The following is a 72,089-nucleotide window of genomic DNA, read 5'->3' as shown; positions in this document are numbered from 1 at the left end:
GTAGCGGGGGAAAGTATATGCTGTCTAACCTGATGGCTGAAATCTCATCCCTTGGTCTCAGATGGTGGAAGAAGAGAATTGACTCTTGAAAGTTGTCCTTAGAGCTCCACAAGTATGCAGTGCTGTGTACATACCTGAACACACACAATAAATAAATAAATAAATAAATAAATAAATAAATAAATAAATAAATAACAGTTGTAACCTCGCCCCCAACTGCCCAACCACAGCATCTGTCCAGTTTTTCCACATGCTGATTCAATGACCCCCAACTATTAGGGCAATCCTATAAGAGATGTGTACTTCCCTCTTGGGGAATATAACTGTGATCTGGCCTAGTCATTTCAGTGTCTCTCTGTCCTAACAGAATAATAACCATCCTGTTCTGAGGGAAATGGGTAGGCCTAGGTTATGGACATACCTATCAAATGGCAAATTATGTCTATAAGAGAGAAAAGTGGGAGTCAAAGGCAGGGAACAAGCTGAGTCAGCCTTTGCACCAGAAGCTGACAGCTTAGAGATCACTCAGCAAAATGGCTGAAATCCACAGACCAGGCTCTGGGGAGCTGGAGAGAGGATTCAGAGGGCCTGAAGATTGTCTTGCACTGTGAGCTGGAAGCGCACACGCCACAATCAAGCTATAAATAGATGGCAAGCTCTTGGGCTTGTCATCAGCCTCACCCGCTGAGACAAGCAATGAATGTATTAAAGAAAGCCTGCCGTTGTTTCCAGATCACGCCACAGTGTGCACAATCAAATCAGCCTGGCAGCTGTGCCCTCAGAGGCAAACATTCTGGTACAAAGGATTCCGACTCAGTCCCTATCCTGGTCTGCTGCATGTCACAGATAATAGTTACATAATACTCAGTCTATCTACAACTTATCTCTTAAGTTTCTGCACTTGTAGTCAATGCTTTCTGCTCTTTTTAACATTACTTTCTGATCAGGTTAGCAACAGCTCAATGACATGGAAGATTATCACAGTGGAATATAGATCATGGGAGTGGGTCCTGGGCCTGATAAGTGACCACCATCAAACCTTCAAAAGCATTAAAGTTAGTTTACAGAAAAGGTACTATCTTAGTTAGGGTTTTACTGCTGTGAACAGACAACATGACCAAGGCAGCGCTTATAAAAAGCCAGCATTTATTTGGAGCTGGCTTACAGCTTCAGAGCTTCAGTCCATTATCATCAAGATGCACGCGTGGCAGTGTCCAGGCAGGTGTGGTGCCAGAGTAGCTGAGAGATCTACATCTTCAGCTGAAGGCCTCTAGGAGAAGAATGTCTCCCAGGCAGCAAGGAGGTGGATCTCATGGCCACCCACACATAGACACACCTCCTGCAACAAGGCCACACCTCCTAATAGTGCCACTCCCAGGGCCAAGCAAATTCAAACCAGCACAGGTAAGGAGAGGGTAAAGGAGACTGCGGACAGTCTAAAGAAAAAACAGTGAGTTAAAATGAGACTCACGAGCCATAAGGAAACTCATAAGATGGGCAAGGATCTCCAAGTCAGTATTGCCCTCAAAAATGCAATAGAAGTGGGAGAACTGAACTCCCTGGATAAACTGGGAACCTCCAAAACGAAAAGCAACCTGAAGTAAAAATGGCAGTTTCAGCTGGGAAAGGGGTTTGTGATAAAATATGAAAAAGTTACTTAGAATTCCAACTTGGAGAGCAAGAGGATGAAAATAATTAGTCATCAAAAGAGTGGATGCCTAGAAGGCCAAAAGAGCAGTCGTCACCAACAGCTGAACCTCTACAGGGTTCAGCAAACACTGAAGGATGAATGGAACAGTCTGAACAAGACGTAGGAACTGAAGACAAAGGGGCTGCAGACCTCAGATAACCTGAACACATAACAACTTCCAGGAAAGATATAACCAAGCTCCCAGCCCCAGCCTTTGTGGGGGGACTGGGGAAGTCATCATGGAAGAGAAAGAATATAAAGAAAGAATGGTGTAACTGTGGCTGTTTGAAGGAAGATGGCCTCCCATAGGCTCATGGGTCTGAATATTTGGTCCTCAGTTGGTGGAACTGTTTGGGAAGGATTAGGAGGTGTTGCCTTGTTGTAGAAGGTATGGCTGGGGTGGGCATGGAGGTTTCAAAAGACACATCATTCCCAGTGTACCCTCCTCCTTGTGAATCAGAACCTGAGCTCTCAGCCACTGCTGCAGACGGTGGCCACCGTGCCTTCACTCTATCAGCACAGACTCTAGCCCTCTGCCACCATAAGCCCAATTAAACCATCCCTTTTGTGCATTGTTTTATCAATGCAATAGAAAAATAACTAAGACAGGGTTTGAGAATTACCTAAAACTGAGCCAGCCTGGTGCGACAGGCCTGCAATTCCAGGGAAGCTGAGGCAGCAGGACTATGAGTCAAAGGCCAATCTGGGTTACTAGGAAAGGCTCGTCTTGAAAACAAATCAACTTGAGTTCTTTGTATAAATTGGATATTAGCCCTCTGTTGGATATAGGGTTGGTGAAAATCTTTTCCCAATTTGTTGGTTGTCAATCTGTCCTTTTGATGGTGTCCTTTGCCTTACAGAAACTTTGTAATTTTATGAAGTCCCATTTGTCAATTCTTGATCTTAGAGCATAAGCTATTGGTGTTCTGTTCAGGAACTTTCCCCCTGTACCAATGTCCTCAAGGGTCTTCCCCAGTTTCTTTTCTATTAGCTTCAGAGTGTCTGGCTTTATGTGGAGGTCCTTGATCCATTTGGAGTTGAGCTTAGTACAAGGAGATAAGGAAATGACACCCTTCACAATATCCACAAACAATATAAAGTATCTTGGTGTGACTCTAAGCAAACAAGTGAAAGATCTATACAACAAGAACTTCAGGTCTCTGAAGAAGGAAATCGAAGAGGACGTCAGAAAATGGAAAAATCTGCCATGCTCGTAGATTGGAAGGATTAATATAGTTAAAATGGCCATCTTGCCAAAAGCAATCTACAGATTCAACACAATCCCCATCAAAATCCCAACTCAGTTCTTCACAAAGTTAGAAAAAGCTATTCTCAAATTCATCTGGAATAACAAAAAACCCAGGATAGCTAAAACTATTCTCAAAAACAAAAGAAATTCTGGGGGAATCAGTATCCCTGACTTCAAGCAATACTACAGAGAAATAGTGTTAAAAACTGCATGGTATTGGCACAGTAACAGACAAGTGGGCCAATGGAATAGAATTGAAGACCCAGAAATGAATCCACACACCTATGGTCACTTGATCTTCAACAAAGGAGCCAAAAACATCCAGTGGAAAAAACATAGCCTTTTCAACAAATGGTGCAGGTTCAATTGGAGGTCATCATGTAGAAGAATGCAAATTGATCCATTCTTATCTCCATGTACTAAACTCCACTCCAAATGGATCAAGGACCTCCACGTAAAACCAGACACACTGAAACTAATAGTAAAGAAACTGGGGGAAACCCTTGAGGACATGGGCACAGGGGGAAAGTTCCTGAACAGAACACCAGTAACTTATGCTCTAAGATCAAGAATTGACAAATCTGACCTCATAAAATTACAAAGTTTCTGTAAGGCAAAGGACACTGTTAAAAGGACAAAACGGCAACCAACAAATTTGGAAAGGATATTCATCAACCCTACATCTGATAGAGGGCTAATATCCAATATATACAAAGAACTCAAGAAGTTAGACCCCAGGGAACCAAATAATCCTATTAAAGAATGGGGTTCAGATCTAAACAAAGAATTTTCACCTGAAGAAATTCGGATGGCTAAGAAGCACCTTAAGAAGTGCTCAGCATCATTAGTCATTAGGGAAATGCAAATCAAAACAACACTGAGATTTCACCTTACACTAGTCAGAATGGCTAAGATCAAAAACTCATGAGACAGCAGGTGTTGACAAGGATGTGGAGAAAGAGGAACATTCCTCCACTGCTGGTGGGGCTGTAAGATGGTACAACCACTTTGGAAATCAGTCTGGCGGTTCTTCAGAAAACTGGACATGACACTTCCAGGGGACCCTGCGATACCTCTCCTGGGCATATACCCAAATGATTCCCTGGCATGCAATAAAGACACATGCTCCATTATGTTCATAGCAGCCTTATTTATAATAGCCAGAAGCTGGAAAGAACCCAGATGCCCCTCAAAGGAGGAATGGATACAGAAAATGTGGTATATTTACACAATGGAATACTACTCAGCTATTAGAAACAATGAATTCACAAAATTTTTAGGCAAATGGTTTGATCTGGAAAATATCATCCTAAGTGAGGTAACCCAATCACAAAAGAATACACATGGAATGCAATCTCTGATAAGTGGATATTAATTAGCCCAGAAGCTCTGAATACCAAAGGCACAAATCACATAACAAATGACTCCCATGAAGAAGTATGGAGAGGGTCCTGATCCCGGAAAGGATTGATCTAGCATTGGAGGGGAATATAAGGACAAAGAAAAAGGAGGGAGGTGATTGGAGAATGGGTGGAGAGAAGAAGGTTTATGGGACATATGGGGAGGGGGGATCTGGGAAAGGGGAAATCATTTGGAATGTAAACAAAGAATATAGAAAATAAAAATATTTAAAAAAACAAAGGAGAAAAAGAGCAACTGTGCAAACCTACTGAGGGAAACAACAACAACAACAGAAAATAAGAACCAAACCGTTTACATCAAAGAATTCAGTGCACAGTCCCCACCTCAAGGAAAGGGAGGGAGTTCTAACACAGTATTCAATCAAGATTCAAAGTGTTCTGCTGCTGGGGCGTGGCTTGACAAGTGAATAAAATCCAACTAAAATGAGGAAATAGAAAAAGGTAATATATCAAAAGTGAAAGTCAAAGTAATTATTGATTAGCAAAGGAAGAATACACTCAAATGAAAATGTTATAAGGAGAGTTAAAAGAAGGAAAATAGCCAAGAACATAAACAAGAAATTAACAGATAAAAAGAAAATGCTGAAATGGGGGCTGAAGAGGTGGCTTGGGAGTTAAAAGTATGAACCTCTCTTGCACCAGACCAGAGTTTGGCCACCAGCATCCATGCATGGAAATTTACAACTGCCTGTAACTGCAACACCAGGGGGCTCCTGTGAACGCTATACTACAATTAAATATAAATAAATCTTAAATCTTAATGTTGAAATGGGAAGCAAAAATTACTGTCTGGCATGTGTGTTGACATTAAAAAGGATTGCTTGCAGTTCCTTCCAGGTTACTGGCAACAAAGAGAATGCTCCTCGAGTTAAACAAACCTTGACTGCACACACTAAAATAAATATATTCTAGTCAGAGCTTTTAGTCTGACTAGACATAAAGTCAAATAATCTAATTAACATCATTAGAAACAGGGGAAAATAAGCCCCCTGGGTGTCTAGGCCAAAGGTGAGAGGCGCCAAGTCACTCACAGAAGACTGCTGTCTGAGAATAACTCAGTAAAGACAGCACCTGGAAGCCCTCGTCACAGGAATGTAGAGAGATCCTGGACCAGAAGAAGGAGGAAAGAGGAGGCAAGAAGGTGCTGCTATGGGGGCTGGGAGGATGGCTCAGTGGTCGGAGCTCTTGCTGCTCTTGCAGAGGATCTGCTGTCAATTTCCAGAACCCACAGCGCGGCTCACACAACATCCATAACTCCAGTTCTAGGGGACTGGATGCCCTTGTCTGACTTCCTTTGGACACTGGAGATGCACATGGTGCACACACATAAACGCAGGCAAAGCACCTATACATATAATATAAATAGATCTTAAAACAAAAATTAGAAAGAATCTCCAAAAAGCTAACAACTGACAAACACAACATGCACCAAGCACACACGCACGCACACGAGGGCTCAAGGCATGCCATCTGCACGAGGTCCCGAGGTGTGTCTCTGAGGATAAACTTTTTTCAACTCAAAGTGAAAGGCTGCATTGTAAGCACTTAGTGTATTCAAATGCATACCTAAGGAGGGTGTGGGGAGGGTCCCTGAGTCGTGCATGTACTGTATGTTCTGACTCAGCCGCAGTCCTCAGAGTGCATAAACACAGGTACAGGAATAAGGTAGAATAAGTTCATTTATTATCATATAGATGATAAGTAGAATTAGTGAAATATTATAAAGCAGCAAACAAAATCAAGACATGAATATATATATATATATATATATTCCTGTACCCCTAACACTAGGGATAGGGACATAGAAGGAACAGAGTTTAAAGCCAGCCTGGGTGACATAGCAAGATTTGATCAGAAAAGAGGAAGGGAAGGAAGGCGGGATGACCCTACCAACAAGGGAATAAAAATATTAAGTGGGAAAATGAAGAGCAAAGGCAGTAAAAAGGTTTAAGTGCTAAGGCAATCCACTAGAACAGAAACTGAAGCCAAATATAATCTAATTTCATGTATATGGGTGTTTTACCTGCATATATATGTACACCTCCTATGTGCCTGTGCCTAAGAGGGCCAAAAGAAGGTGATAGATCTCCTGGGACTAGAGTTACATAGAGTTGAGGGGCTGAGGTACTGGAAATCAAATCCAGGTCCATGGAAGAGTAGTCAGTGCTCTCAACCACCGAGACATCTTTAGTACTCCCAAGCAGAAGCACTAAAGATTTCTTACATCAGAAATTAAAATCTCAACCATAATGGAAAATATGTGGAGAAACACGGCAAAACAAAGTAAAATAATTACAACATGAAATAAGATGATTGAGTTGTACTTCAATGTACTAGCTGTATCAATAATTTGTGATGGGCCAAATCATCACACTTTAAAAGGGGGGGTCACTTTGGCTCTCAAAGTAAGTAGACTCATTATATGCAGTATATAATCAATACCTAAACCACAGCGACTCCAAAGGTCTAGACCAAATAGAAGGGTAAATTAAACTAAGACAGCTAATGTTGAGATTACAATAAAAGCATTACATGTGATTTAAAAAAAAGTTATAATTATCAAAGCCTCAACAACAGAGATTGAAGATTTGTGCTCTGAATAAATTGTCCATCATGGTTATAAAACACAAAATTATAAGGAAAAAGATATCAAGTTAATAATGGATTTTATTTTCAGCTTCAATTCTCAGTACAAAAGGAGGTAGGCAGAAATAAGGATGATGACCTAAGCAATACAGCTGGTGAAACAGTATAAACGGGGCAGATGTAAGGACATTGTACACTGACAATCAATATGCCTTCTGGGCTTCCAGATGGCTCAGCAGGCCGAGGCATTGCCACCAAGCCTGACGAATAGATTCAAACTCCAGGACCCACATGCCAGGAGAGAACTCGTACAAGCTGTTCTCAGACCTCCACACATATAATGGTATGCTTGAGTGCATACATGCACACATACAATAAATATGTGCATGCAATTTTAAATTAAAAATCATATACCTTCTTTCCTACTCCACACAGAACAACCAGAAGAAAGCTGGAAAAAAAGGAAGCATGGGGACTGGGGGTACGGCTCAGTGGCAGAGCGTTTGCCTAGCATGCACCTGGCCCAGGCTCAAGTCCTAGCAACACAAACTCACTCACGCATGAGTGTGCCCACACATGCACATGTACACATGCACAAGCATGCACACACTCACACACATACACACACACACAAGCACACACCACTAAGCTCCATAAACAGTTGACAACCGGGGAGGTGTCAACTGCCTTTAATCCCAGCACTTGGGAGGCAAAGACAGGTGGATTTCTGAGTTTGAGGCCAGCCTGGTCTACAGAGTGAGTTCCAGGACAGCCAAGACTACACAGAGAAACCCTGTCTCAAAAAAACAAAACAACAACAAAAACAACAACAAAACAAAACAAAACAAAAAACAGTTGACAATCAAGCAGTAAGGAGGAATATAAACTGTGCTGAGAGAGAGTTTTGGAAAGGCTAAAACTACAATAATGCAATAGATAAGAATGCCCTGTGCCTCTGTAAAAAACAAACAAACAAAAACAACAACAACAACAACAAAACCACTTAATACATTTTTTTTGAAAACCCATAAAGGAAAAACTGAATCCCAATGACATTAAAGCCAAGAATTTCTATCAGAAGACATCACAGGTGGAGAAAACAAGGCACAAACTGGGACTGCTTATTTGTAATCTAGATAGCCAGCCAAAAGTGAACAGCTGGAATCCTTACATTAATAAGAAAGAGAAAACCTGAGTTTTAAAATGAGCACTACCTGGAGGACACCACTGAGACCCACGTGGGTGGGCAACAGTCAAGAAATCCCATGGCTTATGCCAGTGAGGGCGGGAACTCGGAAAGATCACCAAAGCAAATTCACCGGGAAAGACAATGTGCTCAGCTGCATGCCCCAATCAATGTCTTCTGACCACAATTAGAACTAGCCTGTACCTGAGAGCAGGGTAAGAAACAGCCTGTACCTCGCTCAGCATGCTCCTGCAAACATGTGAAACTGGATCAACAAAATAGCCCTTGCTCATACTCTACGCGTGATGCACGCTGACGTTTTCTGGTTTTCACGCTCGCACTGTAGGATTCACACAGCCGCCCGGATTCCTTACCCCGATGCTTCATTGAGCAGCTTCCCCAGGGTAGAGTGTACTGCTGTCTCTTTGGAGCCTGCAAGCTCCTCTCTTTTGACTTCTATTTTGAGCCCATGGTTTTTCTTCACTTTCAGGAACCTGTCTCAGCTTGAGACAGTGCCCAGATCACACATCCATCCTCTTGGCAAGCAGCTGTTGGAGTCAACCACCTCAGTCGCGGCGTCTGGCATTCTAGATTCCAGTTTTGCCATGGGAACGTCTGTGAGGTCTCCAGGTAAGCCAGTCCTCATTCACTAAAGCCTACAGCATCCCATCGGTGGCCTCCCACCGAGCACGCACAGGCCTGGGACAGACAAGCTTCATGGACAGATAGATGCTGGTCCGGCTGAATCCTAGAGCCTTCCCATGCTCCTAAACCTCTTTTGTTTCTATAAGGATGCTGTTGGCACCATCTGCTAACCCGACTTTCATGACCCACAGTTTGAAAAACCACCTCCCAAGAGAACCTTTCATCTGATGTCTTAGGAACTCATCTATGATAACCATTTTTCATAACAGGAAGCAATGTGGAGTCAACAGGGGCCTGCTTTCTGGAGACGGGGTAGTTAAATATTCACAATGGATAGTGAATAGGGAAGTAAGTCATGAGCTGTGCATAAATAACATCAGAGGTAAATATTGAAAATTGAGTGAGAGCAGGTGATTTGTGAAAGAACAAACAATATACTCTCATAATACTCAAAATTAAAAATGAAATGTTTAGGGAAATATGCATACACAATAAAGCTATTTTTAAGACATCAAAGAAAACAAAGCTAAAATGCACAGCATCGGCTAATCCTCTCAGGAGATCAGGTTAGCTGAGAAGACAGCTTCAATAATATTTTTAAATATTTAACATTCATACATGCATATGTGTTTAGACCAAATCCACCCTCAAGTTTCAATGGTAATTACCTTGTTCAGCTTTCTAAATGGAATACTGATTTCATCAGTGTTTATCAGAATTCCTCAGAATCTGTAGTCATATTATCCTTATTTATTATATTTCTACAGTTTCTCTGACCCCTCCCCCAATCCAATCCATCCCTCAATAGAAGAACTGAGACCTGATTCAGTCCAAGACTCTGTCCCATACATGCTGAAGTCAGTCAATCTGAGGAATGGTTGGCCATATCCACTGGGCTAGCGGACTCCTGACAGCAGCCTCTAAAGAGGGCAAAGCACCCGTTCTCTACTGAACCTCTTCACTCTGCTGCAACCTGAGGAACCACTGGATACCTTCCTTCCTCTCTAAAGCAGAGAGCTGAGTGCCAGCATCCTGTCAGTGTGAACCTCTGCCCAGATGACAATGCTTTTCTGTGCCTTCCTTGCCGTGAGAGACTGAGTGCTTTAAAACCATGCTTAAAAAGAAGTCCTTGCTTGTTTCTGTTGGGGTGAGGCACAGTGATATAATGTAACCAGTATAGTAAGAAGTAGCATGTATTATTACAGGAGAAATAATCAGAGTCAAGACATTTATCTCATTCCCAAGTTTGTTCTCTGTATTATTTAAACACTCTATAATTACTTACTTACCTGTGACTATGATAAAATACCATGACCAAGGTGACATAAGGAGAAAAGATTTTATTTTGGCTTGCAGTTCCGGAAGGATGAGTCCATGGTGGCAAAGAGGCAGGACAGGGGTTGGAGCAGGAAGTTTAGTGTTCACTTTTTCAAACACCAAGCACCAGCCAGAGAGAGCCACTGGAAATGGTGAGTCTATGAGGGTGTGAACCTTTCTACTCTCAGAGACATACTTCCTCCTAGAAGGCCATACTGGGGACCATGGGTTATAATCCATGCACCTAGAGGGGCATTCTTATTCCAACTCCCACATATAGTTAACATTTTGTCTATTGGTATGCCATTATATCTCTTTGGGTTTTGCTGATGGTGGTAGTTGTTTTAGCAATTAGAATATACTTAAAAACTTCCATGTCTATGTCATGTTCATAAATTGTAGAAACTTTTAGCGTTGTACATTTCTTGGCCCTTCCCAAAATGTCCTTTGTGTCAAGTGATCCTAAGTTCTATCAGACAATACTATAGTTTTGAGTCTAATAAGATCCAGTTTCTATTTGCTCTCCCCTTTAGCATGAAAGAATTTCCTTATGGCTCTTGTGATGACATTCTTTTACATGAAAATGTTTTTAACATGCTTCTCTGAGAGGGTGTTTTTGCTGGATCCAGAATTCTAGATGCACAATGTGGGTTTCTTGTTTAAGGTGGACATCCTACTGTTTTGCATGTTTGCTGGTGAGAACTCTACAACTATTCCAATTGCTCTCCCATATATGCCATTTACATCTTTCTGTGGTGGGAATTTTTTATTTTTGGCTTTAGAGGCAGTGTCTCGTGCAGCCCACAAGAGCTCCTAACTCACTATGCATTTGAGGATGACCTTGATTGAATTCCTGATTCTCCTGCCTCTACTCTACCTCCTCAGAACTGGAAAGGTGTATGTCACCGTGCTCAGCTTCCTACAGAAACTTACTGTAGTTTAGTGCTGATATATATACACAGGATCTTTTAATTAATCTCATGTATTTGAATGCTTGGTCATTAGACAGTGGTAATACTTGACAGGAATTAGGAGGTGTGGCCTTGTCGGAGGAAATCCAACACTGGGGATGGGCATTTGGGGTTTCAAATGCCATAGCCAGGCCCAGGGGCATACTCTTCTTCCTGCTGTCTGTGGATCCTGATGTAGAACTCTCCGGAACGCTGGCATGCTTCCCACCATGATGATAATGCAAGCCAGCGCCAACTAAATGCTTTCCCTTATCAGAGTTGCCTTGGCCATGGTATCTCTTCACAGCAACATATCACTAGACAATATAGGTCCCTGGTCTGACCAAACTCAAGTCATCAGGCTTGGTGGCAAAAGCCTTTGCCCACTGAGCTGCCTGCCTGGCCCTGTGTGAGGAATTTACCATACAGATGTAGATGTTGGATACTTTTTAATGATGTGCCACAGATTCCTAAAAGTCTAAATATTTTTCCATCATTTACCTCTCTGTTCTTCAGATTTGATCCTTCATACTGGACTTCTCATCCATGTGCTCCAGTAGCACATTCACTTTCCTGATGCTTACACAGTGACTGGTAGGTTGTTTCTAATGTGCTCTAAGTCTCTCTGGCTTTTCCTTCTCCAGTTGGATGTCTTGTTCTGTTGTTTCTGTGGGTCTCTTTGGCATCATGGGGCATCTTCTCTTGAGGATACCTCTTTGGCTGTCTGTAAATGTGTCATGTAAACATGTGCTGTGTCCTGGGCCCTGACAGTGTTACACCACATACCCGGTTTGAATCCTTTCTGTTTGAATTCCTTATGAAATACTGATGCCTGTATGTCAGTGGGTCATTGTCCTGGTTAATTGCAGGACACCTCCGTGTTTGCTTCCTGGCTTGCATCTGCCCTGCACACACATGGCTTGGGACCCATGTGCAGAATTACAAATTTCCCTTCTCTGACTTTCCTTCCTCAGGTCTGTCTCTATCCTTACTCAACATACACGCTCCAGCACATAGGGGTCTCCTGACCAGAAAGACTCAGAAACTACTATTAAACTTTAGCCATCTGAATCACGTCACTTGGCCAGCCACTGGGAATTGTCCCTAGCACTGAGAAGAAAAGAAAAAATATTAAAAAAACAAAAAACAAAAACAAAAACAAATGCTCCCCAATTTAAAAAACAGAACATGGAATCCCAGGTTCTACCCCTTCTATGATCTATTACACACTTTCCAAAATCTTCAAGTTGGTTCTATGTTCTGTACAGTTACTGTTTGTCATCAGTGGGCAGAACAGGGTGTAATAGGCACAATAGGGCTTCCCCAGCCTCCCATCACTTGATTCTAGTCAGGCTTTCCTCCTCACCACTCACCCAATCACATGTTGCAAGGTGTCCAGAGATGCCCTCTTACCTTTCTCTGGCTGGGCAAGCATCCCATGAGTGCTTGCGACTCCCTGCCCACCACTCTGACTGGTTCACCTTGAAGAGTCCCAGACGGAGCCTCTTTCCTGAGTTAAGACAGACCCCTCTGAAGATCATCCAGCCTGGGATTCCCATGCAGCTATCACATGCAGGCCCTCTTTCAGACCACAGGATAGCCCACAGACCACAGGATAGCCCACACAAAGTGCTGCCTCACACCCTCCGCCCTCCCATTTGCTCCTCCTCCAGTCCCAACATTTTCCAATGATTTCCACCACCACATGACCCAACACTAGGAATAAAATCCTAACGTTACCTTGGATTCTCTTACCATTGTTACCCAGCATTCCATCTGCCAGATCCATCTCCAAATACCCACAGTTCTTTGGCTTCTTTTTTTTAAGATTATTTATTTATTTATTTATTGTATATGAGTACACTGTAGCTGTCTTCAGACACACCAGAAGAGAGCATCGGTTCTTTGGCTTCTTTAGCATTTATTTCACCACAGCTTTCTCCAAGCACCCTCTGGACTGTCTGGGTTACAGCCTGTCAGTTCATCTGTTCTGTGACCATGTTTGACTTTACTGTATTTTAATGTGGACTTTGCACACTGGAGCCTGGTGGCCACTCTGTAATTGAGCAAGTTTGTGCCGTTTTTTCCAACAAGAGTGTTCACAGCTCTGTGCCACACTTTGACAGGACTCACAATATTTTAAACACTCTCAGTATTGCCATTCTTTGATGGTCCGAAACATCTCACATTACTGCTGCAATTGTTCAGGAGAGGGACAGTCAGCCCACAGAAGGTGGTAAATGTAATTGACAAATGTGTGTTCAGGGACTCCACTCACCTTCTCCAGTACCTCTGTTCTGCAAACATTGAGATGTGGCCCATTAGCAGCCCTACAATTGAGCCCTGCCTCTCTCTGCACTCAACTGTTGAAAGAGTCCCGTGTGGCTGACTTTAGGTCAACAGCTAGAAATGGTTGGGCTTAGTGAGAGAGGCATGTCAAAAGCCAAGAGCAGCCTAAAGGCTGACCTCTGGAGAGAAAGAACCAAGCTGTGACTGCAAATGTAAAGTCATACGCTGGGGAGCACTCAGATGGCAGGGATGTTGGAACAGTCTTGATAGAAGATCAAAGCAACCGCTAAGTTCCGTTAAGCCGAAGCTTCATCCAGAGCAAGGACACAGTTTTCTTCAGTTAAATAAAGGCAGAGATGGCCAGCAAGATGGTTTAGTGGACATAGGAGCTTGTTGCCAAGCCTGACGTCCCAAGTTCAATCCTTGGAGCTCACAAGGTAGATGTCAGAGCAGACTTCCACACATGGTTGTCTTATGCATGTTCATATCATTGCATACACATGCCACCCCTCCCAAATAAATACATGTTAAGATTATTTTAAAACTTATTTTTTAAATAGTAAATAAAGGTAGATGTATATGACAAGCTGCAGGAGGCAAGTGTGAAGCCAACTGAGGTCATTTTGTGAGAGCTAAGGGGAAAAACTGTCTAGCTGAAATCAGTGTAAAGTGAGGAAACATGAGTTGGATAGGAAATACACCCATGAGCTCACGTTTTTTAATGCATAGACAATAGCTGGCAGTGCTATTTTTGGAGTTGTAGAAACATTAGTAGGGGTGTCTACTTGGAGGAAATGTTCACTGCAGGAGTCGGGTGGGGGAGGCGGGGGTCCTGTGGTACAGTATTCCCCAGCTGCTTTGTCTTGTCAATACCAGCCTGAAGTGGGCAGTTCTCCATTGTGGACTCCCACTGACATGTTTGCCCAAGCCTATGAGGTCACATGACCACAAACTGAACCCTCTAAAGCATCAGATAGCATCTTCCTTCCTTGAGTTGTTTCTGTTGGGTGTTTTGTCATGCCAATAAGAAGCAGCCAGCATAAGAGGCTAGTGCTGGGGTAGAAGTTGTGTTAAGTTGTCCAGATCCAGATGAGAAGAACAAGTAACACTCACACAGCAGGCTTTCAATGTTGGCAAAGCCCCCTTCTGTAGGAAGAGGATGCCATCTAGGACTTTCATGGCTGGAAAAAAGGCATTGTCTGGCTCCAAAGCTGTGAAACACAGGCAGACTCTCTTATTAGAGGCTGCTGGGACTTTTACATCAAAGCCAGGATTATTTACCATTCTAACATTCTGCAGCAGTCAGAAAGGAAACAAAATCTACCTGCCTGTGCCCATAAATGGAACAACGAAGTCCCAATGGTTACAACCACTTAGGGTTCAGTGACTATTTCAAGACCATGGTTGAGACCTCCTGCTCTGAGGAAGACACCTTTCAGAGCATTAGTGCTGACTGTCAGCACATCTGGATACCAAGAGCTCAAATTGTGACAGACAATGAAATTAGCATGGTTCTCATGCCTGATATCATTACATCCATTCTGTGAGTCGTGACTTAAGGAGTGATTTTGATTTCAAATCATCTTAAGAAACACCTCTCCTGAGACTGAGGCTGCCATACACAGTGATTCTTCTGATGAATCTGAACAAAAAATTTGGAACAGAAAGTTTGGAAAAGATTTACAACCTAGAGGCCATTGAAGTTCATTATTTGTATCCAAACTAGAATGTATGTTCCATCCACAAGGAAATTCTGCTTGATGGGATTACCAATTCCAGCACTTAGACAATGGCACAAAGTAGGTGTTCAACAAATATCTATCGACTAAAAGAAGGAACATGAGAAAGGTGTTCATAAGAATGCATTGCTTAGTGGGTGACTTCCACAAATACATGGAAGATAGTCAAAATGACTAATAATGTGGCTAGAGAGATGGCTCAGTGGTTAAGAGCACATACTTCTTTTCCAGAGAACATGAGTTCCTTCAGTTTCCAACATTCTTGTGGAGCAACTCAAAACCACCTGTAATTCCAGCTCCAGGAGATCTGACACCCTCTTCCGGCCTTCATGAGCACCTGAAATCATATGTGCACACACACACACACACACACACACACACACTAAATCTTTCTAAAGATACAGTGAGATTTTACTTCAAACCCTTTCGGATGACAGGGACAGAATATGGGGAGAAACTGGAGCACTCACTCAGTGCTGGTGAGAACGGAGGTTGTGCAGCCACTTTGGAAAGTTTGGCAGTTCCTTAAGATACTGAATAAAGTTAGTTACCACAAGACCTAGAATTTCTACTTCTTAGTCCAAACTCCAAGACAACCAAAATCATTTGTTCACACAGAAACTCCTCTCCATGAGTGCTACAGTAACATTACCTACAATCACTGACAAGAGAAACTAACATGTTTGCTGACTAAAGATAGATGTGCCAGAGCCACACAGTCAGATTTATTTATTGAGGAAAGGAATGACATGGTGATATAGAATAGCCTTGAAGTCACTGTGCCAGTTAAAAGGATCCAGTCACATCTGTGTAAAATATTCAGAACAGGAAAACATAGAGAAGCAGAGAATGTGGAGCTGAAGGAGTTAGAGTGATGACGGTAAGAAATGGGGGTGAAGGTTAATGGTGGGAATTTGAATGCTAGTAAATACAATTTAAAAAAAACACTGAATTATAAACTTCAATTGGACAAGGGTGGACTTGTATCTCAGCAAGGCTAAGAGTTGCATAATTAAAATGATAAATATTCAGTTCACTCTATTTGCTCCATTTTATTTCACATCAGTGTTGCTCCTTCATCTGTGATTTTTCCCAACTACCCAATCCCAGGATCTAGCACATGATCTATTGTTTATTCTAGAACAGTGAGGCCAAGTTTTCCTTCTTGAGTTCTAAACATCTTGACCAAACTCAGTCTATGCCTCATATTACTCTTCTTAAATAACGGCTCACAAAATGAGTGCCAGGTGTTCCTTGCAAAGCAGATACTTGTTGATTTCAGTGACTGCTCAGAACTGGATTTTTCTTCCCAGTTCATTAGTTTCCGTAACACTAGGTTTGCGAAATCCAGTTAAAACATGTGACTTTTGGCCTGAGAGAAAGAGAGAAATAGTTTAGACTGCTGTGATAATAATAAGCTATTCTTTATTGCATTCTGGCCTTGCACACAGCATACAGTTACATACCTTACTTGTGCTAACTTAGCCAAATGCTCACAATCACTATATAAGGCGACCACTGCCTCCTTTTTTTACTGACAAGGTACAAGTATGCTCAGTGATTGGCCTAATAGCAACACTGCTTAGTGGTGGTGATAAGATCCAACCCTAGCCACGCAGTTGAATGTCTGTGGAGGCGGGTGAGCAGTAGACTGCAGTACTAACTCTTCTCACTGCATCTACTACCAATTTAGAAATGTTCCTAGAATTGAATTCCATGCTACGAGTATTGATGATACGAACCCAACCCCCAAAACAAGATAGGACCCCTGGGATTTCAGTCTAACATGGGAGATAAGTGCATGACCAAACAACAGAAAGAACAACAAGGTAGATGTAGTTTGAATGAGATGTTCCCCATAGTCTCATGTATTTGAATACCTGGTCCCCAGTTGGTGGCACTGTTTGGGAAGGTATAGGAGGTGTAGCTTTATTGAAGATAGTACATTACCAGAGGTGGGCTTTAAGAGTTTAAATACTCACACCATTTCTAGTTCACTCTTTCTGTTGCATGCTTGTGGTTCAAGATATGAGCTTGCTGCTCTAGCTACCATGCCTGTCAGCTGCCATGTCGCTAATGAGGATGCACTCTCATCGCCTGGAGCTGACAGACCAAATAAAGCCGTCTTTCTATAAGTTGCCTTGGACACAGTAACAGAACAGTAACTAATGCAGTAGATGTCTACCATCCACTAGAGTGAGGTGGTTTCACTGTCTGCTGTAGGATCTGAGGAAGGATAAAGAAAGGAAAGCACCGAAGAGCTAATGTTTCTCTCAGATGAAAGAGACCATCTGTGTTGTGAATTATGATCTGAAACTGTCAAAGGGCACAGGTCTTGGAAGGATCTTTGAGTAAGAGGTCCAGAAGGAAGGTCTAGTAAACGGAGTTAAGGCCATATTGTGAGGGCCCTTATGTGTGAGAAATCACAGCATGATTGTGAGAAGTCACAGTATAGAATAATGTGTGAAGCCCACAAGTATGGGCTTCACATGATCATCCTTGCATTCTGAAGAGATATCTGTATTAACTCTGGGCAATGAAAGCAGGATTCCAGACTGGATGCTATGTGAATAGTTGATTTAAGGCAGGGCTGCAGGGATGGCTCAGCAGTTAAAGACACCAACTGCTTTTCCAGAGGACCCAAGTTCAAATCCCAGTACCCACATGACAACTTACAACTGTCTGTAACTTCAAGTTCTGACACAATTGCATAGACATATATGCAGGAAAAATGCCAGTGTGCATAAAGTAAATGTAAATGAATTGAAAACTAAAAAGTTTAAAAGTAGTTTAAAAGGCAAGGAGTGAGTTAAACACCTGGAATTCCTTCCTCTTTGAAATATATAAGCCATGTGTGGGCTTATGATCATGGCTAGTAGCAGCTTGTCAGAGATACAGAGATACAAGGCAAACTTATTTTTAAAAGCTATATTAATTACATTAAGGGTCTGTGAATGTGGCTTGACACTTATATAACATGCATAGGGCCCTGGGTTCAGCTAAATACAATATAACAAATAACACACATGGCATTAATAGGAAAATTGCATTATTTTTCACAATAAATCCAATATAAAATTTACATCTAAATTATCTCAAAAAAAGAAAATGAATATTCCTAAACCCAAGTTGTTCTAAACACACTTGGATGTTTAATATTATAGATAAGTGTAATTATAAATGAAAAGTTCCATTCCTAGTTGAACGTGCCACATATGAAGTACTTCAGAGCCCCTAGTGGCCAGGAGCTATCATTTTAGACAGTGCAGATTCCTTCTCTTTTCAACCATTGAAGAAGAATTAATCAAAAAGACCTTGGTTAATTTATAACAGGTCCACTACAATGAGTATCAATTATAGTCATTGTTTTCTGAGAGGGAATTTAAAAGAGAATCACAAATTCTAGAGCATCATCAAAAACCAAAAACCAAACAAAACAACAAAACAAAATACACAGAGGAACCGCTCAGCAGTTCACAGCATTTACTATTCTTTCAGGGGACCCAAGTTTGGTTCCCATCAGCTCAAAATAGTCTTCTAACTCCCATTCCTGGGATCTAATGCCCTCTTCGGGCATCCACCAGGACCAGGCACACATATAGTGCACCAAGTCCGGTAGCCAGGAGACAAGCAAGCCCAGGCATTTGTGGCCATGTGCTGTATCCACAGCCCCTCAGAAAAATCCCTTCTGTTTTCCCGGTAGGATTCTGACCAAGTCCACAACACGTATCAAAGGACACACCACAAGCCCCCCCCCCCCCTGCAGCTGTGTCACTAGTTTCTGGTCACTGTGGCCTGCAGCAGTGATGTAACCCACCTTCAGATCATAATCTTACAAAGAAAGGTGTGCTCTCCACCCTGATTTGTCTGTGGGGTGGAAAGCTCATTTACCCCACTGTCCAGAAGAAATCATACAAGGACTCATGGGTGTGCCCTAGAGCGGCCTGTGATCAGGTGAAGGACTCACAGGTGTGCCCTAGAGCGGCCTGTGGTCTGGTGAAGGACTCACAGGTGTGCCCTAGAGCGGCCTGTGGTCTGGTGAAGGACTCACAGGTGTGCCCTAGAGCGGCCTGTGATCAGGTGAAGGACTCACAGGTGTGCCCTAGAGCAGCCTGTGATCAGGTGAAGGACTCACAGGTGTGCCCTAGAGCGGCCTGTGATCAGGTGAAGGACTCACAGGTGTGCCCTAGAGCGGCCTGTGGTCTGGTGAAGGACTCACAGGTGTGCCCTAGAGCGGCCTGTGGTCTGGTGAAGGACTCACAGGTCTGGCCTGTGATCTGGTGAAGGACTCACAGGTCTGGCCTGTGATCTGGCTCCACCAAGTAGCCACCTAGCCTCTGACTTCGTGAGTGATGATACAAAAAAGAACTAATCCATTTTGTTTAGAATACTACATTTGAGTCACTTAATGATGCAGCTTTATGCCCCATTTCAGCCATGTGAGGAGAGATCAGTGAATCCCTATGTATCAAGATGCCCACAAACCCAAAACCAAGGCTAACAGGAAGCACGCAGAGGAAAGCAGACTGACTGGGGAGACCAAGAAAGCTGAAGCTTCATCTTAGGAGCCATTTGTACTTCTTTCAATGTAAAGATGGGACTGAAAAAGATCATTTCATAAGAGAAAAAGAGAGACTATTCTCTTTGTAGCAAATAGAGAAATATCTGCCTCTTCAACCTGTGCTTCGGACCTCCCAGAGGCTGTTGCTCGTGTACAAGAGCAGTATGAGACCAAAGCAGCCAAAGTTTCAGCACGACGGGTAAGGGCTCATGGTGTCCCAGCTTTGGCTGAGAAGCTGCTTGGAGAAATGTGGTTTCTTGTGGGATAGTCCCGGAGAGGCTGCCCACACCCCAGTAGTACGTGGCTCTACACCCACATACATTCTGGCAACAATAAGTAGACTCAGTGGGATTTGAAAAAAAAAAAGAAAGAAAAAGAGCTGGAGAGATGACTCAGGGTTAAGAACACTGGCTGCTCTTACTGAGGACCCAGGTTCAATTCTCGGCATCCACATGGGAGTTCACAGTCTATCCGTAACTCCAGTTCCAGAAGATCTAACAGCCTCTCCTGATCTTTGAAGGCATCAGTCCTAAAAGCAGGTATACAGACATACATACAAGTAAAGTACCCATCCACAGAGAACAAAATAAAAACTAAAACTTAAAAAGAACACATAAACCACGAACCGAAATGTGTTTGTTAGAGTTGGAAAGAACAGGAGAGTGGTGCACTGGTTGGGTTTCTGTCACCTTGTCACAAAGTCGAGTAACCCAGGAAGAAGGAATTTCAGCTGAGGAATTTCCTCTGATTGGCCCGTGTGCATGTCTGTGGGCATTTTGTAGACATGGTTGTAAGGGCGTAGGCCACTGTGGCGGTACCACCCCAAGGCAAATGGTGCTGGATTGAATAAGAAAGCCAGCTGAGCAAGCAAGCCATGAAGAGCAAGCCAGAAAGCAGCTCTCCCCAAGGTTCCCGCCCTGACTTCCCTCAAGGAGAGGTCCTCATACAGATGTTTTAGTAATGGTATTTACCATAGCAATAGAAAGCATACTAAGATAAAAATTGATATCAGGAGTTTGGAGTATCATTGTGACAGACTTGATCAACGCTGTTCTAGGGATGGACTCGTGGACATGTTTGGAATTCTTCGGAAAGAAGAGTATGTAGAGAAATGCAGATGGCAGAGCCTGGCTCGTGCTGTTTCGGAGGGAAGCCAAGACTCCACCAGGGCTATTCTGTGACATATCTGAATCAAGAATTGTATATCTGAATTAAGAATCTTTGGTTCAGCCGGGTGGTGGTGGCACATGTCTGTAATCCCAGCACTCTGGGAGGCAGAGGCAGGCAGAGTTCAAGGCCAGCCTGGTCTACAGAGTGAGTTCTGGGACAGCCAGAGAAACCCTGTCTCAAAAAAAACAAATCTAAAAAACCAAAAAAACAAAACAAAACAAAACAATCCAACTTTGGTTTCTAGTCAGCTGAGATTGAAGAATCCATTGTAATTAACAGGATAACAGGACTAATCACAGCAATGCAGCCTCTGCTTACTAGGACAATTAGTGTTGGGCAATTAGTGCAGCCACAGCTGAAAGACTGGGTGTGATTAGTAAGAGACCTGCCTTACTGAGATGAAACCTTCTAAGTGTTTACTCAGGGTCACCACACAGAAGCGATGGCCTTGAGGAGGACTAAGACTATGTCTCAAGCTGGAAGCAGAACTTGGTCATATGTAGGAGATTGCCAGATAGGAGCAGCGTTGGTGACACGATGGAGTAGAGAGAACAGCTGAGGCCAGAAGACATTGGTGACCCTCAGTTGCACTGGAGACCCTAGCAGAATGGGAGTGGCCAAGACCATGGGACAGCACATACATACTACGACCACCCAGCATGGTAGCAGGGATGGCACGGAGTCGGCCTGACCCTAGGAGACAAACTCTGTGCATTGTGGATGACACCAGAGAAGTGGAGTTGCCCAAGCCCCTTGGAGCTCCGAAGATCACAAGTCCCAGTTGTCAGCCATTGAGCTACAAGATTTGGAGGGACAGTGCTGGATACTGATTTTTCTTAATTATGATAGATTTATGCCTTAGATTTTCTCTCTTGAAATAAAAAGTATGTAATTTTTTTTTATTTAACTTGGGAGATTTTGGAATTTTAAGGAGTTGGATTTAAAATAAAACTTGGATATTTAAAGTGTTGAGATTTTTAAAAGATCATGTAACTTTAATTCAACTATTTTATATTATGGTATTAACATATTTTGGAAATTAAGAAGATCTAGAGTTTGATAGTGATGCGTTTCCAGTATGCCAAGTTGACAAGGGATCAGAGAGGCAACAGACTGTAAGTGTATTATAAAATTCTTAAAGAAACATTTATCAGACAGGTCTTTGAGTAACTTAAAAACTAAACTTTTCAAGTTTCAAATTAACTTTGAATTCTTAAAATGGAAGTTCAATATAATATTTTCAAGAGTTTAAGCTAACCAGGCTACCATCAATTTGAGGGGAAAATATTGTTCTATAAAATAAACAAGATGATCTCAGGCCCAGAAAGACAAGAGCTGCATTTTCTCACTTGTGAGTGGCCCTTTAGAATTTGTGTGTTTACAAAAATTCCTGTATAATCCCCGAAACTAGAAAAGTATCAGGTTTAAGTGGGAAGAGGGGTGGGAGGGGAAGACAGAAAAAGACGGTAAGAAAGAGTAGCACAAAGGATGTTTGAAAGAAAAACATGGAATCCCTACTCTTTTGTAAGTTTCATATATTCACATGAACAAGTTTAATTGAAGTTACCCTATAAAAGGTATGCTGCTCCTCCTAGAAGACACGGGTTGCCTAATAAAAATGCCAGCGCCGCATGCAGGATGCCTTCCTCCAGTTTTTGACCAGAGATATCACAGGGTACCCCCAAACAGTACAGGATAATGCCACTGCTTTGGCTGCTCGTCAGACCTTGATTGTAAGGCCCTGTTTCTGCAAACAGCACACACATTGCTCGTGGTTCGCAGGGCCATCACATTGGTACTGATCACAGAACCTCCTCTTTCTAGCTAGCTCTACTTACAGGAAGGTGTTATGCAGGCTGCTGCAGGGGAAAGTTACCAATGGTCCTGCTCGGCTGTAAATTACGATAACAACCACCATGGCAAGCTACACAGTGCAGCGGAGGCACAAGGGAAACTCACTGCTGGCAGCTTGCATTTAAGGCCTGCTTCACAGGAGGAAACACATTCCTGATAGTGTAAATCTGGCCAAGAACCCTTGGGTGGTGAGCTTACAAGCTCACTGGTGAACCTACTGGTATTATCCCACCAAATGCACCAAGTACCAAGCAGCCTTCCCATCTCTCCACCCGTAGCTTGGTGCAGGTCTCAGACCTCACCATGGGAGTTTCTGTAGTGGGCAGTGGTTAACACAAAAACTCACAATTGGTCAAAACATAGAGGAAAAAGTGTCTGTGGAGCACTCCAAAACACTGTGGCCACAAATGGGACATCTGTATCACACCTCGTCCACAAGGCTCATAGGCCATTGAGGAAGAGGGGAAGGAAAGACTGGAAGCACTAGCCAGCAATCAGGGAGAACAGTGGCTCCTGGGCATGACAGAACCACTGTATCAGGCACTCACAGCAACTGTGGCTGCCTGTCAACATTCTCACATGGAGTGGGAAGGGTGCATGGGCCCTCGCCCCTAACTGAGGAGCAATGGACGAGATTCTGGGATTAGAAGTGTCAGTTTTCCTTGGGGGTGCAGTTCCTTGTAGGCTGACCATGTCCTACCGGATGGCCACACAACCCTAATTATATAGACAGTTGCAATTGTTTTTTTTTTTAATTTTTTAAAGGGAATTAAGTTGTTGTGTTAGGAGCCAAAAGATCAAAATACCTTGCCTGAAACTCTCATTAAAGAAAAATGTCAAAGGATGACTTAGCATTTGTGTTGCATCTATAGAGATGGCAGGACAATGGCTGAGCTGGAGACCATTAAACAAAGCAACCCAGACTCACGGAGACAAATCCCTCGTCGTGTGCCACACGTGGATCCTGGCTTATGACATCTGTGCGCATGCACATAAGCAGGGAAGGAGGAGGACACACGTGGAGCTGAGCAGCAGCAGGTATAGGGTACGTGTGATATGAAAGCGTCCAGGCGGCTGTGGGGTGTGTGAGAGCCACTGGGGGGGAGGGGGGCTGGGGAAGAGCAGGTGAAGGGCAGCAGAACAGATAATTGCATCTGAAATATCATAATAAAACTCTGAGTGCTGATTCCAAATGTTCTCAATAAAAAAAATACAGGGGTGATTTTCAATGATGTCTTAAATGGTATTAAATTTTTTATATAGACTTCAGTAGTTAATAAAAGAAAAAAATAAACAACACAAAACCCATTTCAGAGTGGCAGTTTTTAAAAGACTCAGTAGAGGCGTAAGTCAAATAAACATGGTCTAGAAGGCTTGGCGAGGTTTATCTTCATTCTCAAAGCTATACCTGCAGAGAGGAAACCAAGGGCATTAGCGGAGTTCACACTGTGTTGTTATCTAAATTTGAACATACTGAAAGGGCTCTAAAATGCAGGCTCTGCTCCTTGGTATCTGTACGTCCTCATGTGCAGTTACAAGGTAAAACTTGCAGAAGAAATGGGCAGGAGCATGTTTGGTAGGCACAGAGGAAGCCTTTTGCTGCCTTTTCCCTTCTTCAGAGCACAGGAGCATCACTAACACAGCACTCCTAGCACGAGGTCAAGACACTAGCCATCCAATGTCAGATTACAAGGGTCCCTAGTGAAGGGCGCCTGGGGTAGCTGTGGGAGTCTCAGTGCCATCCCTTAGCACCATTCACTGTCGCCTGTGGAAAGGCAAAAGGGATCACACACAGAAACTAGAGTTGCTAGGGCTAGACACCAACATCAGTTATCCTGGCAGCAGAATGAGTTCTGGTTGCAAGCAAAAGAAATAATCTGAAGTCCCCAGGAACTAGCTGAAGGTTCAGGCAGAGCTATGCAGCTGTTAAAAAGGATGAAGACAAACTATGGCACAGGACACAAGAGAGCAGAACAGGAACGTGGAAAGTGGAGCACAGCTGACACTTTAGAGCCCTTTTACTATGTTCAAACTTAGATGGCCCCGGACAGTGCTGGGGCCTGAACGCAGGCCCTCATGGACTGGACAAGTGCTCTAGCCTAAACTATCCCCGTAACCCAAGGACCACTTTTAATTAAAACCTTTGGCTCTTTAATGTCGTGATACTTCATAACTCAAACTCCTATTCATTGAGAAAGATACAAAACAAAACAAAAAAGAACCAAACTACTGTTTTGACTCTCAAGCAGAATTTTCTTTGTATCTTTATCAGTTAACAAGAAGCCTTTCTTACAGTGTGGAGCTAAATTTAAAAGCCTAAGAAGATTGCTTATTTGAATCTAGGCCCAGCCATTAGTTCAGTCCCTATTAGGTTAGTTGTCTGCTCAGTTCCTCATCTGTGAGAGGTGGTACTTACCTCATAGGACTGAAGAGCTAATATATGGAGCACCTAAGAGTAGGTCCTGGCTCTGTCCGTGCTGATAGCTAACATTATTAGGTAGACGGAAGCTTACCATAACTCATCTCCCCTGACCTCACACTAGTGGTTGACAACACCAAGTGGTTAAGAAATTGGTACTGAATTCATGAATACAGACGAAGTATTCTCTCTAGTTCAAACACATGGTAACACTGCAACTTCGGTGAGCCAGGGAGGGCATTCTAATTTTATTGACAAGTATATTAGTTAGAAAAAAAAGAAATGCGTTAGATTGAGCAAGGAAAGTAGCAGACCATTATGGGCCAGTAATTCCGTCTCTTCATCCTATGGGTTCTCTTGAGCTATTTAAAGAGCCAACTGGAGGTCTCTGCACAGGAAAGAGTACTAGTCTTTGGCAGGAGTCATGCAAGCTTCCTGTAGATAGATGTTCTTGTGAAGGTCTCTTCAACAACTCCTAAAAATCCATCAGTAACAGCTGCCCTTTAACCCTCTCCAGGGTAGAGGACGCCCTAACCTTGCTTGCTGGGGCAGGTGCGTTTTCTCTGTGAACCTGTCAGTGAAGAGTTATGGATGGCTTTCTCTTCTTCAGGACACCCTTTAGACCCACTTCCTCCTGAAAAATCCCATATCCGTATCTCTCTGGTCCTAATCTATAGTCTGTGTATGCTTAAAATCAATCACTCATGAAGTATACAGCTCCACTACCGCAGTGCTTTGCAACAGCTGGGCATGAACACCAGTGCACTGTGAGTTGCCAGGATCTATGTGGTGGCTCATCTGTTACATCTATGTGTTACATCTGTTTCCATTTTGGGGGATCCAGTACCCTCTTCTGGCCTCTGCCAGCACCATGCATGAATGTATTGCACAGACATAACGTGCAGGCAAAATATCCTATCCATCCACACAAAATAATAAAATAAACTAGGAGGGGGCTTCCCTGGGGAAAGGGTTTCCATGGGAAAGGAGTGGATGAGAAAAAGGATGCCAGTGGAAACAACTAAAACTCAGCAACAAATTAAACTGTCAGTAAAAATCAACATACAAATCGAAGTGTCGTAGAACAGCTACTTCCTCACACAAAAACCAAAAGAATGAACAAAAGGCAGAGTTCTTGGTAAACTGTTTCTAGTGGGTTATTTTCTTAATACAACCACCCATGTGTAGTGGCAACTCTGGAATTTTGGTGTCTTTAAAAACACAGAAGTATTGTAAGAATGTGTTATTTTAATCCCAGGTGTGGGGATAGAGGGCTGCTTTGGACTGTCCGCAGCAGCTAACTATGATCTGCCCTGGTCTCTAGCAGAAGTATTGGTTTTGCCAGCTTCAGATAGTCTCTGTGAATGTGTGACATTTGGAATTCTGGGAACTTTTCAGAGGGTGCTAAGTTCTCAATAGGTGGGGTCAGAAATTCTTGGTCATTTAGGAAGGTTGGTTATGGTTAGTAGCCAGGGTCAAAAAAGAAACAAAAAAAGAAATCAGATTCAGAGATTTTTTTTTCTGTTTCCTCTCTCCCCTCTTTCCTTGTTTCTCTCTTAGTTAATGTTAGGTGGTGAAATGGGGGGGGGGAGGTAGGGGTGGGAATAAAAGAAAAGGGAAAAAGAACCCTCAAAGTAGCAAAGACTGGCCACACCCATGCATAGCAGGTCCATTTTCAGCTGAAAAGGCTGAGAAGTCTTGGTTAAAGAAGACGACAGGGTCAAGGCAAGGTTCTCACAGCAAAAAAATTTCAGTACCCATTAACAGAGATGCTATAAGCCATCAAGAAAAAACTGCCAAATGGGCTGGTATATATATATATAAGGACAGAGGACAAAAAAAGGATTTACAACTGAGAACTAGTACCCCGAAGAATCTGAGGACATGCACACTGCTACACACTGTCCGGAATGTGCAGAGCAACCCGAGGGAGACAATCCAGTGCTAAAAGATACTTTATGTACCATTTAGCAACTCCTTCTCGGGATGAACTGCAAAGAAACATTAAATATAAGACAGAAAACCAAGGGAAGAGAAGCCCAAGCTGAGAGCCAGGAAGCAGTCTTGTACACACACACTAGATACACTCGCCCAGAAGACAAAGTCTAAGGCTGAAAGCCATTCAGCTGAACATTCATATCCCTTCTTTCCTCCCCAACCCCATAGCAACCCAGAGTGATACAGATAGATAGATAGATAGATAGATAGATAGATAGATAGATAGATAGATATAGCGATTTGGATATAGATATAGTTATGATTGGTTATATCAAACTTGCTTAATAGAGTTTGTTCAACATCCCAATAAGCAGAATTTTTCACCCAAGCAGCAGAATTTATGAGCCATTTACAGTGAAGGAAGGAAGGGGGAGAAACTTGGTTATGGAAAAGACATCGTGAGATATTGAAAAGAAGCCTGCTGATTCCTGGGCCTTCTGTGGTGCTAGGGTCCCTTTGGGGGTCAGGGAACATCATCCTGGCTGATAGGTGTGTTATTGCCAGGACATCACAACACGAGTGTCAGTGTTTACCTCTGTTGTGCTTTCTATGAGCACAGAGATGGAATTATTCAAGGGAATTAGAGGGAGGAATCAAACAACCATCCAAGATTAAAAAGCATAGCACCTATAAGGATTTTGAATTCCCCCAGGTGCCAAAACCATCTTCCTAATAAATCTCTGGGGCCACAAAGTCTTCAAGATTTGGAATAGGGCATGAGCAAGTTTTGCCATTCTGCCTATGATGTCCTCTATAGCTTCTGTTCTGATGGGTTGAACTTTCCATAGAGGCAAGCAGATAGTCTAGTGATGCAATTTAACATACAGAAATAGTATGCTATCCAGAAGACATATCATCTATCCTAGTGGATAGACCAGAGAACATTGAGTTATACATTCAGAGGGCTAGACATTGTCTTCCTGGTCTCTAATTTTTATAGCTGGGTATTTGTTTCTATCTCAGAATATCCAACCTTTGAATATACATTTTCTGACTATCCATAATTTTAAGAACAGAGTGCAACCTCATAACAGAAAGAATACCGTATTGGTGTAGCCTTGGTGTAAGACACTAACCCTTCAACACTGGAGGTGGGTACCAGGGTTCCAGAGTTGCTTATGTGCATTTCAGTACAGAGAACTCTTCTTAATTCTGGACATGCTGAGTTGAAGACAGTAAATTAAAAAAGATTACTAGCCACTACCTCCCAGCAGGGCACGGTTATGCCCACCCGGAGGCAACACAACTACATAACTGAAGGCATGCTATCACTATGATGTCCTCCATTTCTCTTGGGGACCAGAGAAATGCCCCCAAGAAGTTTATAGCTGACTTGTCCTAGACCCAGTAGAGATGAAGGATGTTTAGTGGGAATTATTTACCATCCTTGTCAGAGGCTGTCACATGGCCTGTTATGTGGACTGAGCTTGTCTTAAGTTTCCACATACATCAAGTGATTGTCTTCAGTGCAGAGGGATTGGAGCCTGTGTTATTTTAAGTTGGGTTCTGTCCCATCTTTGAACTTTTGAACCATTCTCAAAAGAGGGGAGGTAGGGAATCTAATAGGGGTTAAAACAGGTGCAGTGGTCTTTACATTCAACAGGTTCTTGAGGCCTTTCCCTCATTCAAAATGAGTGTGACGTAGCAAGGTCCAAGTAACCCCATACAAGAGTCACAGAAGGATTCAGAGAGCATGACAGAGAGCCAAGATAACTGCAACAGATAATAGCCATGCATCCTGTGCAAAAGAGGTAAGATATGGCTAACAGGAACCTCCAGCTACTGGTCCCATCTGCTCCTGGAGCAAAGGCCCAAAGCAGGAGGAGCAGAAGAGTTTTGTAAAAACAAGGGGTTGGCACTGCATTCATGAGACAGAAAAGAGAGTAGCATTTGCTTGTCCCACCGAAAGCTCATGAATAGGTCGGTTGGCTGCTAGAGTGACTGAGGCAATGCTGACGTTCTGTCTAGCTGTGTCTCTTGACCTCTGCAAGTCCTTTGATGGTACAACTGGATTCCTGCAGATGGTCAGCTGGCACGGTGTCGCTGGGTCAAGAACACATTCCCAGGTATTGGAGGCTGGATTCTCTTTGCTATGACAAATCCTGGAAGTCATCTTGGCAGCCTTTACTGCAGTGGGAGTGGGTAAAATAACAGTGAGTTGACCTCTCTGTAAAGGCTTCAGGACCTGGATATTCCACTCTTTCCTGCAGACTGCATCTCCTGATTTAAAGGAGTGTGTTTGTAGTTAGGTTTACAGGAAACTATTCCCTGGCTTTGCGATGACTGGTGACCAGGGCGGAGCAGAGGGCCTGCATCTGCTGTCTTAAAGTGATATTACCAAATCCTTCTTAAGTTCCCCTGTATTTCCCTGACAAGGAGAGGATGCCCATAAAGGATTTCATAAACAGAAAACCCTGCTTGGTAGTCCCATCTGCTGGGGCAGCCATCTGAATCCTACAGCAAAGGCCCAAAGCGGGAGGACTGAGGGAGGTAAATGCAAGGCTTTGGCAATGCAATTAGATCTGATTTTTAATAAAGCAATTGTTTGGTGAGCCTTTTGCCATAGAAATGATTTCTTTTAGAAGTCATATTACTTCAAATGCTCTTCCTCTCAGGGCTTTGCATATGTAACCTGAGGGCGCACTTGCAAAGACAAGCACACATCTGAAGCCCCTAGCTCAGGGCAGCTCTGTAAAGTCAATCACCAAAGTCCCAAACTCGACTCCTCCAGCATTCTATGCCCATCACAGGTTAGCCCAGGAACAGGTGTCACACCACTCGCCAGTTAGTCAAGCTATGCAGGGAAGCAGGAATGGAAGTATCAATCTTATTCTTCAGAGCTATCCAGCTGACATGAGGTCCCTGATGGAACTGTTTGACAAATGCAGAGGCAGTGGCCACAGGAATGGCTATATTCATCTTTGAAATTTCTACCACTTGCTGAGGAGACAGTCCCTATTTTCAGTCTTAAGCCTAGCCATTTACCTAGTGGTCTGGAGATAATGTGGCTGTAGCAATTGCCAACTCTGCCCTTCCTTTGGAAGCAGGCAGTTTTCACCTTTCTGTCTATTCTGCAGTTTCCCCCAAAAGTTGCTAGCATTTCCTTTCTGGTGTCCTTAAAACTGCAAGGCATCCAATTTGCTTAGGGGCTACATAGCATCTAAGAATTCTACGATCTCTTTGCCATATGTTGTATCTTTCCCTTCTGAGGTGGCCAGTTCCTCCTCTTTACACAGGGCTCCATGCTCACAGAGAACAGTACAAATACACTTAAGAGTTGTAAATATGTTCACATTCATCCCACTGCCGGCAGCAGCATTCTTGCTGAGGCTCTGAATTCTGATTTTTGTGCTGGTCCGTTGGGCAGAGGATTTGCCTCAGTGGTAGAATTGAGGATCATCAGAGTACACAGAAAGCTGCTCTTCTATAAAACTGCTGCCATCAGTAAGATATGGTACATCCAGGCCTTTAGGTTTGTCCGTTACACCTGTCTTGCCAGAAAATACCTCATCATGCCTTCAATGTAATCATGGTCTGGTGAGCAGGGCATAATGCTGTAGGGTTTAAGATTTGTTATCACTTGTAGGTGAATATGTAGACTTTCACACAGGATTGCTGATATCTACCCATCCTAGCATTTATGAGCCAGTAGTGGCCTTTGTAACCCATCAAAGCTATCACTGTATATGATGTCAACAGTTAAACTGCCTAAAGCCTAAAACAGCCTAAAGCCATAGAGCCCAGCCACTTAGAAAGACACGTTGTGGGTATTGGATGCCTTGTAGTTTTAAGGACACCAGAAAGGAAATGCTAGCAACTTTTGGGGGAAACCCACGACCCCAACATCTGACTCATATAAAACGATTGATTATGTCTGGGAGTCTGAAGCCGGTTAAGACCTGCCTGATTTCTTCTAAAGTTTTCTGTTGGTCTTTTTCCCACAATGAGGGCTTTCTCCCCATTCTGTGGCTTCCATTCTGGTTTTTGTTGTTTTTTTTCCAGAAGAGAGAAATTTGGAACCCAAATAGACACCAGCCTCCCAAGAAATTCTCAAATCTGACATGAGGGTCTGCAGAAGAGAACAGAGCAAAAGGCTTGTCTGCTTCCTCTCAGGACACTGGAGTTGCCTGTATCAAATGTAACCTGAGAGATTTGACCCTTTGGGGCAGTTTTGTGGAGGTGGGGATGAGGTTGTTTTGAGACAGGGTCTCTGTAGCTCTGGCTGATCTGGAATTCACTATGTAGAACAGATAGGCCTTAGACTCAGTTTGATCCCCCTGCCTCTGCCTCCGAAGTACTAGGATTAAAGGCCAGAATACTTAGTCAGATTGGGGCTTTTTACTATAGAGTTTATAACCAGATCTTCATGGTCGGGTAGAGTGTGAATGTCCCCCCAGGCTTCTTTGGTGCCTCCCTCCAGGAATAAATCATCTACACATTGGAGCCGTGTCAAATGCTGGTCAAATAGCACAATGCCAAAAAAACGGTAAAGAAAAATTTAAATCCCGGGCAATCTGGTCCAAGTTAAATGCCTTTTGTCACTATTTTCAGGAATTTCCCATTGAAAGGCAAAAATAGGCTGTGGAGATGGGGTGCGAACCTAGAAGCTGGTCCTTAAGATCTAAAAAAACAGCTTCAGCAGAAGCAACCCCTGACAGGTGTTGAGGCCTGGGAACAGCTGATGCAAAGTTACTGTGGTTTACTGCCCCTAAGTCCTGTACCGGACTGTAAGCATCAGTCCTGCGTTTCTGTGTTGTGGATGGCCCTGGTGTTGTTGGATTTTAGTGTTAACTCTGCTTTCCCAGGAGGGGCTGTCTAGATGGAGGAATGAGTCACGTAGGTGACTCCTTGTGAAGCATCCCCTAATGAATAAAGGAATCAATCACTGGGTGAGTAGGTAGGACTTCCAGGTTGGACGGGGGAAAAGAGGAAGCCGGAGAGTTAGGGACTTTGGGGACAGGGATAGCACAAGGACAAGATGTAGCTGCTAGTGTCTCCTTTGCGACCAGAGGACTTAGATTTTAAATGGTTTACAAGATTAGGATTCTAGTTGTGGCACCCAGAGACTGAGTTACCATTGTTTCTGAACTAAGTCTGTGTGGCGTTTTCCTTCACTGGGTGGTCCAACTGGGCTCAAGAGAGAAAGGTACAGTGGTAAAGCATGGGTTTGCCAGATATGCACCACAAAGGCTGTGGGGGATTTGAAGCATAGGGCTGACGTGATAGCTACTAACCAGTGGGAACTTAGTGAGCAGGGTGGAGAGATTTTGGAGCTCTGAGTCAGAGAGTCTCCATGAGATAAGAACTGGCCAGCTGAGACTGTGGGGGCTGAGAGTAGCCAACTGTAGTGAGAGAAACTGCCTTTTTTGTTTGTTTGAATATATCCCACAACTTTTCTGGCCTGGCAAGAGAGGTATGCATATCCCCAGGATGTTTGATGGGATAGAGAATTCTGCTTTTTAAGAGGTTATTTTATTTTATTTTTATTTATTTTTTCAAAGACATTTTAAAGCTCCAACCTTGTGCCTGGAGAGAGATACTGACTCCAGTGAGTAGGCTATCCCATGTCTTAATTCTGTAACCACTGGAGGAGTATTTCACGAGAGCACTGGTAGGTTAATCTCAACCAGTGAACCAAGAGCGGAGAGAAGCTCAGGCTCTCGTGGCTTCTCAGTCAATCCAGATGTCACCACTCCTTTCCCCAGGGACAGCAGGAGTCACCACTCCTTTCCCAGGGGACAGGAGTCATCATTTGTTTCAGGTGTTCCCAGAGTTTAGGTTTTCTGCATCTGAGGAATTAGTTACTCTAGCCTGCAGTTTTCCCAAGTCAACCCAGCAGAGGCAGAAACTCATGGATAACGTCACGGCTTCCCAGGCCCTAACAACTGGAGAGGAGGAAAAGCTGCCTATAGCTCCCAGGATTGGTAGGTAGTGAAGTAGGTGGCTCTGGTGTTCACGTAAGGTCAACTGGCCAGCATTAGCAGTTGACTATATGCTCTTACAGACCCAATGGAATAGGCCTGTTCTTCCCCAGTTTTCTGTGGCTGCTAAGCTTACAATATCATTTTCTGTCAAGCTGCTATCACTTGAATCATCCAGCCTTTTCTCCTTACCCCATACCTAAGTGGGCATTCTCTGCCTTCTGTGGGTGCATTTTCTAATGCCCTTCTATGGCAATATGCACACTGGTTCTGAGCCAACTTCACCTCTGAGCAAAGTGGTCCCACCAGGCTTCCCAGTGGCCTCAGCCCCAGTCTGTTGGGAAACTGTCCCTGGGTGCCCTGAACATTCTCTCAACACATTTCCTTCTTTTTAACCTTTGATCTGCTTCACACCTCAGTTCCTTGTCTCAGGAACTCTCTAAGACATCACTAGCAGCTAACTGGCTGGCACACATTCAAAACCTTCTACAGCCTTTTTGCAGCTTGTGTTTGGTATCTCTGAGCCTTGCCAAGGCTGCATTAACCCCTTGTTGGTTCTTGGCTGCTTTTTTAGTCAAATGGACTGTAGACTGAATGCTTCAGAGCCTCTCAGAGAACCATTTCAGGATCTCCACAAGCTCCTGAAGCATGAGATTTCCCCCATATTTACTGCTTTTCTACCTCCTTTTTTGATTAAAAGAAACTCCAGTTTATTACCTGAGCTTCTCCAACCACACACACCCCCACCACTACTTGGGTCCCAGTGGGACCTCCTGAGAACAGGCCTTGGATGTCATCTGGAGGCACAGTCCCTTACTCACTCTGAGAACCAGAATCAGCAGTACGGGTCAGCAATGTGCCCATGTGATACCCAACTTGGGTTAAGTCAATTAAGGCCTGAGAGATTGTGTTTTTCTTGTATAAGGATGTGATTTTTCCAATTTCAGAAGTCAGAGGCAGAAAAGTGGCAGAAAATTAAGGTATATTGGCTTCCTGGGACCCGTCCATTTTAAGGGGTCCTCAAATCTCACTGAATGGTTCACCTATTATGTTCAAGGGGCTGAGACTTGGCTCTTTGCTCTTCCCCACCAGGGTGTAGGGACTTAAATTTCTGAGGGGATTGTTCCAAGTGATGGTTCTGCAGCTAATGGGCCTGCTGGCACTGGAAATGGTAGGAGTACCAGGGCTCCCCACCACGTGCTGGTGGCACAGGTAGCAGTGGGGGGGGGGGGTATGACTGTATATATGGTAGAGAGACTTCTGCTAATTCCTCAGTTAAGACAGGTTTCTTCTGAGTCTACCAGTTTCTTCTGGTCTACATTAGAAGACATCATTACCCAACAACCATCATGACTTTATAGTTCTTTTCCAAGCAGGCTTTTAGCCAGCACATACTGAGAGGACAGTATCCTGTCACCAATTGATGTACTGGTCGTGGTACTCACAATCTTAAACACCTTATTATCTCTTTATCCACTGACCTCCCCTTCCTGGGTTCACCTCACCCAAAAATTCAGCAATCTCTTTTACCAAAAGCCCAGTTTTCTGGGAGAGTTTGGTATTCACTGTCTACCTCCTGACGATCCCTTTTTGGAAAATCTTTGTAATGTGGTTTAAAGGTATAGGTTATACTATTGTTCCACCCAGTACATGGTACAAGAGTCACTTAATTGGTTCTTATGATTCCCTACTCCTTGCCCAGTCAGGAGTTACACACACTCCAATCCCACCCTTGCCCAATGCCTGTCGGAGGTCACTACAGAGCTGGTTTTTGTCCTTTTTGTTTTTAAGCTAGGTCATTTAAACAGGTCTAAGGCTCTTAGACCATTGTTCTCTTCTACTCAATGGAGTGGGTTAACTGGAACCCAAACCAAATCATCCCAGGTTCTGACCAGTCTGATGAGTGGGGTCCCCTGGCCTACTTCGTGGGCTTGGGTGCATTTGGAAGCTCTGTCCCGGATCCCAAGAGGGGAAAATCTCCTACAAATTAAATGGCTCACATAGCCACTCCTGATGCCCTGAACCCCCACAACCTATCCATGTGGAGAAAGCAAAAGTGGTGAAAGCATTTCCTGGTCAATGTATCAGAAATGGTACAGGAAATCGAGGGAGGAGAAATCCAAGCTGAGAACCTGGAAGCAGTTTTACTGTACCTATACACTAGCCCAGCAGACAACAGTCTAAAGGCTGAAGGCCACTCAGCTGAACAGAGCCTCTTATATTCCGTCTGTTCCCCTGGCCCCACCTACAGCAATCCAGAGTGATATGTTTTGATTAGTGATATCAAACTTGTTTAACAGACTGCTTAACTGCAGGTGTTTCCAACTAGCTTCTCGGGGCCTTCTCCCATGACATGTTCAAGGACACTCACCACAATTTCTATAGAACTGAACTCAACAGACCATCAGCAAGGAACATCTAACAGATGCCTGGGTAGCAATTGGGGTATGGGGAAGGAAAGAGTGTGCAAACAGCAGTCTCTATGAGCTGATATGTCAAGAGATAGATAATATACCACAAAGGGGAGGAAATCAAAATCACACAATACTTAGGTTTAGGGTTTTGTTGGTAGTGATGTTGTCAACTTGTTTGTGTAAGAGGGAAGTAAGAGAAACCAAAAACTGAGCATCTAAAAGAAAAACAGAAAGCACAACAACCACTCATACACATAGAAAGGACATTTTTAGAACAGTGTGCCAAGACAGGTCCAACGATTAACGTACACTTGGGCAGGTGGGCCGGGACTAAGCTGAAGGAACCTTTGCTTGTTACTCAGATATCCACCGACTTAATTATGATGCCTACTGTCATAACTTTCAGAAGAAAAAAGACAAGTGACAAAGAACCTACTATCCTCCCCTTTCCATTTGTACATATGTGTGTGTGTGTGGGGGGGGGGTGGCTGTTGTTGGAACTCATTCTGAATAGCTCCTCCACAGTATTCACTGAGATAGGGTCTCTTGGTCAGATGTGCAGTGTGGTGTCATTGGCCTCTAAGCAGCTAGCTCTGGGAACCCCTTCTTACTCTGGCGGCTGAAGTCAGGAGGGCAAACACACCCACCCAGCATTTACTCACATTTACCAACACAACAAGCACTTTAACAACTGGGCCATCTGCCCAGTCAGAATTTGCTACATTCTTTAGCCTTTTGTTAAAACAAAAGAGAACAAGACTAAATCTTACAAGTGTAGAAAACACTAAAAGCCAATTAAAGAGAATAAAGAAGCAATAATAAAATTAAATATGTACAGACTGGAAAGATGGCTCAGTGAGCTGTTAAGGGCACTGACTACTCTTCTGAAGGTCCTGCGTTCAAATCCTAGCAACCACATAGTGGTTCATAATCATCCCTAAGGAGATCTGATACCCTCTTATGGAGTGTCTGAAAACAGTTACAGTGTACTTACATATAATAAATATATTTAAAAAAATGAAACATGTACAACTGCTGAGACCTACAAAGATTCAAAGCAACTAACACAATTTTATTATTTCCATAATAGACAAGGCGAAAACAAAGGAGACAAAGACAACACTCTGACTCCTACCACAAATGAATGTTACAAGTCTCCAGTGGTTTAACATATGAAAATGCATATAAAGAAAAAAATAACCCAGAGAAATATAAATATTCAGATATTTGCAGCATAATACAATGTACTTAACCAACGAAGCAGTATTTTTGTAATGGTATATGTAACTCTGATGGTTAATTCCAAAGTACACCTTTTTCCTGTCCTCCCCCATAATCTGGACTGAGGGTTGCAGAATTACAAAAATATACAAATAGAAACATGTTTAGTGCTCAGAGACAAATAACTCTCCTTATTTTAATGCATCAAGATGCAAATATTGAATTCAGGAATGCCAATCACTGTTATATGCAGATAAATAAAACAGACCAACAATACTTTTATAATCAAACCCAAGTAACATTATACTAAAAATATATGTGTATATGTATGTATGTACACCACACCTATTTTAGAAAAAAAACAAAGATGCCTTGGTGAAAATGATCCTGAAAATATTCACTGATGAACATTATATACAAAACCTTCTATGTAAAAAAATTAAACTATTTCCGTGCAATTCCATGTGTTTATTCCACCTGAAAACTACTTTCGCGGTGACACGGTCCTAAGGCAATTCCCTTCACAGTGGTGTATACTCACTCAACACCAAGACTGGCAGTACAGACAGAGGTCACACAGACAACCTAACACACCTCCAAGCACTCACCAGAGCTCCACTCACTCTTCAAACCAGAGTTTATAGTGGGTACAAAGATTTTCCCTAAAATGTAGTTTCTCTAGTCCAGATTAAGACTCAGCACATTATGAGGCTCAGAAGCCACTTCATTTGGTTTCTCAATAGCCCTATAAGAAGAATTCTGTATTGAAACAGCTAAACAAGTTCTTACTGAATTAACATTGCATCCTTAACCTGCATAGATTCAATTTGGCTTAATAGCTCTTTGCCCCCAGAACATCAGTCTGGAGTTCACATACTCTCCTAAAAGTCCATCTCCTTTACAAAAAAGATTCCCATAATAGTAGCATAAGAATATATATTGGGTAATAAGGTTTCTAAAATCTGTTTGATGAGCCTTAGAGCATTCCTCAGTTGAAATAGCTCCTAAAGGTCAAGGTATAAATAAAAACAGAAAAGTGGGGTTAATGAAGCTGAATGGGTTAAATACTGATATCAAGAATCACTTCTGTCTAATAAACAAATGAAGTGACCAGGTACCCCAAGTTGCTCTTTTTATAAGCACCGAGGATCTAAAGCATAAAGAATGAATAACTAAATACACTAGAAAAGGACAACAGTCTGAGGCAGGAGTTGTAGGTGTGTAAATATATATTTTATGTGCACACACTGTGTGCATTACTCTCTATATAATTACATACATATCCACAAGATGCCCTGCAGCACAGTTCAAAAGGCCTTGTCAAAGAACAAGCTACTTCTAGCACAGGCCTTAGAGTTTATACCACCTGCATAAGAAACCAATGTGCATGTATTCACAGCATAAACCTCAGCAACAAAAACATTGCTATTAATACTAGGATAAATCATAGGATTAGGTTGATGCATTTTTTTCCCACCACTATCAATGGGTAATTTAATCACAACATTTCTTACATGGAGAATCAAAAATAATAGCAACAAAACTGCAACTGGAGTCTGAATTCACAAGAAAGATGTTTGGTAAGGTAAACAAAGTTCAAGTTCCAGAGCAAGGAATATCAAAATGTTATAAATCTCCCGAGATGCAGTTCAATTACTACATCATTAGAAAAATAGAATCAGAGACTGAGCGGCGCCAGCTAAGCTCTGCAAACACATCGACCCGTATGTTTATCTCTTTCCTCTCTTGTTTCCAGCTGGAGGTCTCTTCAACTGAAGGAGCTGTCCTCCTGTTCCAAACCCCGCAGACGCAGGATTGGACACCCCAAATGTCAAACCAGCTGATGCCGTGATGCCAGGATTGCTGAAGTTAAACCCAGATGTACTTGAGCTGCCAAAGCCTTATGTTCAGGGAAGAAAATATTCAAATGAGAAGTTAAATCACAAAAACAAATATAAAAAACAGAGATGAGTGGGAATTTTCATCTGTGAACACACAATTTCTAAGAGTAGAAAACGCCTATGGCATGGAGCTTCTGAACACGGAGCATTACAGAAAGATAATCTAGCTAACAGCTAAAGAGTGTCCTGAGAGACAGAGGAGGTGAGCACAGATTAACTAAAATATACAGGAAAAGTCAAGCTACCAGAAACTTCCTTGTCTGTATTGTAACATGTTTTATGTGCACATACAATTGTATATTATTCTGTATATGATTATATATGTGCATAAAATTACATCATTACATATATGTCAGTGTCTTTCTACTCAGACTCACCAAAAAACATTTTAGAAAACACATTCAAGGCATCTGGGCCTGCCCTTAAATCCCAAGCCTTCCAAGAAAACCTCAACCCACCTCAATGATCAAGAGAATGCAAACAATGCATATAAAGAGTCTTTATAATTAAGAGCAAGTGCCCTGGATGCCTGGTTACCTGACCCAGTATTTATGTTCTAGTCCTGATTCTACTGATTACAAATCTTACTCCACTGGCACTGTTGACTTTAAATGCTACTGATAAGTGGAATTTCCTAAATTTGAACACATTTTTTGAACAGTGTCACACCACTATTTTAGATATATTTATCCTTACATATTATACATCAGGGCAAGTCAGTATTTACAAATATAAAGTAAATATAAAGGGAGACAAAATTTGGGGTTTTCTACTAGAAGTAGATTAGACCTACTTAAAAGTGAACACAGAGTCAAGTTAGTCATTATTCATAAGCTATTCTACCCCTTAAAATCAGAGGTGCTAACAACCGTTTGGACTGTTGTATGTCGGGCTGCCTGGCAGTACAGGCCTGCAGTTTCAGCTACAATACCCAGCTGAGGCAGGAGCACAAGTGAAAGGCCAGCCTGGTCTCTCAGTGAGACAGACCATGGTTCCAAGTGAAAAATAATAAGTAAGCTGGAGAAATAGCTCAGCGGTGGAGTGCTTGCTTAATGTGGGTAAAAACCCTAGTTCCCACCCCCAGTACAAAACACAAATAAAAAGTTCTGGTTGAAAAACAAACCACCAAAATATAACTACTGGGTTAATGGGATGGGGTGGGGTGGCGGGGATGGGAGCCTTAAACCATAAAGTCAGTCACTAGGATTCAAATGAATCTCTAGGAAGTCTTAGTACATACAGCCACTAACAGCAAGGCTATACAATGTAGTTAGGCATACATGGGTCCTCAGAGTAGAAAGTGAATTAGGGATCTTCAGGGGTTACTGAGAATAAGAAGTGTAATCTTTAATTGAATGATTTTCACTTTTTAATCTGCCTGGAATTCAGGCAGAAGCACACAAACCTGCACTAAGACTTCCTGAGGGTTTATCTGTTGTTCCAAATCCAAATGTAGAGGTCCCTGTGGTACCGCATCCGAAACCAGAGCTAGCTCCAAATCCTAGTGGAAGGTAATAGAAAAAATACACAGTGCACATAAAACACAGTTTACAGTGTACTCACAAGAAAACCAACCACCACCACAGGCCAAATAAATGCAATGTTCACAAACACAGACTTATTGAGGCATTAAGAGTTCTTGAGCAGATTAATTCTAAATAAAACACTAATTTGTAACTACCCAAACTAGTTTATGGCCTAGCAGCAATTTTCAAAGAACAAGGCTATTAAAAATCAAGATCACATAGGCTATTTTCACCACTGAAATGAGTAGAAAGTATTAGATATATGCTTAACTGAAGGATTATTTCATCTCAGAAATATAAAAAGGCTAAATTCATAAACAAGCATGACTTGCACAACAGTATAAATACTAGAATATTCTGAGGTAAGTATGCTTTCTCTGCTCCTTACTAATTACAGGACAGTCCGCTACCTCAATCTACACTGTAACAGTAAATTCTGCCATGCTACTCTCCATGTTAACACTAACAGTCTTTCCTCTTAAAACACATTTTCATCATACAAAGTCCATGAAGAAATTCTAAGTAGTCAATACAGTTTACCAGATATTTTCTTTATAAACTCCAAATTCTTTGTTATTATTAGTCTTCTGTTATTTTCCCCTTGTAGATGAGGATGACCCAGAACTTCTGATCCCCCTGCCTCCAGAGTGCTGGGATTCCAGGTATACACTCCCACTCCCTAGATTTGCACTTAGAAACAGAACCAGGGCTTCACGCATGCTGGGTAGCACTCAACCAGATACGACATTCCTCTAGCAAAGCTCAAAGTCCATTTGTTATTCTGCAATGGCTTATGAAAATACTTCAGCTGGCAGTGAACTATCACTGCCTATAAAAAACACAATGGAAAGTGGATCACAGTCAAGAGGGATTATACTACCTCTCATAATTCTAAAATTCTCAGTGTAGGACAGTTTGTAATACAGGAACCATCATTACCCTCTAATTTCATCAAAATAAAATAAAGTCTCAATTATTGAAAAAGAATTGTGAACACATTTATAATTAATGTCTTTATAGACTTACCTTACTAGCTTATGAAACAATTAGAATAATCTGAATTGCTTATGCATGTATACAGTCAAACATGCTAGAGTGCATTAAATGACAAATGCCAAGCTATTTAATTTACAATAAAATTCTGTTTAAAGTGGTCACTCTAAGGTTAAAAAAAAAGTTCACGATCAGGAATATCTATATGATGTCATAGATTGGATTCCAAAGTTATATTAGAACTAGTCTTTAAAAGTTCAATTAAGACTAAGTTGATTTAAGCTAAGAAATTCTCAAGTTTACATTTCAGCACATTGACTGGAACACACAAAACTCACTGCCACTTAGCTGTAGTACTTCTTTCTATCTACTTTCCAGAGGACAGAATGGCTTTTTAAGCTCTGGAGCGAATGCTAGAAAACAATGATTCTGTTTAGAGAATCCTTTTTTGCCAGATGGAACCTTAATTTCCCAAATAGCAACAGATCCTCTTAGAAATGTGTTACAGGCTACCATCAGTCCAAATGAAATATGAGAAAATGTAAAGTGTACCTCCAAGGTTTGAAGAACCTAAGCCACTTGATTGCAAGCCAGTGCCAATACCTGAGCCGAATGGCGTTCCAAAACTAACTCCCAGAGATGGCTGTGGCCCTGGTATGAAAAAAAACGGGGGGAAAAACAAATTTGCCTTACTCTTTCAAGATTAAAGTTCCTTTATGAGATTATTTTAAAGCTGAACATTATTTTTTTTAACAAACTTCACTTGTTAAAACTTTGATTTCAAAATGTCTTTCTCACCTAGCTTATCTAGCCCAAATGTTTTATCTGAAAAAAAATTTTTTTAATTAATCTGCTTATAGCTACACAGTTAAAAGAGGTTTGTCACAATGAAAAATGTTCAAAAGTTTAATGTACTGATAATTTGAAATATTTAATGCCTCACAAGTTATAGATTTTATATTTCTAAAATTGTTTTAGTTCTACTTTTTTTCTGATACAACTATTTGGTGTAATAATAAGGTTTTACTTTCCTTTTTAAAAAACAAGCTTCCAGTATTAGAGTCAAGTTCCAATGACCAAGAGACTGACACTAATATAGTAAAACTATCATGTTACTTCATAAAGCACCCAAAAAAATTAGGTATGACTTCTTATAGTACAGAAATGGTAATATATAATAAATAGATAAAAAAACAAGACAATGTTTTATTTTATTTAATTTATTGTTCATCTTAAAAGCAAACCAATTACACAGTAACATGACAATTCCAACTTGTTCACAGAAGTGATATTGAGTTCTATTCTTCAGCTCTGCTACAATTCACCACTCATCCCCTGATTCATGAGATGGAGAATGAACATTTACAAAGGCACGTGTGCACCTTCACAGACCCAATACAGTCAAGGCTTCAGAAGCTCCTTCCCAACATTCTGAAAAATGTACTCACAATCAAAGCCACGTGTCATCCTTTCCACACCTGCTACGTCAGGGATTTGGCTCAGTTTGTTTGGCAACAACAGCATCAAACGTACTAGCCCCTTGTGATAACTACTCTTTTTGTTTTAAACTAAACAGGATACAAAAATCTAAAAATCTCTCATTTGATAATAATTTATGAAAACTACTCAGTAAGTTTCATAGTACAATCTCAGTCCTGGCCTCTGCAAGCACAGTGGTAATACATCTTGGAGCTGAGGGAATGCCAAAGCAAACTGCACCTTCAAATTTAACTTTAAAAAACCCAAGCCTTCACGTTGTCCAATGAAGAATGAGGTTTGTATATTCAAAAGGTAGTGTAAATTTATAAAGCACAAAATAACAAAATGAGGAAGTACATTTTGCTACCCTGGGACAGAAACTGGACTTTTTAAAATAGCTTCTACCCAGAAAACAGAATAACAACTAAATAGCAGCCAGAGTTCTTATACTACTATTAAAAAAATAAATTAAAAAATATGTTTAAATTCTTACATCCAGTTTGAGATTAATTTAAGAATAAAGACCTGACTAGCAGCTCTTTTGTAAAATGTTACAACAGGAAAAGAAACATATTACTTTCTTATGTCTAACAAAAACAACAGAGAAAGCATATGTCCAGTTTCTTTAACATTGGGAGACTGTCACATTTTAACAGGAGGCACTGCTGGTGGAAGACGCTAAAGAACAATGCACACCACAGTCCTCAGCCTTACAAGTTGGGAGAATTACCTAGATAGCGTGGATTTTGTCATATGTAGGTCCATTTTTTAAAAGCAACAGAACAATTTCTGCAATCATATTTAGGACATCGAAATGCATCTGACAATGACAAGACTTCCCATTGCACAAAAGATGCGAGATATTTTTGAATTTTCTACCTTCACACGAATTCTGAAGGCAACATCATTTATAAAATAGTAGGCAAATGTATAACATTTTAAATAGTAAAAGCTCATGATAAATTATCTCCCAGGCCCAAGTATTAACATAATTATACTCTGGCCACCATATATATATTAGTTTTGCTATCAGAAAACAGATTCTAAATCCTTCAGGTAGAAGCTATGTAAACAATTCAAGTCACTTTGAAATCTGAATATTCACTCAATGAGGGGCTCTTAGTTCTACAAGTAAAATCAAATCAATAATATAGACCAATGATTGCCTAAAGAGAAATTTCTATGTAAAGAAACATTTTACAAAAGTTTCCATATTAAATTCACATACAACAAAATCAGGTTTAGCACTGTAATTCATATTTTCTAGAATAAATATTACCTTATTTAATGTAAAACTGTACTTATAGGAAAAAGACTAAAGTGCTAGAATTTCTTATAATTTTCCATGGTCACCAAAAATGTCTAATGTAAATACCATTGTTACTTGTAAGTCACCTTTTAAAAAAACAAAAATGCCTTCCCCTGATAAAAACTTATTCTTGATACTTTTAATGGGGAATGTTCCTTTGGTTATTAAAACAACACTATCATGAAACCACAAGAAACTAAAATGAAATATTTAACATTTCTGATTCAACACTACACCTTAAATGTCCAAACCTTCACCTAAAGCTAGAAAGCAGGAATTCCTCACAAATGCTTCAGCTCTCCTTAAAAAATGGAAGCTAAAGTCACATGAGAAAAATCTTATGTAAACATCAACAACTTTTAAGTATGATAACAACAAAATTTAACCTTAATACACTGATTGAAAAAAAAATCCATCCTAAATCAAGCTCATATTGATCAGCCTAATATAAATCTACTGAGGTTTTTGGGAGATCTGAGGAATATTTGTGAACAAGTGTACATGAACTCATCCACACAATGATATTCACTTTATGTATGAATAAACTGGGTTTTCATGAACTCAGTCTTAACAAAGAGCCACAAATTAAAATATGCCTAAGCTCAAATTTGTTTTCATTAAAAATAAGCAATAGTGGGTTGGGGAGACAGTTCAGTAGTAAAGTCTAGACTTGTTAGCACATACAAGGTCCTGGATTCAATCCCACTACCACCACCACCACCACCACCACCATCAAAACCAAAACCAAACCAAACCAAACAGTAAATCCTTTAAAATTAAGTACATCCTTCCACCTCCTAGAAAGACAAAAGAAAAAAAAAAGCTACCTTGAAAAAAAAAGCAACAATCTAAGACAAGCTACTGTCCTTTTATGTCACTATTTATATCAATTAAATAAAAAAATCTATATGCAAATAAAACACTTTAATAATGCACATCTATACAGCAACAGCTGTGTATAAAAACATACAAGCTTTGTCCAGTTTCTCTAGATGGTTTCAATTTGGGACTTAAAGGGATTTCATGAAAAGTACTGCTTGGGACTATCTTCTTGGATACAAAACAAAATGTATCAGGGCTTAATTAAATGGGATGCAATTCATAATATCAGTATCTAACAGAACTCCTAAAGCCTCACAATAATACAGTGTGCTAACCAAGGACTAATGTGAGGGTATAAAGTGACTGCAGAGCCAGAAAGAAGCTTTTAGGGAAACAAAATGGAAAAGAAACATAATGCAAAATTGTTACCACTGTTATTTATCAATAGTTAACAACCTGATTCAACTACAGTACAAATACTGTAAGAGTACCCAGGTTAATAAATTCCAATTCCTGCCACCTAATCAGAAAATCTTATATACACCCTAAAACTACAAGATCATAGTGTAAGTGAGAATTGCTCCTGGTATGAGTGTGGGGAAACCAAGTAAAATAACAGGTGAAATTAAAGCCCATGAACCAAAGCTTCCCAACAATTCCTACAAGGTTAGCAAATATAAGACAGAGCAGAGGCCTTCCCTGTATTATCTACGGTTGTATTTGACCAACCTAGTTCACAGGAGACACCATATTTATAGAATAAGCACCTGTCTTCATGTCTGTGCCTATAAACTTCTTAAGATTATACAGTTTACATGTTAAAAAGGTTAAAAAAAAAGTTGGGTGTGGTGGCTCATGCCTTTAATCTCAGCACTCACTCTGTAGGCAGAGGCAAGCAGATCTGTGAGTTCCAGGCCAGGGAGACACAGAGAAATTCTATTGTTAAAAAAAAAGGGAGGAAAAACAGTCCTTTGACAGGTGATTTTGCTTAATATTTACTTACTACAGAAGAGATTAATTTAGAGCCCAAGAGTTTGGACAACTCTTCTTTTCTCAAACTTTACTTATTCTCTTGAAAATAAAGTATATTTTGTTGACACATATCCAAACAACATTTCTCTATCTTGCCTTAGGGATGATGAAGAGTGACTGATTGATTAGGTATTAAATAATGAAAACTGAAAATCATAGTGTTGGGATTGATACCCCATTACTCCAAAGCATAGTCTATCAACAGAAGTCTACACTCTAGCCAGCTAGAGAGCTACTAGATAGTGCTTATGGGAACCACCATTCACACAGATCCAGCCATGGAATGTGGAGGATTTTGCTTAATTTCATCAACAACTTTTTACTTGATGGCAGGTCAATGCTGTCATTCAATGTGAAAACAGTGACTAGAGCATGCTTCCCTAGTTAGTACAGATGGCCTGAGTGCAACCCAAACATCTATTTTGTTTGGTTTTCACTTTTTAATATTGCAGTTTACTATTATATGAAACTGTCAGAAAGACATACACTACAGAATAAGGCTCACTCAAAAATTTATGAATCATCAAGGGGGAAAGGGAAACTTTTAAGATCACATTTTTCTATGTCAAACTTCAAACCCGATAAAAAACTACCAGGAATAAAACAACTAATCAATTCCCAAAATTCCAAATGAATCACTGAAGAACCACATCACAAAAACACTGCAAATTCAACCAAGGACTAAGGTCCTATGTAGTGTACAATCCAATCTCAAACCTTCCTGATCTTGCTAACTCAGTCCACTAGGAAGTTAAAAAAAACCCAGCATGCACCTTCTTCAAACCTGATTGACTCTTAAAGGAATTGTTATTTTGTTTCCAATCAAAGTACATCCAAATGAACCTATGAACCTTCAACAAACATCTTCAATAGAAATGTAACTGCATCCAGATTGCAAATACTCTGCAATCATTATGTACGAGACTGAGAATGCACCATCAATTATTATCATACCTAAAAAATGCAACATATGGTACAGGTGAATTACCTCTGACTTTAAAACAATAAAGGGCACAATCACAACTCGAGAATCTAATGTTTTTCTTAAGTGTAATTCAGTAGTGAAACACTATATTCTAAAGGGCATCTATAGCAATACAGCAAATAACAGTAAGTAAATTCACAATATTCAACATTGGATGTATAGTTATTGCTAAACTACCCTGCCTTTTGTTTCAGGTATGTTTATAATTGTGTCTATCACATTTTTTAGATTGGACAGCTATTCATAGAAATTTTGTCAGTGCTCACACAAAAGGAAGACTTATAAAAATGCACATAATGTTCTCTGCATTTGAACAGTAAGAAGCTATAACTTGAATGCATTCAGACCTGTAGCAGGCTGTTGCTGCTGTGTAAGTGTTGCAGCCATGGCAACGGCTGCTGCGTTTGGCATGGTGCTGAAAGGAGTGGGTCCAGTAGTAACTCTGGGTGCATTCTGCCACTTCTTGGCTTCTGTTCTCCTGGCTTCAAACACATCCACAGCATCACCCAAAAACATTTTTCTGTAGCTGAGATACTGTTCTTTAAGCACCTAAAAAGATGGAAGGAAGGAAGGAAGGGAGGGGAAAAGAAACTGAGTTCCATGTTGGGAACATGTATTTCTTCTATTAAATGAGTTGGAAAGATAAACAAACATTGGTCACGTTATACATTCCATGTAAACTACAAATTAGACAGCAAGTAACTGACACTGACATGACAAGGCCTGAAGCCCTATCACTCCTGTGAATACTGTTTGTTACTGCTGTCATAAATCTTTACACTACCCCACCTAAAATACTCTTGTTTTATAGGCTAAGATTACATCCAAACAGAATAATATTTAAGTAGGTACTACAGTTTATCACAAACTTTTCCCTTAAGCATCCAACTTTCTTATAACCTTCAGATTGGAAGTATTAAATATATACCAGTGTACTGGCTGGTTTTGTGTGTCAACTTGACACAAGTTAGAATTATCACTGAGAAAGGAGCTTCAGTTGAGGAAATGCCTCCATGAGATCCAGCTATAAGGCATTTTCTCAGTTAGTGATTAAGGGTAGGAGAATCCATTGTGGGTGGAGCCATCCCTAGACTGGTAGTCCTAGATTCTATAAGAGAGCAAGCTGAGCAAGCCAGTAAGTAACATCCCTCCATGGCCTCTGCATCAACTCCTGCTTCCTGGCCTGCTTGAGTTCCAGTCCTGACTTCCTTTGGTGATCAACAGCAGTGTGGAAGTGTAAGTAGAATAAACCCTTTCCTCCCCAACATGTTTCTTGGTTTCTTGTTTGTGCAGGAATAGAAACCCTGACTCAGACAACCAGTTAAGCTGGGCGGTGGTGGCACACGCCTATAATCCCAGCACTCTGGGAGGCAGAGGCAGGCGGATTTCTGAGTTCGAGGCCAGCCTGGTCTACAGAGTGAGTTCCAGGACAGCCAGGGCTATACAGAGAAACCCTGTCTCAAAAAAACCAAAAAAAAAAAAAAAAAAAAAAAACCAAAAAAAAAAAAAAAGACAACCAGTTAAATAAACTTTTAAATGACTGGGTGTCATATGATAAAATAAGATTTCACACTTTTAATCGCAGAAAGACTGAGGGAAAGAGTGGGGCTTCAACTTTGTCAAATAAAATTGCCAAATTACCTAATTCAATAAATAATCCCATTAAGGCCATCAATCCTATTTCATATTAAGTATAAAGCATTTTTATTACAAACCTAACCTAATTATATAGATTTTATCCTAATTTTTTTAGAAAGGTAGTTTTCATATTTCTTAACTTTCTTAAGTATTAGACTCTTTGTCACTACCAAACATACACTTACATATCTTATTAGTGTACTACTTAAAGCTATTGTTATCCTTTTACGTGGCTGTTCATTTTTAATACTCCAGTTCCAAGCTTCACTACTGTTAAAAAGGACCAAAGTGGCCCTGCTAAGAACCGAATATTAATAGAAACAAAGTGAGGAAAACAAAAGCTCGTTACTGTTCTCAAATCCATTCTTCCTTTCTGTGTTCCATATACATTCCCACACATGGTGCAACTTCCAATAATAGGAAGTAATGGCCCAAGGCTTCACAAAAACATTTTTTAAAAAGGGAAAAGGGACTACCCACACACCTAACACCAACCATTATTTACATGATCATTCCCCCCAGCCCCGGAAAAATCCTGTTGTTCTAGACAGGGTTTCTCTGTGTAGCCCTGGCTGTCCTTGCTCTATAAACCAGGCTGGCCTTGAATATATGATGTATTTTAAAACTTCCTGCTTTGATAATGTCACTGAGGTGTGCTGAGTAGGGTAAGTCTCTCTCAATTGGTAAATTCCATGGGAATAGAACCAAGATAATTTCTTGTGAGATTCACAAAGCTCAACACAAATTTAAAGCTTATATGTTTAGCTTGCTTAGAACTTAATATGAAAATAGATGGTAAAATAATTTCCTGGCTAGTTGTTAATTTGACATAAGATAGAGTTCTATGGCAAGACAGACTCTCAACTGAGAACATGCCTCTGTAGCCTACTAGCAAGTCTGTCAAGGATTTTATTCATTAGTAATTGATGTGAGCAGTGTCAACCCTGGACAGGTAGTCCTGATCTGTATGACAAAGATGGCAGAGCAAGGCACAAGAAGCAAACAGTGCCCCTTCAGTTCCTGCTTCAAATTCCTGCCCCAACTCTCCTCAAGAACACAGAATGACCTGAGTTTTGTAAGAGGAAATAAACCCTTACCTCCCCCCAGGCAATTTTGGTCAGTGTTTTGTCACAGCAACTGAAATCCTAACCAAGACACATAACAATCTGATCAAAGTCACATCTTTGGGTCTTAGAAATATATTTAAATAGAACAAGAAATAATTAGGGGAGCTGAGACAGGCGCTCCAGACCACTTTAGGATATATAGCAAGACCCTGTCACAAATAGAAAACAAATCAGAAATGAGACAACTGAAATTATCTATTTATAGCAATCTCAGCCTGTTTTCTGTCCAAAAAGGCTATTTTTCAAACCACTGTGGGAAAAGCTGACAACTTTAACCAGGCCTGGTGTTACAGAGAGGAGGCAGAGAGACACACCCAAGGCTTGCCTGAGATGGAGGCGAGTTCAAGGCTGGCCTCTGCAGTTATTAGCTCACAAGCATCTGTAACTCCAGCTCTAAGGGAATGGATGCCCTCTTCTAGCCTCTATGGGCACCAAGCACACACGATACCCAGATTATGTAGACACGAAGGCACTTTTATACATAACTTATAAAGAAATTTTAAAATAATAAAAGAAACAAAAGCTCAGAGAGTGGTGAAATGATCAAAGAAGCAGGATCTGAAGAGAAGTGGAGGAGCCTGGGTGCTCATCACACCATGTTCTACTATTTTGTTTGCCTGGAAACATTCATAATAAACTAAATTTATAAGCAGCACAAGACATACCTCAACAAAGAATAATCTTCACCAGTTTAAAATCTTAGAACAGCATTTATCAGCCTGATAAGATTCTTAAGAAAATCTGATAGTCTCCCTTCAGAAATTTTCTTTAAAAGGCTTTAAAGTTTCTTTCTTTTTTCTTTTTTTTTTTTTTTTTTTTTTTTTTGGTTTTTTGGATTTGGTTTTTTTCGAGACAGGGTTTCTCTGTATAGCCCTGGCTGTCCAGGAGCTCACTCTGTAGACCAAGCTGGCCTCAAACTCAGAAACCCGCCTGCCTCTGCCTCCCAGAGTGCTGGGATTAAAGGCGGGTGCCACCACCACCGCTGCCCAGCGGCTTTAAAGTTTCAAATCTTTTGGTATATACTAACAATTTTAAAATGACCCAGTTTAAAACAGTTAACATTTTTAAAACCCCATTACCATGCATCAAATAGATATGAACATACTCAAAGAACTGTCTCCATAACTCACTCAGAGTCAGGTTTAGCAGCTTTGAATTTAAGCATTTCCTGGAGTAAAGATAACTAAGAACTTATATTTAATTAGCTGCAAAAAAAGTATACTTTTACATTTCACTTAAATAAAAAAAAAAAGCTATCTGTCTGGCCTGCACCTAAATAAAAATTTAAAGCTAACATAATTACATAAAGACAAAAATATTCAATAATAAATTATTTCATTTACAGTATTCAAATAAAAATTACATTATTTGGTAAAAAGTTTCCTGTATTAACAGGAACTGTAAACAGGTTTTCTTTAGCTTTATGATCAATAAATATTAATAAAACACACATTATACAGTCATCACAAAGAAGGCTCTATCACTAAAGATGTTTGTTTTCTATAGTTCAATGCATACTGAAACAATCTGAATGTAGGTTACACAAGCATCACACAAACACAGATCAACGCTGTATGATCACTAACAATAGTGATGGGGGAAAATGGGTGCTAACATCAGTTAATTCCCAAGGTCTTATATGCAGACAGGTGAATTAGTGAGGAATGCTTACCTTTACATTTTCATGAATAGACTGAAGTTGTGCAGCTAAAGCTACAAATGTTTGATAAATTTTCTGCATAGCCATTGATAAATCTGTAAGAGAAAATTATGAAACAAATATGTAACAATTAATTTTATTTTTCTACTACTCTTAGTTTTGGTAGTTAATATGCAGAAGGAAAAGATTATCAACTACAGAAGACAGCAGGCTAAGAAGACTGAAAGAACATTTCCATTAGTAACCTAGGAAGGAAGAAGTTCTAGACTGTCACTTCTTGTCACCAAAGTATTTTTAATAAAGCATTTCCAGGGAACTAAGGCTTACCAAAGGCTTTTTAGGAAATTTTCTTAGAACAGCTTAAGACAAGCACTAATAGTTGTTTGCACACCTACTATACAAATTTAACCACCCATCAATAAATAACATAGTGGTGCTATCACAGAATTACCATAGTAGGGATGTTACCTTGAGGAGTTATATGTGAATTGTTTGCTTGAGTGGCAAGATGGTTTTCTAGTTCTTCAATCTGCTGCCTGTACTGCTGAAGCTGTACCTCAAACTGCTGAACCAAGATTCTGAAGTAGCTATAAAGAGTTACACCAAATATTCGAAACATTATTTCCTTTATACTTAAAAATACAAATATATAAGTAAATGTCCTCTTCTAAGTGGGGCTTTCATTTTAGGATAAGGGTAACTGAAGCAAACTCCCAAGCACTGAATACTACTGATGTATCATTATTCCAATCATGGAGGGCACATTACCAAGTGACTTTATATCTTTGGAAGTAGCAGGTCGTCTAACACAAGTTAGGATTCACCTATACAGACAGGTAGAGATTAAGGAAAATTACAAATAAATGCAATATAACCCACAACAGGATCCTAGGAGGGGAGACATGCATTAATGTGAAGGAGGGGAATCAGTAAGATTCTAAGTTGTTTTAGTTAAAAATGTTTTATCACTGTTAGTTTCCTACTATTGATAATTACATTATAGTTCTTCAGTATATCACCATTAGGGACAGTGAAGAAAAGAATTTATGCAAATTCTATGTACATTTTTCATGTTCTCTAGAAGTCTAAAGTTTAAAAAGTTAAATCAAAGTACAGCTATCAATAAATTTTATAATCAAGTATTTAATAGTTTCTTTATAAAAGATATTTGTGTGTTTTTCTGTAAGAAATGTGTAATCAATGGCTAGGAGGGCAATATAGTGGTAAGGCACATACCAGGGAGAGAGGCAGAAAAATGAGATAGGGGAAGGGGATGAATAGGTGAAAAAACTTTTGGCAACATGAACTATGCTGCTAGTATGAAAAAGGCAAGGTGAAATCAGAATGGAAGCATGTCATGCTAATCTGAGTATCAGCTATTTCCTGAACTTGGTTAATTGTAGTGTTATATAAGCAACTATCCTTAAGCCATTATGGGGACTGGAGAGAAGAGCACTGACTGCTCTTTCAAAGGTCCAAAGTTCAAATCCTAGCAACCACATGGTGGCTCACAACCAACTGTAATGAGATCACACGCCCTCTTCTGGTTTGCTTGAAGACAGCTACAGTGCACTTACATATATAAATCTTTGGGCTGGAGCAAGCAGAGACTGAAAGAGCAAGGTTGACTGACAGGAGCAGAGGTCCTAAATTCAATTCCCAGCAACCATGTGAAGGCTCACAACCATCTGTACAGCTACAGTGTAATCATATTCATAAAAATAAATAAATTTTTAAAAAGCTATTATGTTTGCAAACAATACAAGGTGTTGGGGGAGGGATGTAAACAGACACACAGAATGTGAAAACAAAATAAACATGCTAATATAAGGGATTTGGATAAATAGTACACAGAAAATTCGTGTTATTGAAATTTTCTGCAATTCTAAAATGAATTCCTTAAGGAAAAGGAAAAAGGGGAAAGTACAGGAGCAAGAATCATGCACATGCACGCGTGCGCCTACACACACACACACACACACACACACACACACACACACGCGCGCGCAAGCACAAGGAAGCACACGCACACACATGCACAACCACACAACCCTCACTTCCAAGGTCACTAAGACTAGGAGGGATGGCCTGAAAGAGGTAGCACAGGGCCAGAGTGGAGCACACTGGCTGCAGTCAGTGAACACTTGGACTCTTGGACTCTGTCATGCTGTTATCTTATCAAAGGTAGTTGGAACTCAGATCTTAGCCTTTTAGTAAGGCAAGAATAAACCACCCTCTTAGGATAACTAGGAGAAATCATTATAAAGATCCAAGTTAAGCCTTCCCATGTAGTAAACCAAAAATTCTGCATATGATTACTGTTCTGCTGTTATAAAATTAAAAACTTCAGTTTAAAAAAAAATCTAATAACTTACTCAGCAGGAGCTGTATTTTCATGTTGGAGTCCAGGTGGTGTCTTCTGGGTTCTTAAAGCTATTTCAGCATTCTTTAATTCCTAATACATCAGATTTTAAAAACATATATACAGGAAACAAACAAAATAACAAGTAAGAGGCTAGTATATATATATATTTTTTTTTTTTTTGGTTTTTTGAGAGAGGGTTTCTCTGTGTAGCCCTGGTTGCCCTGGAACTCACTCTGTAGACCAGGCTGGCCTCGAACTCAGAAATCCACCTGCCTCTGCCTCCCAAGTGCCGGGATAAGGGCATGCAATACCCTGCCCAGCTACAAACTATTTCTTAACTAAGATGTCAAACAAATGAATGGACATGCTTTAAAAAACAATAGAACAAACTGCTTTACATGCTGCTGAAACCTCTTTTCAGAAGAAGACAATTAAAACTTTCAATAAATTTTATGATAAAAATTATACTCATCTTTTTGGAGGAACTATGCATAAAATTCTGAAATTTTAGAAAATGAACTAAACCACAATGAAAGGATTATGGTACTGTTTTAAAACCTTCACTATACAAATGTAGAAAACACTACTTTTAAGAAAAGGCAAGCAGAACAAAGCAGAGGCTGGTGTCAGCAAGGATTATCATCTGGACAGCCGACACCATACACTAACGCTGCTGGAAGCTTTACTCATGACGGCTCCTCAGTCGAGAATAAGCCTGTAAAGAACGCACATGGTCCTTTGAACCATTTTACTTTTTGTTTTTGAGAAAATGCCCTATTATGCAAATCCAGACTAGCCTCAACTCACAATGCCCCTGCCTCAGCCTCCTAACTACCTCTCCGGCATTCCAATACCAGGCATGTCTTGGGTTTCTACCACCCCAGCACTCTTACTACCTATTTATGTGAGCACTGGCATTCTGCAGTAACAAGAGGCTGCTGTCAGATCTTCACATATGCCTGGGTCATACTCCTGGCCTCTGCCTCTTCTCTTTCCTGAACACAAACCTTTGTAATACTTAAAGCCTTTCTAGACTCAACATAATCATACATTAGACTCATGGTAAAACTGTCAATTTCAGTCCTTTTGCTTGGACATATTATATCTCATTGATTTAAGGGTTTTTGTTTGTTTTTGGCAGAATCAATTTTTGGTCCCTACAGCCCAAAGTCCTTGAAAAATACAGATCTTTAAAACAGTTCATTGAATGCTGTAACAACTAAACCCAACAACATAGCACCAGTAAAACACCTAGAGCAAAGCACTCCAATCAAACACACACACACACAAAGAACACAACCAACTTACTTAATTTACTTATGAACTTACGTAGTACTTATTTGAGTTACTTTGCTAAAAACATGATAGACAGACAGACAGACGAATGGACAGATGGACAGAGTTTATGAGGCTTTGTATTCATCAGTCAGTCAACCTTCAAAGAATCTGTTTATTTCCTAGGAAGGTTTTCTTTGAAGAAATTTTTTGGAGTAAAGATTGGTGATGTCACAAAGGACTCAGCGTACTACTTAAACTGACAGTTTAAACTTTGGGTGAGGATTAGTTCTTGACACAGACTTCAAGGCTTTGTGAAGAAACATCAGGCGGCCCTTCCTTAAAGATCTGTGTCTGTGCTTTACTACCCTGAGGCTCTACTTACTTAAGCTTTTATTGTTTCATTTAACCTCATTATCTTTTTATCTCAAAAGACTTACCAATTCTGCTACACAAGTATCACACATTTAAGGACAGAATTATCCAGTTTTAGAATAACAGTGCATCCATGAATAGTGTGGGGGTTGATCTCAACTATTCTTAGTTGTCAACTTGATTACACATCAAGAATGTGTAACTAAAACCTTATATCTGTGAGACTTTTTTTTTTTCAATAAAATCATTTGAAGTAGGAAGACCCACTTCTTTTTGTTGTTGTTGTTTTGTTTTGTGTTTTTGGATTTGTTTTTTTTTGAGACAGGGTTTCTCTGTATAGCCCTGGCTGTCCTGGAACTCACTCTGTAGACCAGGCTGGCCTCAAACTCAGAAATCCGCCTGCTTCTGCCTCCCAGAGTGCTGGGATTACAGGAGTGCGCCACCACCGCCCGGTTGAAGACCCACTTCTAACCCAGATCTTTGCGATAGGAAGATCTACCTTTAATCTGGGCCATACCTGGTGGCACCCTATATAAAGGACATGAAAAAAGGACGCTTGGTTCTCTTGGCCTGCTTGCTCTTAACTCTTATTGGAAAGTCCATTTCTTCATGGGCATTAAAGTCTATTTCTTCGGGAGTCCAGCATTTACTGACCAGCTGAGACATCCAGCCTCATGGACTGAAGAAACTGGTTGGTAGACAGCCATTGTGAGACAAGCTAGACAACAGCCTGTAAGCCTTTCTAATAAATCCCTCTTCTGTGTATACATATAGATTCATTCCGTAAGTTCTGGTCCCCCAGAGAACCTTGTCTAACACCTCCATTACTGGCTAATGGTAACTTTTTATGAACACACAAATTCATGTATTTCACATACAAAATTCAGTTTCATATGATTTCATGTTTAATCAAAGCCTAAATATTCACTTATCTAAAGCATAATTAACATTTTGTTTTTTTTCTAGAAAGTACCCAGTGATAAAATGACCAAGAAATGACCAAAAGATGACTGAGAAAAACACAGATGAATACTGTGCTCATATTTAATGTTTCCATTAAATATTTTTTTATTATTTTTATATTAGGCAGTAAGACCCTGTGAACAGAAAAGAAAGACTTCTGGTTCCTTTTAAACATCATAGTTTAAAACATTTCCTAGTATTTTTTAAAAGATTCCAAAGTATTCTTGAATAAATGACTTAAAAGGCATATTACAAAGCTATCTTTGGATGTTCTACTGAAAATCTATTACTTCATTTTGACAAGCAACTGATAAGCCTAGAATAAAAAGGCATCACATAAAACTTACCAATAACTCAGTCAAGATGATAGAAAAGGATGACTTTATAATTACAACACATAAAACACAAGTAATTCATATATTATCACTCCTTCTATAAGGTAGATAAGAACCACTTATCTATATTATATCTTTGCCACAGATGGAAAAATTCAGTAGTCACAAGTGACAGATATCAGTATTGTTATTCTCAATATGTAGGTTTAACCAAGACTAGCAAATAGCCAGTTAAACTTAATACTAACAAGGCATGTCATAGTTTTTAGTCTAATAACTCACAAGTTAGAAAACATTTTCTGTCTAGGTATTTTCTTCCTTTTTAAGTTGAGCTCAGCCAGAAGCACTCTTATGAGAGCTCATGGTTAAAGCTGGAACCAGCAGGGACTGTTCTTCAGCCTCCTAACAAAGTTCTCTACAGATCTAATTAATTACATAATAAGAACAACAATATCTATTCCAAATGGCTGTCATGAAAACTAATTTAGGCTAAAAAGTATAAACTCTAAACTACATAGACTATTGCTATATATACATATAGAGTTCAGATTTAACATGAAATAAAAAATACTAACATAGCAATTTAAAGTTTTATGAGTGCTCTGGTTTTCTTAATAGTGTGTAAATATCACACTTTATAATTAAGTAAATTCCTACTTCAGGGACACACACACACACACACACACACACGGGTGGGCAGGGAGACAGAAATATAGCTGTTGACTGTTATACCTGAGCAGTTTCTAACTTCAGTTTGTCGATATTGAGTGTGTTCCTCTGCAACCCACTGGCAGCCAATGACAGAAGCTGTTTCAGGGCCTTGATGTCCTCCTGAACTTTAAGCATCGCTTTGGAAGACATTCGACTAATTTCTTCTTGGACTTGTTTTTGTTCCTTGACAAATTTCCTAAAATAACAAAAGGACACAAGAAATAGGAATGTGGGGTAGAGGGGAAAGAGAGGAACGGAAATGATATATATGTAAATGGGCTAGACTGGTGGCTCAATAGATAAGAGTAATAAATTACTCTAGCAGAAGTCTCAGGTTCAGTTCCTAGCACCCACACACTTACTCACAATCCCCTCACAACCGTCTCTAAGTCCAGTTCAAGGCTCTCTTCTGACCTGCACAGGAACCAGACATAATGCACAGACATACAGGCAGGCAAAACACTCATACACATTAAGTAACTCTTCAGAAAAAAATTAAGCAAAAAAATAATAAACAAAAAGAGACCAAAATTTTAAAAAATAAAACTTTTTCCTAGAGAAAAAGAAGTACATTTAAAATAAACTGGTCAAAGTCTAAAATATGAAAACTTTATTTCACCCTTTTCTTTTTCCATTCAGGGTTTCTCTGTGTAACAGTCCTGGCTGTCCTAGCATCTATTTGTACACCAGGCTGGCCTTGAACTCACAGAGATTCAAAAGCCTCTGCCTCCCAAGTGCTGGGATTAAAGACATGTGCCACCACCACCTGACACACTTTTTAATATAATGGTACTTACAGAATTTTAATTCTTACTTTCCTGATTAAAATTTTCAACATTATTTGTGTGTGCATGCTATTTTTTGTCAACCTGACACAAACTAGAGAAACCTGAAAAGAGAATCTTTTTTTTTTTTAAGATGTATTTATTTATTATGTGTTAAGTATACCAAAAGTGGGCATCGGATCTCATTGCAGATGGCTGTGAACCACCATGTGGTTACTGGGATTTGAACTCAGGACCTTTGGAAGAGCAGTCAGTGCTCTTAACCGCTGAGCCATCCCTCCAGCCCAGAAAGAGAATCTTAATTAAGGAATTGCCTCCACCAGACTGGCCTGTGGATAAGTCTGTTGGGCATTTTCCTGATTAGTGATTGATGTGGGAAGGCCCGGCCCATAAAATATTTAGCAAAACATGTTTCCCCTAAAATGTACCAAAGAATTTTTCAAGTTTTTTTTTAATCTAATTATACTGCGTACTTACTGGAGATTTTCAACATCCTGACAGATGACAGGAGGCAGATTCTCATCTTTCAGTGCTTTACTCTCCCTAAGAAAAAAACCAACCTGCATTAGTGCCATCCACACCTGCAATAATGCCATCCAGAGTCTAAGAATTAACACGTGAGCTTTGTTTTCCTGTTAAGAAATGAGAATATAGCTATGTTCTCTACTTATGTTTTTATTCCAGTCTTTATAAGAAAGTAATTTTCTTCACTTGAAAATAACAATTTGACACCAATACTTCTTATTGGTGTCCATCATAAATATTCTGAAAAGTATTTAAATATCTGAAAAAAAAAACACAAAATACTAGACTGAATGAGATGTTGACCTAAGTTTCTTCTGATTCAAAGATTCTATGATTGACATTCAATTTAAAAAGATAAGATTAAAGAAAACCTACAACTTCTTCCATGAGATTGTATTTTTTCAGCATAATTTAGTTTTTCATAACCTTTACTAAAATGGGAAAATACAGCCTACTGACATAATTATAAATAACACAGACAAGAATTAAAATTTGGCCTGCTGCAATAGACTCACTTTACAGTGCTGGCTAGAACCCTCAATTTCTCAGACCCTTCATTTAAAACTTTGAAAGCTTTCAATTTTGGGTTATATATGTTCAACTGTTAATCTATATAAATATCTAAAATCTGAAACACCTCCAGTCTCAGATATTCAACCTTGACAGGTTAAAGTAATACATGTTTGTGAGGACTGAATATGACTATGTCTTTACAAATGATTCATTTTAACAAATGATGCATAAACTAACCAGGAAACTGGCAAGTAAAAAAATGGCTATATTCCAAACATGCATTTGATTCATATGGAAGGTATTATTACCTTGGCTGAAGACTGGAGGAAATAAAACGTACTGGAATAGTAATTTGTATACTAAAACTGTTGACATTGTAAGGGCTGCAGGAATAACTCAGTAGTAAAGTGCACTTAGCAGACTCAAGGCCCTGGGTCAATACTCAGCACTGACAAGGTTAAAACTAAAAGTTATCTGTATTACTGGGAAATGTCAACCACTTTTTCCTAGAAATGGCTTTACAGTTTCTCAATGACTAGTAATCAAAGACTTGACATTTCAGAGGGTTTCCAGAATAATTTATCATTTTTGGCAAACGCAATTTTTTTTGGCTTCTAAATGTATACCTGATTATAATCTACTTGCATCTATACAATCTGCCAACAATTTAATGTAATTAATACTTTTTAAAGTTAAATTATAAACTTACTCTGGCCTTGTTCCCGTTTTATCACCTAAAAAATTCAAGAAGCTTCATGTAAAAATGGGTAACAACAAGATTAACACATTCCAAGTTCTAAATTAACAAAAATTAAATAAAATACAAACACAAGTATGTGATGCCCTGTACTGAAGGAAGAAACACAACATCATGACAGAGATCTGACACCAAGCAGACACATTACAGAGCTCAGCTGCATGTACTCCCTCAGGATGAAACAGCTTTTTCAAAGGTTTTCTAGTACAGATCATTTATGTCCCTGTCTACAGTTTAACTCCAAAAACTTAAACACCACCATCACCACTATCAATGTCCCAACTTCTCCAACCTACCTATCCATAAAGCATTCTCAATCCTTTAAGTCAACTCCATGAACCTTCTCATTGCCACAAGCACAGACTACACCACACCCTCAACAATGGACAGTGCTTAAAATGCCAATCCACTCCCATCCAACATCTATTTCTTACAGTAGTGTAAGGTAAAACATTTTCTTCAAATGTTCATTAAGTAAATGTCTTCTCCATTTGTGAACTCAACCTTGTGATCCATACATTTTCTGAGGTACTGCTCTTACTGTCAAGTTATTCAACACTAATCAAACATCTGTCTCATACATAGCACGATCCATTCCTTTATTTCTAAAATTGAATCCATAAGATACATACTGATTTCAAAGAAGTTAAATGTGAGAAAGCATGTAAAAATCAAGTACTCTACATTTTACTGTCATTTGTCACTTACAATATAAATAGGTTTCAATATTTATAGGTTTTTCAATATAAATAGGTTTTTAGTTCTTCCACGAATGCTGATATTTAATTTTCCATAAAAATATGGAATTCATCACTACCTTTCACTGCTCAACATTTCTGAGTTTGGAACCTTCCTTCTAAAAATGAAGTCTAAGATTTGATGAGACAGGGTAATAAAAAACAGAGATTTAATTTTGTTTACCTAAATAGCTCATTTTCTTAATAAAACTAATATACTGTGGTGGTTTGAATAAGATGGCCCCCATAGAATCTGAATTATTGAGAACCCAGTTTGTGACAATTTGGGTAAAATTAGAATGTGTGGCTCTGCTGGAGAAGTTTGTCACCAGGAGCTGGCTCAGTTCTCAAAAGCCACATGCCATTCCCAGTCTGCAGTCTGCGCTCTCCACTTACAGTATGCTTTACTTGATGTGGGCTGTCAAGTGATCCAGCTGCCTGAGGTCACCTACCATCTCTGCTCTAAGTGACTATTAGCTTTCTGGAATTGTAAGCCAAATAACTTGTATAGAGTTGCTTGGTCATGGTGTTTTAGCATAACAGAATAACAACTATGTACATCCAATGTTAACTAGAGTAGATTACAAAATATATAGATTATGATTTACAAATAAGCATTAACATATACATTAACATAGCTATACAAGACATAAACTTAAGCTATTTACAATAGTTATGCTCAACATATAGAATGTGAAATATTGATGATAATATAAACAAATGTGAAGATACCATACTAAAGAGTCTTAGTGGTCGATCACACTAGTGATCTTTCAGGGAGTTTTGAGGAACCTGCAAGCATTCTAACAATGCTGTTAGAACAAGACAATGAAGTAGCATTACTTACTCTTTTTATCTGAGGAGATACTAAAATCTATACCACCCAGGCCTTCATTGCCGGCCCCCGAAGTAGGTGCTGTAGTCCCCAAAGACAAGCTTAAAGCATTTTGTCCGAGACCTGTAAATGAACAAAATATCACTATAAATACTATTTATCAATTTTTCTTACTTTAAGACCATAGATTTTCTTCCTACTTGTTTTAGGAGAATTAACATGATAAAAATCCGGGGCATTATTGGGTAAATATTAATAATCTTGTTGGATTTGATAATATTTTAAATTTGGGATCTTTAAGTTGGGATCTTTCATTATCAAAGACTCTGACTAGATCTAATTTGAAATAGGTAAACATTCTATTCTTATTTATTTTAAAAACTTCTACAAAAGATTTCACATGATATATATTCAGGTGGATACATCTTGCCATTTGATATTTTGGAATTGTAATTTTAAAATAATCTAGTATGAATTTGTGAAATAAATGTGATATACCTTAAATGTTAAGTGTTAACTACACATTCCCAAGCTATTCTTAAACAAACAAACAAAACGAGAAAAAACTTGTTTAAAAACTAAGTAAGCTTTATTTATTTATTTAAATCTCACCTTACTGGCAAAAAAGGTTCAAATGGACTATAGACAGTCAGTCATTATATTTACAAGCCAACTAGATATTTGGTTGACAAACCGATTTTCCCACAAACCAATGCATTCCTACACTGGTATGTCTGCTATTGGACAAGATGCTATCTGTTTTAAAAGCTGAGAAAATGTGCCAGAACTAAAAATTAGACTTAAACTGTGGCAGTGACTAAAAGATTAGTTAAATAAATATCATTATGCTAGGTAACCCCAACCCACAATCAGTAACATGACAAAAAATGAAACAATTCTGGCCCCAAGCACTTCATGAAAGTGACATTCCACCTGCAACACCTAGTCAATGGCAGTTTTAAGTTAGCATGGGCATAAACTAAGTACTGAGTCCAGGAAGTGGTGCAGATCTGGCTGAGAATCCTCTGCTCTGAGCCCGTGGAGGTAAACAGGCCAGCCAGCTCGTGCCACCACGGGCAGTGCTGCCCCGGTGCTGTGCTTTAACCTCTGCTATGCTCCTTAATGGAGCTCAAGTTGCCTCTGTCAAGTATTTGGTTACATTAAAAGGAAAAGCAAAATCAGAGTGCTAGGAGGTTAGAAAATGAACTCTTGCCTCTTCTTTGTATTGTATTTTCATTTTGATTTCATACAAATCTGTGTGAATAATATTTATATGTTTATTCTACAAGCAGCATGATATAGTCATTATATGTCTCCTTACTAGAAGGTGTTTTGAGTAAATACAAAACTAGAGAATGGCAAAATTAGCAATCAAAAGATAAGACAAATATAGATTTCTATAGGTTTCTACAGATTTCCCACTCCGTTCCTTCCTTTGAATTGGATCTTTTCCATTCACTTAACAAAAGACAAAAAATTACTAGGTTCTTTGGCAGAAACCATCAGGCCACGCTTTTTCACCTTATATAACCAAAGAAAAAGCTATTATAAATGGGCCTAAGAATTCCATGGTTTCTATATTTAAATATATATCAACTTCTAATTGTTAAACCATGGAAACTCCTGAGATTATATACTCCTACATGAAATAATTACAATATCTTCAAATAACAATAAAGCGTTACTCTCAAAAATACCTTCTGCTGACTTCAGGAATGAAAACCACACTTAGAATACAGGCGTACCTAACTGTAATACATGAAGCTAGGATGTAAGCCTCCCTTCTAACTCACACGAAACAAGCATCCCCACTGAACCACAGCCCCATGCCCAAAACAACTGAACTGACATTTATTTAAAAGATTATTTATTTAAATAAACCGACATTTATTTAAAAGAAAATTTCTGTGGAAATTTTAGGAATCTTTCTTTAAATAGGCTCACTGAGGTAAAGGACAACATGTTCTAAAATATGGCTAAGATATTCACTTACATAGGAAATTATTTTGGTTTTTATACTGAAAGTAAAACAGATTATAAAAAGAGTATTCATTTTAGCAAGCTAAAATAAAGTAAATACTATAAATTACCCGATGTTGCTGTGTTTCCACTCTGGAAAAGTGAACCTCCCAAACCAGCTAAGGCTCCCCCTAAAGAAAGCCCTGTTGATGCTGTTGTAGTTGTAGCTGGTGTTGCTCCCAAGTTATTCAAAGTAAATCCTGTGGATGCTAAAAGTGAAAGACAGAGAAAGAGATGAATAGCCTTCACATAGAAGTAGTACTTTAAAACACCATAGGGAGGGTCTGGAGAAATGACTCAGCAGTTAAGCGGTTAAGAGCACTAACTGCTCTTTCAGAGGTCCTGAGTTCAATTCCCAGCCCCCACACTTCTATAATAGGATCTGATGCCCTCTCCTGGTGTCTCTGAAGAGAGGGACAGTGTACTCACATACAAAAAGTAAATAAATAAATCTTAAAACAAAACAAAACAAGTACATTCTCAAAACTAGAATTCAGACACATCTGAAACCACTTGCTCAAGATAGTCAGAATAAAGAGTAACAGTAGTTTCAAGGCAGAAACTAGTGACCCTCCTGTTTCCCCTCATCCAACAAAATAGCTTTGGGAACTATTACAACACTATCCAGTTACTAATTCTAAACAATAGCTTTTAATCCCAGCCAAAAATTCTGCCTTTAAAAATAAATAAATCATGAACTAGGTACGTTTACAAATGCCTTTACACTTTCTGCCATCAACAGTCTCTTAAAAACATCTCTATACTTTGACTCTGTTTATTGTAAGTAGTAGAGACCATATTTCAAGATAACCACAACAGCTTTAATAGCCAATGCTTATTTATTTTTTCCAGATTAAGTCTTGTTACCTAGCTAAGCCTTGCCTTGAACACAAGTTCCTTCTGTGGCACCCTCTCAAATCATGGTGTGGACCACTAAGCCTGCTCTGAAAAGGCAATAATACAATGGGACAAAAATCAATAACTTATTCAAATAAATTTCCCAAAGTATAGTTGTGCTTTTAAAATTTTTTATGCTTGTACAGCAAAACAATTTACCTATCAAACCATCTCCCCAACCCAGAGTTGTTTAATTTAAATGGCTACTGATATTCTCTAACTGGAAAAAAATTTAATATAACAATGAATTCAATTTTCTTCCCATTCTGTCTCACCTGCTGGCGTTGATGTCAGAGCAGATGAGAGAGTAAGACCACTAGCTGAGGTAGAAGTGACAGGAAGGGCGAATGGTGTGGCAGACGCTGCAGGTTTACTGAATCCCAAACTGAAGCCTGTTGTAGAGGCAGATGTAGTAGCTGTTGTTCCTGTTTCAAAAACCAAAACAAAACCAAAACAAAAAAACTCATTTTTATCTTTATCATACAGATATTATACTGGTCTTAATTAGTATTTTATGTCTGTAATCCTTTTCTCTACCATAAGAAGTAGAATAGAGATACACAAGTTGGAACTAAATTGCGATAAATATAAAATCTTTGGGTTAAGAAAAAGAAATGCAAAATAGGTGTGGTGGCTCACGCTTTTGATCCCAATACTCAGGAGGCAGAGCCAGGCTATCTCTGTGAATTCTAAGCCAACCTGGTATAGTGGTATGTATAAGTTCTAGAAAAGGCAGAGCGACACAGTCTCACCCTCTCTCAGAAAAGGGAGTGGGAGGTAGGCAGCCAAAGAAAAAGAAATGCAAAAACAACCACTCTGACACTGTGAGCAATTTCAATCCCCCTCCCAGGCTTGCCTACAATAGCACTTACTCCCTCTACTCCCTGTGTTCTCAAGAGAAAAATAGTCCCTCCTGCCCCACCCAGACTCCTGTCCCAGAAATCCTCCTCTTCCGGACTCCTTCACAGTCAGCACCAAGCTATCTCCTCACCCTCCTTCCCAGGACTGGTCTGTCCATCTCCTTCCTGCATTGCTCCCAGTGCCCTCTTGCTGCTTCTACCACTGATCTCTCCAGTTTCACCATTCCAACTACAGCTACAGAAATCTAACCCTAACTGCCACCAGCTTCTTTGGTTTAGTGAGGCAGTATCTTACTAAGTAGCCAGAGCCATCCTACTGCATTAGCGTCCCTAGTACTGAAAGCACAGACATGCACCACCACACCCATCTATGAGCCAGAATCTGTGCCTACCTGAATCCCCACTGGTTGATGTCCCTTTGAGTGATGCATCTGACCATAACACAAAAGCCTGCTAACACCCTCACTTCTGTCAAGTCAATCACTCAAGGCAAAGACCCTGATACTTTTACCTTCCTTTGCATTGCTTTAGTTCAAAATCTTATTACTAATTTTATTTCAAAAATATTGCTAGATTACTAGCACCCTCAAAAAACGTTATGAGTCCACATAGGTAGTTTTGGATGTGGATTTATGTTCATTTTTAGGCATATATCCCTTTAGTGGAAAAAAGACTATGTGACAGTCTTCGTATCAAGCCCTGGTTGTCTCTAAAACTTTGTGAAATGTTAACAGTTCTGTCATACCTTGAAGCACAACTTTTAGTTATCTATAACATCACAGAATTACGGGGCTGGGAGCATAGTTCTCAATGGAAGAGCACTTGCCTTTGTGTTTGTGAAGTTTAATCCTTGCTGCTGTTTTTTGTTTGTTTGGTTTGTTTTTGTTTTTGTTTTAAGGCAACTAGTGAAAGTTTTGGATCCATATCTAAAACTACCTCTTAAAATATATCTATAAGTTACACAGGTATGACATTGAAGCATTCAGTTTTTATATAGCCAAATACTGAAAGGTTTTTGAAAAACAATTATGTCAGATGCATACAAAGTTCTTTATAATTGTTCTTCTTTCCCCTACGCTGAAATAATACAAGAGGAAAAAAATCTACAATTTATTAGAAAAGCAGAGATAGCTCAGTGGTTAAGAGCACTGACTGTTCTTCCAGAGATCATGAGTTCAAATCCCAGCAACCACATGGTGGCTCACAACCATCTGTAATGAGATCTGATGCCCTCTTCTGGTGTGTCTGAGGACAGCTACAGTGTACTTACATATAATAAATGAACAATTCTTTAGGAAGGAAGGAAGGAAGGAAGGAAGGAAGGAAGGAAGGAAGGAAGGAAGGAAGGAAGGAAGGAAGGAAGGAAGGAAAGCAGAGATTGCTCTCTTCTCAAAAATTCTTACCCAAAATTAATTTTATGGTTATAGCCACTATTCCCAGAGACAAAAAGACAAACTGAATTATCAATGAAAATGGTTTCCTTCTAGATTCCACCTTCAGAGAATAATACACTTGTAATATGACTGATATATGTATTATAGCAACAAACACAAGCATTTCCCTAGAGAATAAAAAGGTAAATAAGAAAAGGTAAGTACTAAAGCTATAAAGTACTATCACTCAAAAAGCTACTACTCAAATGTATGCCAGTAACTTTCAAGAACTAGCCTTTATTCTATTTTAATATCAAAATTTAAAACAAATTAGTAAACTGCCTTAAGCATCTTCACTAAAAAAAAATACTATATCATATAATTTATAAAAATCATCTTGATTCATGTTTACAACTTTCAAGTGCTTCTCTGGAGCTGTTCCTTCACCCATACAAACATCCAATTCCAGTGATGGCGTCTTAAATAAAGACAGAAGATGGAAACCAAGACAGAAATACCTCATTTACCCTGAGAACAAGACCATCGTCCTCACCTGCACTTGCTCCTCCCAGAGTGAATCCAGTGGCAGGCTTAGATCCAAAGAGTCCTGTCCCAAAACCACCAGCAGAAGCAGATGTAGATGCTGGGGTCACAGAGCTTCCAAGAGTTCCAAAGTTGAGTCCCACAGAAGGTGTGCTTGTTTATAGAAACAAAAGAAAACAAAGTCTGCTATGGATGATATTTACTTTGGAAAATAAAAAATTAACTGTTTAAAATTGTTTTCTCTCAAAAAAAAAAAATCTATGATCCGAAAGACATTAAAAAAAATACGCCTAACAAATTCAAACACCTTCTTTTCCTCCTTAAAAACAAGTCAAATGTAAAGTTCATCTTAAATAATACAATACTGAGCCTGTTTGGGAGACAAAGGAATGACACCTTCTCAGCTTCTGTGGGCTCCATAGTGCATTCAGGGACAGTCTGGGAACCTTAATGAGACTACACCTCAACATTTAAAAAGCAAAAGTGTGGTTGAGACATAGTACAGCAGTAGCCCTTGCTTAGCATGTGCACCATTCGAACCTCACTACTACAACAGCAAGGAACACAACAAGGCTATGAAAGTACACTCTACAGCAATCAGGATGTCAGATCACAAGATCACCATCTCAAAGAAAGGAACACAATGCTCTCAAATTTTCACTCCACCCCTAGCATATTTTAAATGGCCAATGATGATTGTTTTTCCTTTGAACTACTTGAGAACAGTCCACAGTTCTAATTATAATAGTTCAACAACGACTCACATAAGAAGACATACAGAAGTTACTCTAGGTAGGTTACTGCTATAGTAACTTGTCATGGACTGTATGTTTATGGAAGAAACTCTTTACTGGAAACCTAAACAAAGAACAGCTGGTAAAACAGGACTGTGAAGTTCAAAACTTAACTGTTTATCTCAACCCTCAGAGGTCCAACTTTGCTACCTACAGGGGGGAAGGATTATATAAATAATCAAGAAGTTGCAACAATTTGACACCTCAAAAATCATGTTGGAAAATTAATAGACTATAACACATAAAACACAATGGGAAATCTTACTACTCATGTTATATATTTATTCCAATTCTGCCTTTCTAAAGTCAAAAGCACACTAAACATGGTAACATGCCTGTAATCCCAGTTATTCAGGAAATTACAAATTTCAAGCTTACCTAGAAAACTTAATGAGACAGTCTCAAATTAAAAAGGGGGGGGGGGGGGCATCTAGAATTGGTGGCATAGGTCTGTAATATCAGCTACTTAAGCAATTAGTGAGATTGTCAAATCAAGGCCTACCCAAGCTTCAAATAAGGTCTAGGTCAACTTGGACTTGAGTCTACCATGAAATACATGTAGAAAGAACAATGGGGTAGTTCCACAACACAGCACTTCCACTGTGTAAGACTTTCATTTAAATGCAGCACAATGCTTGTTTTAAAACATTTAAAAAGAGGCTAGGCTTGTTACCAAGCACAAAGCTTTAGGTGTAATCCCTAAACTGAGCGCATGCCCACGCCCACGCCCACGCCCACACACACACACACACACACACACACACACACACACAGAGTGATAGAGTGAGAGAGTGTGAGAGACCAAGAACACCAACCACCTGCAAGGTGATGGAGTGATAGCTCTGATTTAACAAACAACCATTTGCTAGCTAAATTAGGACAACCATGGTCCTGGTTCAGAATATCAAGCACCTTCCGTCCAGGGACCAGAAGCCCCACAGCCAGCCAGAAGAGCCATTCAGTCTTCTGCACACCCTAGGAGACCAAGATGAGAAAGCTACAATGTCAGCACTGGTAATGTACACTTTCCATAGGGAAGCTTAGGTAGCAGATGATGCCTAGGAAGCAGGGGGTCACAGTGACAAAGGAGCTTCTTAAAGAACTAGAACTTAGGACGGATGAGTAAGGGCAGGAGTACTCTATTGTGTTAGTCTCCCAATGACTTAGAGTATTTTATTTCATATTCTATATATTTTATATATATATATTAAACCTATAGTTTTCATAGATTTATATTTTGTAATCATAATTTTAAGACATACAATTTAAACTAAGTAGAGCTAGAGATGGGTCAGTGTAAAAAGGACAAGGTGAGATCCTCAGCATCCACAACAGGTAACTTACCATGGCTTCTGGCCTCCGTAGCACACCGAGGTCTCCAGCCCCCCAACCACCCCTCCATTTTAAATTTAAAACCTGGAAGCTCACAGTGGGCTTAGGGTGGAGGGTCCGACCCTCTGCTGGGCTCTCAGGACAATGCACACATATGGTGCACAGAAGCAAGCAAAACACCCACACACATTGAATAAAAATAAATCTTATAGAAAAAAAAAAAAGAACTAAGTAAGATACACCATAAAAACGACACACCTAAAACCAATTAATCGATCAATCAAGAAAACAAGGTGAAAGAGCATAGTCGCAGAACTAAGAAAGAATACGCAAAAATGTGATTAACTGGGGCAGTCTGATAGTACTGTTGACTGTGGGATGATGGGGGCTGTTTAAAAAAGGAGAGGGGGAGAAGGGAAGGGTGGGGGGAAGAGAGGGAAAGGGAGAGGGGGAGAGAGAGAGAGACTATCTTTGAGATATTAAGCCTATAGCCTTTTTAGTCTATAGCCACATTCTTGTTAAGCTTCGGAAGATACCTGTCTTCGGGTACACATTTCCTCATTTTATGAACTCTTTACCAAAGACTGAGTGATTAATTCTTTCACTGAAACAGTTTTCTGGAATCTCTAGCTTTTCATCTGTCACTACCTGAATATGTTACACAAACTGAAGAATATACTACTTAAGCTTGTAGTGAAATGAAAAGACCATGTGAATGGTTATAACACAAAATGATTTACGATGCTATGCTAATCTGTCGATGGCACAAAATAACTATGACAAATCCCATAAATGCTTAAAAAGAGAGATGGGGGGGGGGGGTGTCCTATGGCACAAAGGCTTGAAACAAAAATAATCGTAAGTCCAATGCACCGTAATGTTTAAAACCGTAAATACGGTAATGAAATCTAAACCACTAAGGGATATATTTTTTACTTACGTTGTACCTATTTTTCAGTTCCTAATAAGCCAGCAACAAGCTGTCATTAGTTCTACATCTATTCTATCCCTGAGCCTGAGGTTTCGCGTAGGCGTAGCCGCGATTCCAGGCCGCTTCCCGCAGTCAGGTCAGGCCCACTCCGCGTCGTCACCGCGCGTCTGGGGACTGTAGAGCCCTGGCAGTGGAGGTCCCCACCCACCCGTCCACAGCCCACGGAGGAGCTCGTAGGGAAGCCAAGCAGCCAGAAGGCAGACCTCGACATGCCGACCCTCGTGGGGGAGCACCAGGGTACCGAAGGCTAGTCAGTACGGTTACCTAGTCGCGCCGGTCCCGAAGGAGAATCCGCTGCCTGCGCCGGTCCCGCCAGGGGCCACAGTGGTGGAGCCGAGGGTCCCAGACCCAAAGGAGAACCCCGTGGCCATGGCGGCCGTTGGCACGAAGCCGTCAGCAAGGGTGGAGAGGCCCCGGACGCTTCAGTCCCTTCACTGCCGAGGAGGGATGTGCCACATAGCTGTAGCCCAGCGGAGACCGGGAGGGAAGTTGAATACCAAGCGGCGGCGCGGCGAGGTCGGAGGGGGCGGAACCACACTTGAACGCATGCGCGACACCACCCGCGCGCTGAACGCACTAGAAGCGCGCCCCGCCGCGCAGGGGACCCTGGGATTGGAGTGGAGGCGGTACTAGTGTAAGGCTGGGTGGATGAGGTAAGGTGGGCGCCCCGCCCACTCTCTTAAAGAGCTAAGTCCCCGAAGTGCCTGGAGAGTCTCGCGGTATTTTGTGCTTTACTTCCTGAATTAAGAGCCTCAAGTGTGGCTTGTGTCCGGCCTCCTGTCAAAAACCACGCGAAGAGTTCTAGAATGGAGAGGACCTTGGTCGTCACTTCACATTCCTCCAAGGGGACGTCTGCGTTTCATTGGGTGTCACTACACCTGAAAAAGAGGGAGGGTGTTCTACCTTTTGAGGGTTCGGAAATTCACGGGTTTTAATTTACACACGCTTCCGGTTAGCACCCCGAGGTACTGGCGACTTGCGCTGCCTGCACGGAGGGGTTGAGCGGGGCGGTGTGACACTGCTAGTCTCCTCAGCCTCCGAGTCTGAGGTCAGGACACAGCGCCCCAAACCCTAGTGGGCAGAGATGCGCGCCATTCCTGGGGACCTTCCCTGATGGCTGCTCCCCGGCCCTGTGGCTTTCCCACAGCTTGGGCTATTTACTAGAGGACCTGCGAAGTGGAAGGTGTAGGGACAGAAGCGAGCGATCTAAGAATATACGGGCACCCGGAGCAACATGGGCACCAAGAAATGCTTCTTAGCGGTGGTCTGGGGGCTCTGCCATCATGACATGGCTCTTTAATTCTCTGGCAGGAATTGGCAGACTATTCCTGCAAGTGCGTTGCCAAGTCTTGTTCGATGAACATCATCAAATCCCTCAGATTTATTCCAAAGCACAGTCCTCGCCATGGTAGTGATTCGAACAAAAGCCCAGTGGCCTCTGAGTGGCACTCAATGCCCTTTATATGACAAATCCTTGGAACTTCTTTTCTCATAGCTCCCCCATAATTCAGCACTAATTTTGTGTTGACCTTGGGCATTGCTACCTGCAGATCAGAGATTGCTACCTGCAGCTGAATCAGAGCCCCTTCCAAATTCATTGTATAGGCCTGTCCTCTCCCCAAATACTTAACACTGATGAAACTCTGTTCCTCACCATTTCCCTTTGGGGGAAGGGGAGGTTCACAAAAGTTAGGTGACTTCAGAAGGTGTGTTTGGCACATGATGTAATGTCAGCCATGAACCATACAAACTACAATAAGGACTAACCTGGCAAGATATCTCTATTGGTGCAGTAGTAGCATGGATGTCCCAATAAATTTACCTGTTAACTGAAAAAAAAAATTAAGACGAATCCAAATTTTTATTGAAAGATTCCAGAGCTTGAGGATACCAACATAAACTTAGCAAGAGCTACATGTGTGACTCTTAGGATTCATAAGGTCAGTGGGAAGGGGTGATCATTTTAAAATACAGTAGAGACTAATATATCTATGATCAGAAA

The 72,089-nt window shown here is 40.4% G+C and overlaps 1 protein-coding gene across 2 annotated transcripts; it reads right to left on the bottom strand.

The window, feature by feature from the left end:
* Positions 1 to 36,460: 36,460 nt before the first annotated feature.
* Nup58 (nucleoporin 58) lies at positions 36,461 to 70,629 on the bottom strand. Of its 2 annotated transcripts, XM_052191276.1 has the most exons (15): positions 70,352 to 70,628; positions 66,981 to 67,123; positions 64,470 to 64,619; positions 63,369 to 63,506; positions 61,291 to 61,401; positions 59,659 to 59,683; positions 58,389 to 58,454; positions 57,148 to 57,322; positions 53,478 to 53,557; positions 51,571 to 51,689; positions 51,115 to 51,197; positions 47,025 to 47,226; positions 41,603 to 41,701; positions 39,937 to 40,032; positions 36,461 to 38,530 (listed from the first exon to the last, which is right to left on the bottom strand). In XM_052191276.1, the coding sequence occupies exons 1-15, from the start codon at positions 70,456 to 70,458 to the stop codon at positions 38,361 to 38,363; spliced, it is 1,764 nt and encodes a 587-aa protein (XP_052047236.1). In that variant the 5' UTR covers positions 70,459 to 70,628; the 3' UTR covers positions 36,461 to 38,360. The 2 variants fall into 2 exon arrangements, with proteins under 2 accessions (XP_052047236.1, XP_052047237.1); XM_052191277.1 differs by lacking the exon at positions 41,603 to 41,701 and having other exon boundaries at positions 70,352 to 70,629.
* Positions 70,630 to 72,089: the final 1,460 nt, after the last annotated feature.

Source organism: Apodemus sylvaticus, chromosome 8 (assembly GCF_947179515.1).
Source record: "Apodemus sylvaticus chromosome 8, mApoSyl1.1, whole genome shotgun sequence".
Lineage (NCBI taxonomy): Eukaryota > Metazoa > Chordata > Mammalia > Rodentia > Muridae > Apodemus > Apodemus sylvaticus.
Note: the sequence above shows the minus strand (reverse complement) of the source record. Positions and strands in the feature narration are given on the sequence as shown.

Bases quoted from the DNA above. Each gene is read 5' to 3' on its own strand.
- Nup58 (XM_052191276.1), bottom strand. From the start codon at position 70,458: ATGGCCACGGGGTTCTCCTTTGGGTCTGGGACCCTCGGCTCCACCACT. The intron at 51,690-53,477 runs GTAAGTTATTAG...AACTCTTTATAG, and splicing joins GAAAATACAGCTCCTGCTGA to CTACTTCAGAATCTTGGTTC. The intron at 41,702-47,024 runs GTCTGAATGCAT...TTTTCATACCAG, and splicing joins GCAGCAACAGCCTGCTACAG to GGCCACAGCCATCTCTGGGA.